The sequence below is a fragment of the Lathamus discolor genome, chromosome 23, assembly GCF_037157495.1.
Source record: "Lathamus discolor isolate bLatDis1 chromosome 23, bLatDis1.hap1, whole genome shotgun sequence".
Taxonomy (NCBI): domain Eukaryota; kingdom Metazoa; phylum Chordata; class Aves; order Psittaciformes; family Psittacidae; genus Lathamus; species Lathamus discolor.
Window position 1 is genome coordinate 100611 of NC_088906.1, and position 70831 is coordinate 171441.

The following is a 70831-nucleotide window of genomic DNA, read 5'->3' on the forward strand; positions in this document are numbered from 1 at the left end:
CACAAATGTCTGCACCTGCTCCTGGGCCTGACTCAGTGCTGAGAGCTCTTCTGCAGCCAAATGCAGATCGTACTTTACAGTCAGAGAGCGTGGTGTGGGGTGGAAGGGACCTTAAATCCCCATAGCTGTTCAGAGCATCCCTCAAGCAGGGCATCCCACAGGGATTCACAGCATCCCACAAGCAGAGCATCCCATAGGGATTCAGAGCATCCCACATGCAGAGCATCCCATAAGGATTCAGAGCATTCCACAGGCAGAGTATCCCATAGGGATTCAGAGCATCCCATGAGCAGAGCATCCCATAGGGGTTCAGAGCATCCCATAGAGATCCAGAGCATCCCAGAGGGATTCACAGCATCCCACAGTCAGAGCATCCCATAAGGATTCAGAGCATCCCACAAGGAAGCAGAGCATGCCAGAGGCATTCAGAGCATCCCACAAGGACAGAATCCCACAAGGATTCAGAGCATCCCACAAGCAGAGCATGCCAGAGGGATTCAGAGCATCCCACAGGGCTCCAGAGCATCCCACAAAGCAGAGCACCCCACAGAGATTCAGAGCATCCCACAACCACAGCATCATACAGAGCTCCAGAGCATCCCATAGGGATTCAGAGCACCCCAAGCGCATCAGAACCCCCCCATCTCCCCATGGAAGCCCCCATCGACACCCCTGAGCCACCCCCCTCCCCATGGAGCTCCCCCCATGGAACCTGCCTCTCTATGACATCAGCCCCAGCTCCAAGGGACCTGCATCCAGCACCTGTATCCCCGGGGCAGTTGCGCTTTGGGTGCAGTGGTGCTGCAGCTCCTTGGTGTCACCTCCTTGGTGTCACTCTTAGCGGTGGTGGCAGCGATGGCTTTGCTCCGTGTCATCATCCTGCTGGCCTCGGCCTGGCTGGTGCAAGGCTCCTGGGACAGCTGTGGGTGAGTGGCTCCAGACTCCAAGGTTCCTGGTATTCCATAGGGAGATGCTGCTGCTCCCAGCCACGGTCACACCAATGGGGAGGTGGGATTTGAGGAGCCCCACTTGCTTGCCATCAGCCCATGCGGTGGCACAGCACAGCTATGGGGCACCCGGTAGGGTCCTTAGTCCTGCAGCACCCTAGGAGGGAGGATGATGCTCATCTCTGGGACACTGCGTAGGGTCCCTTTTCCCTGCAGCACCCAGTGGGGCGGGACGATGCTCGCCCTTCATCCCTTAGCATCAAGTGTTGGGCTTCTGCTTCAAGAGGGACCTGCGGTACCCGTCCCATGGCTGATCCTTACGGGATGTCGCGCATCATCGGAGGCATGGATGCGCACCAGGGCGCCTGGCCACGGATGCTCAGCATCCAGTTCCCCACAGCCACCGCATTCTCGCACATCTGCGGGGGGTCCCTCATCCCGTATGAAGACAGGCTGAGGAAGTTGGGGCTTTTCAGCCTGGAGAAGAGATGGCTGCGTGGAGACCTAAGAGCAGCCTTCCAGTACCTGAAGGGGGCCTATAGGGATGCTGGGGAGGGACTCTTTGTCAGGGACTGTAGTGACAGGACAAGGGGTAATGGGTTAAAACTTAAACAGGGCAAGTTTAAATTGGATACAAGGAGGAAATTCTTTCCTGTTAGGGTGCTCAGACACTGGAATCGGTTGCCCAGGGAGGTTGTGAGTGCTCCATCCCTGGCAGTGCTCAAGGCCAGGTTGGATGAAGCCTTGCGTGGGATGGTTTAGTGAGAGGTGTCCCTGTCCATGGCAGGGGGGTTGGAACTAGATGATCTTAAGGTCCTTTCCAACCCTAACTATTCTATGATTCTGTGATTCTATGATCACCCCTCAATGGGTCCTCACAGCCGCTCACTGCTTCGTCGCGCAAAAGTAAGGGGGAGAAGGGATTCCAGCCATAGGGAATAGGCAAGGAGCAGCTCCCATCCCGTCCCCTTCCCCATCCTGGATGCACTGGGAAGAGCGCTCAGGAGAAGGCTGCTTCCAGCTTGACTGCCCTTGAGCCTAAGGCACGCTGCTTTCCTTTGGGAAGCAGCCGCAATGTGGCTCCTTCCCATCCCTCTTCTCCATAGAATGGATTAGAAGAGATTAAAATGGAATGGAATGGAATGGAATGCAATGGTTATGGATCATGGAGTGGGGTGGCTTGGAAAGGAGCTTGAGATCATCCACTTCCAACCCCTTGCCATGGGCAGGGATGCCTTCCATAGAGCAGCTTGCTCCAAGCTGGCCTGCAGCACTGCCAGGGATGGAGCATCCAAACCTTCTCCATCCATGCCATCCCAGTGCCCCAGCACCCTCTTAGGGAATCCCTTCCTTATCTCCAGCCTGCAATTCCCTCTCGGAACCCATCAGCCCTTGTCCTATGGCTCCAATCCCTGCTCTTCCACTCCCTCCCAGCTTCACCACGGATTGCTTCATGATGGTCAGAATCATGGACGTGGCTTGGGCCAATGCCGAGACCCACAAGTGTTGGATACGGCAGGTCGTGGTCCAGGAATATTATACGGCTTAGGATCACGGTTAGGGTTAGGTTCCGAATTAGGGTTAGGTTTAGGGTTAGGGTCAGGGTCAGGGTTAGGTACAGGTTAGATTTAGGGGTACGTGTTAGGTTTAGGGATAGGGTTAGGTTTAGGGTTACGTGTTAGGGTTAGGGATAGGGTTAGGGTTAGGGTTAACCGTAACCGGAGTTAACTCCAGGGGTGGAGTTAACACCAGGTTGAGCCTTAGGGTTCGGGTTAGGGTTACAGTTAGGATTAGGTTTAGGGATAGGATTAGGGTTAGGTTTAGGGTTAACCTTCACCAGAGTTACCCCTAGGGGTGGAGTTAACCCCAGGGTTAGGGTTAAGCTTAGCGTTAGCATTAACCCTAATCGGAATTAAACCTAGGGGCTGGTTTAATCCCAGGCTGAGGGTTAGGTTTAGGGTTAGGGTTAAGGTTAGGGTTACCTCCGGTTAGAGGTAACTGTTAGGGGTTAACTGCCCAAGGTTCCTGCCCAAAAACCCCAAGTGCTGGAGCTCACCCACATCTGCCTCGGGAGCAGGGTCAGGCCCCACAGCTCTGCTCCTGCCAGCGCTGCCGAGCCCTGCACTTCCTTGCTGGTGCCATCAGAGCGCCCCACACACCGCAGCACGGGCTGGGCCATTGCTCCGGCTCCGGCAGAGGCACAAGGGCCTTTGGAAGCTGCCAGCGAACAAGAGCTGAGAAGCGGCTGCAGAAGGGCTCTGCTGTGGGGCTGAAAGCCAAGGGTGGTGCAGGGCAAAGGAGAGACTGCAGAGCCTCAGCCCTTGGGCTTCCTTCAGTAGAGGTGGCGGTGCTGCCCTTGATCCTGGCTGTTCTCCAGGCCTGACCTGCCCTCAGCGGTCTCCAGTGGCCTCTGGAGAGGCCAGCAGCAGAGACAGGATGTTCCCCACAAATGTCTGCACCTGCTCCTGGGCCTGACTCAGTGCTGAGAGCTCTTCTGCAGCCAAATGCAGATCGTACTTTACAGTCAGAGAGCGTGGTGTGGGGTGGAAGGGACCTTAAATCCCCATAGCTGTTCAGAGCATCCCTCAAGCAGGGCATCCCACAGGGATTCACAGCATCCCACAAGCAGAGCATCCCATAGGGATTCAGAGCATCCCACATGCAGAGCATCCCATAAGGATTCAGAGCATTCCACAGGCAGAGTATCCCATAGGGATTCAGAGCATCCCATGAGCAGAGCATCCCATAGGGGTTCAGAGCATCCCATAGAGATCCAGAGCATCCCAGAGGGATTCACAGCATCCCACAGTCAGAGCATCCCATAAGGATTCAGAGCATCCCACAAGGAAGCAGAGCATGCCAGAGGCATTCAGAGCATCCCACAAGGACAGAATCCCACAAGGATTCAGAGCATCCCACAAGCAGAGCATGCCAGAGGGATTCAGAGCATCCCACAGGGCTCCAGAGCATCCCACAAAGCAGAGCACCCCACAGAGATTCAGAGCATCCCACAACCACAGCATCATACAGAGCTCCAGAGCACCCCATAGGGATTCAGAGCACCCCAAGCGCATCAGAACCCCCCCATCTCCCCATGGAAGCCCCCATCGACACCCCTGAGCCACCCCCCTCCCCATGGAGCTCCCCCCATGGAACCTGCCTCTCTATGACATCAGCCCCAGCTCCAAGGGACCTGCATCCAGCACCTGTATCCCCGGGGCAGTTGCGCTTTGGGTGCAGTGGTGCTGCAGCTCCTTGGTGTCACCTCCTTGGTGTCACTCTTAGCGGTGGTGGCAGCGATGGCTTTGCTCCGTGTCATCATCCTGCTGGCCTCGGCCTGGCTGGTGCAAGGCTCCTGGGACAGCTGTGGGTGAGTGGCTCCAGACTCCAAGGTTCCTGGTATTCCATAGGGAGATGCTGCTGCTCCCAGCCACGGTCACACCAATGGGGAGGTGGGATTTGAGGAGCCCCACTTGCTTGCCATCAGCCCATGCGGTGGCACAGCACAGCTATGGGGCACCCGGTAGGGTCCTTAGTCCTGCAGCACCCTAGGAGGGAGGATGATGCTCATCTCTGGGACACTGCGTAGGGTCCCTTTTCCCTGCAGCACCCAGTGGGGCGGGACGATGCTCGCCCTTCATCCCTTAGCATCAAGTGTTGGGCTTCTGCTTCAAGAGGGACCTGCGGTACCCGTCCCATGGCTGATCCTTACGGGATGTCGCGCATCGTCAGAGGCATGGATGCGCACCAGGGCGCCTGGCCACGGATGCTCAGCATCCAGTTCCCCACAGCCACCGCATTCTCGCACATCTGCGGGGGGTCCCTCATCCCGTATGAAGACAGGCTGAGGAAGTTGGGGCTTTTCAGCCTGGAGAAGAGATGGCTGCGTGGAGACCTAAGAGCAGCCTTCCAGTACCTGAAGGGGGCCTATAGGGATGCTGGGGAGGGACTCTTTGTCAGGGACTGTAGTGACAGGACAAGGGGTAATGGGTTAAAACTTAAACAGGGCAAGTTTAAATTGGATACAAGGAGGAAATTCTTTCCTGTTAGGGTGCTCAGACACTGGAATCGGTTGCCCAGGGAGGTTGTGAGTGCTCCATCCCTGGCAGTGCTCAAGGCCAGGTTGGATGAAGCCTTGCGTGGGATGGTTTAGTGAGAGGTGTCCCTGTCCATGGCAGGGGGGTTGGAACTAGATGATCTTAAGGTCCTTTCCAACCCTAACTATTCTATGATTCTGTGATTCTATGATCACCCCTCAATGGGTCCTCACAGCCGCTCACTGCTTCGTCGCGCAAAAGTAAGGGGGAGAAGGGATTCCAGCCATAGGGAATAGGCAAGGAGCAGCTCCCATCCCGTCCCCTTCCCCATCCTGGATGCACTGGGAAGAGCGCTCAGGAGAAGGCTGCTTCCAGCTTGACTGCCCTTGAGCCTAAGGCACGCTGCTTTCCTTTGGGAAGCAGCCGCAATGTGGCTCCTTCCCATCCCTCTTCTCCATAGAATGGATTAGAAGAGATTAAAATGGAATGGAATGGAATGGAATGCAATGGTTATGGATCATGGAGTGGGGTGGCTTGGAAAGGAGCTTGAGATCATCCACTTCCAACCCCTTGCCATGGGCAGGGATGCCTTCCATAGAGCAGCTTGCTCCAAGCTGGCCTGCAGCACTGCCAGGGATGGAGCATCCAAACCTTCTCCATCCATGCCATCCCAGTGCCCCAGCACCCTCTTAGGGAATCCCTTCCTTATCTCCAGCCTGCAATTCCCTCTCGGAACCCATCAGCCCTTGTCCTATGGCTCCAATCCCTGCTCTTCCACTCCCTCCCAGCTTCACCACGGATTGCTTCATGATGGTCAGAATCATGGACGTGGCTTGGGCCAATGCCGAGACCCACAAGTGTTGAATACGGCAGGTCGTGGTCCAGGAATATTATACGGCTTAGGATCACGGTTAGGGTTAGGTTCCGAATTAGGGTTAGGTTTAGGGTTAGGGTCAGGGTCAGGGTTAGGTACAGGTTAGATTTAGGGGTACGTGTTAGGTTTAGGGATAGGGCTAGGTTTAGGGTTACGTGTTAGGGTTAGGGATAGGGTTAGGGTTAGGGTTAACCGTAACCGGAGTTAACTCCAGGGGTGGAGTTAACACCAGGTTGAGCCTTAGGGTTCGGGTTAGGGTTACAGTTAGGATTAGGTTTAGGGATAGGATTAGGGTTAGGTTTAGGGTTAACCTTCACCAGAGTTACCCCTAGGGGTGGAGTTAACCCCAGGGTTAGGGTTAAGCTTAGCGTTAGCATTAACCCTAATCGGAATTAAACCTAGGGGCTGGTTTAATCCCAGGCTGAGGGTTAGGTTTAGGGTTAGGGTTAAGGTTAGGGTTACCTCCGGTTAGAGGTAACTGTTAGGGGTTAACTGCCCAAGGTTCCTGCCCAAAAACCCCAAGTGCTGGAGCTCACCCACATCTGCCTCGGGAGCAGGGTCAGGCCCCACAGCTCTGCTCCTGCCAGCGCTGCCGAGCCCTGCACTTCCTTGCTGGTGCCATCAGAGCGCCCCACACACCGCAGCACGGGCTGGGCCATTGCTCCGGCTCCGGCAGAGGCACAAGGGCCTTTGGAAGCTGCCAGCGAACAAGAGCTGAGAAGCGGCTGCAGAAGGGCTCTGCTGTGGGGCTGAAAGCCAAGGGTGGTGCAGGGCAAAGGAGAGACTGCAGAGCCTCAGCCCTTGGGCTTCCTTCAGTAGAGGTGGCGGTGCTGCCCTTGATCCTGGCTGTTCTCCAGGCCTGACCTGCCCTCAGCGGTCTCCAGTGGCCTCTGGAGAGGCCAGCAGCAGAGACAGGATGTTCCCCACAAATGTCTGCACCTGCTCCTGGGCCTGACTCAGTGCTGAGAGCTCTTCTGCAGCCAAATGCAGATCGTACTTTACAGTCAGAGAGCGTGGTGTGGGGTGGAAGGGACCTTAAATCCCCATAGCTGTTCAGAGCATCCCTCAAGCAGGGCATCCCACAGGGATTCACAGCATCCCACAAGCAGAGCATCCCATAGGGATTCAGAGCATCCCACATGCAGAGCATCCCATAAGGATTCAGAGCATTCCACAGGCAGAGTATCCCATAGGGATTCAGAGCATCCCATGAGCAGAGCATCCCATAGGGGTTCAGAGCATCCCATAGAGATCCAGAGCATCCCAGAGGGATTCACAGCATCCCACAGTCAGAGCATCCCATAAGGATTCAGAGCATCCCACAAGGAAGCAGAGCATGCCAGAGGCATTCAGAGCATCCCACAAGGACAGAATCCCACAAGGATTCAGAGCATCCCACAAGCAGAGCATGCCAGAGGGATTCAGAGCATCCCACAGGGCTCCAGAGCATCCCACAAAGCAGAGCACCCCACAGAGATTCAGAGCATCCCACAACCACAGCATCATACAGAGCTCCAGAGCATCCCATAGGGATTCAGAGCACCCCAAGCGCATCAGAACCCCCCCATCTCCCCATGGAAGCCCCCATCGACACCCCTGAGCCACCCCCCTCCCCATGGAGCTCCCCCCATGGAACCTGCCTCTCTATGACATCAGCCCCAGCTCCAAGGGACCTGCATCCAGCACCTGTATCCCCGGGGCAGTTGCGCTTTGGGTGCAGTGGTGCTGCAGCTCCTTGGTGTCACCTCCTTGGTGTCACTCTTAGCGGTGGTGGCAGCGATGGCTTTGCTCCGTGTCATCATCCTGCTGGCCTCGGCCTGGCTGGTGCAAGGCTCCTGGGACAGCTGTGGGTGAGTGGCTCCAGACTCCAAGGTTCCTGGTATTCCATAGGGAGATGCTGCTGCTCCCAGCCACGGTCACACCAATGGGGAGGTGGGATTTGAGGAGCCCCACTTGCTTGCCATCAGCCCATGCGGTGGCACAGCACAGCTATGGGGCACCCGGTAGGGTCCTTAGTCCTGCAGCACCCTAGGAGGGAGGATGATGCTCATCTCTGGGACACTGCGTAGGGTCCCTTTTCCCTGCAGCACCCAGTGGGGCGGGACGATGCTCGCCCTTCATCCCTTAGCATCAAGTGTTGGGCTTCTGCTTCAAGAGGGACCTGCGGTACCCGTCCCATGGCTGATTCTTACGGGATGTCGCGCATCGTCGGAGGCATGGATGCGCACCAGGGCGCCTGGCCACGGATGCTCAGCATCCAGTTCCCCACAGCCACCGCATTCTCGCACATCTGCGGGGGGTCCCTCATCCCGTATGAAGACAGGCTGAGGAAGTTGGGGCTTTTCAGCCTGGAGAAGAGATGGCTGCGTGGAGACCTAAGAGCAGCCTTCCAGTACCTGAAGGGGGCCTATAGGGATGCTGGGGAGGGACTCTTTGTCAGGGACTGTAGTGACAGGACAAGGGGTAATGGGTTAAAACTTAAACAGGGCAAGTTTAAATTGGATACAAGGAGGAAATTCTTTCCTGTTAGGGTGCTGAGACACTGGAATCGGTTGCCCAGGGAGGTTGTGAGTGCTCCATCCCTGGCAGTGCTCAAGGCCAGGTTGGATGAAGCCTTGCGTGGGATGGTTTAGTGAGAGGTGTCCCTGTCCATGGCAGGGGGGTTGGAACTAGATGATCTTAAGGTCCTTTCCAACCCTAACTATTCTATGATTCTGTGATTCTATGATCACCCCTCAATGGGTCCTCACAGCCGCTCACTGCTTCGTCGCGCAAAAGTAAGGGGGAGAAGGGATTCCAGCCATAGGGAATAGGCAAGGAGCAGCTCCCATCCCGTCCCCTTCCCCATCCTGGATGCACTGGGAAGAGCGCTCAGGAGAAGGCTGCTTCCAGCTTGACCGCCCTTGAGCCTAAGGCACGCTGCTTTCCTTTGGGAAGCAGCCGCAATGTGGCTCCTTCCCATCCCTCTTCTCCATAGAATGGATTAGAAGAGATTAAAATGGAATGGAATGGAATGGAATGCAATGGTTATGGATCATGGAGTGGGGTGGCTTGGAAAGGAGCTTGAGATCATCCACTTCCAACCCCTTGCCATGGGCAGGGATGCCTTCCATAGAGCAGCTTGCTCCAAGCTGGCCTGCAGCACTGCCAGGGATGGAGCATCCAAACCTTCTCCATCCATGCCATCCCAGTGCCCCAGCACCCTCTTAGGGAATCCCTTCCTTATCTCCAGCCTGCAATTCCCTCTCGGAACCCATCAGCCCTTGTCCTATGGCTCCAATCCCTGCTCTTCCACTCCCTCCCAGCTTCACCACGGATTGCTTCATGATGGTCAGAATCATGGACGTGGCTTGGGCCAATGCCGAGACCCACAAGTGTTGAATACGGCAGGTCGTGGTCCAGGAATATTATACGGCTTAGGATCACGGTTAGGGTTAGGTTCCGAATTAGGGTTAGGTTTAGGGTTAGGGTCAGGGTCAGGGTTAGGTACAGGTTAGATTTAGGGGTACGTGTTAGGTTTAGGGATAGGGCTAGGTTTAGGGTTACGTGTTAGGGTTAGGGATAGGGTTAGGGTTAGGGTTAACCGTAACCGGAGTTAACTCCAGGGGTGGAGTTAACACCAGGTTGAGCCTTAGGGTTCGGGTTAGGGTTACAGTTAGGATTAGGTTTAGGGATAGGATTAGGGTTAGGTTTAGGGTTAACCTTCACCAGAGTTACCCCTAGGGGTGGAGTTAACCCCAGGGTTAGGGTTAAGCTTAGCGTTAGCATTAACCCTAATCGGAATTAAACCTAGGGGCTGGTTTAATCCCAGGCTGAGGGTTAGGTTTAGGGTTAGGGTTAAGGTTAGGGTTACCTCCGGTTAGAGGTAACTGTTAGGGGTTAACTGCCCAAGGTTCCTGCCCAAAAACCCCAAGTGCTGGAGCTCACCCACATCTGCCTCGGGAGCAGGGTCAGGCCCCACAGCTCTGCTCCTGCCAGCGCTGCCGAGCCCTGCACTTCCTTGCTGGTGCCATCAGAGCGCCCCACACACCGCAGCACGGGCTGGGCCATTGCTCCGGCTCCGGCAGAGGCACAAGGGCCTTTGGAAGCTGCCAGCGAACAAGAGCTGAGAAGCGGCTGCAGAAGGGCTCTGCTGTGGGGCTGAAAGCCAAGGGTGGTGCAGGGCAAAGGAGAGACTGCAGAGCCTCAGCCCTTGGGCTTCCTTCAGTAGAGGTGGCGGTGCTGCCCTTGATCCTGGCTGTTCTCCAGGCCTGACCTGCCCTCAGCGGTCTCCAGTGGCCTCTGGAGAGGCCAGCAGCAGAGACAGGATGTTCCCCACAAATGTCTGCACCTGCTCCTGGGCCTGACTCAGTGCTGAGAGCTCTTCTGCAGCCAAATGCAGATCGTACTTTACAGTCAGAGAGCGTGGTGTGGGGTGGAAGGGACCTTAAATCCCCATAGCTGTTCAGAGCATCCCTCAAGCAGGGCATCCCACAGGGATTCACAGCATCCCACAAGCAGAGCATCCCATAGGGATTCAGAGCATCCCACATGCAGAGCATCCCATAAGGATTCAGAGCATTCCACAGGCAGAGTATCCCATAGGGATTCAGAGCATCCCATGAGCAGAGCATCCCATAGGGGTTCAGAGCATCCCATAGAGATCCAGAGCATCCCAGAGGGATTCACAGCATCCCACAGTCAGAGCATCCCATAAGGATTCAGAGCATCCCACAAGGAAGCAGAGCATGCCAGAGGCATTCAGAGCATCCCACAAGGACAGAATCCCACAAGGATTCAGAGCATCCCACAAGCAGAGCATGCCAGAGGGATTCAGAGCATCCCACAGGGCTCCAGAGCATCCCACAAAGCAGAGCACCCCACAGAGATTCAGAGCATCCCACAACCACAGCATCATACAGAGCTCCAGAGCATCCCATAGGGATTCAGAGCACCCCAAGCGCATCAGAACCCCCCCATCTCCCCATGGAAGCCCCCATCGACACCCCTGAGCCACCCCCCTCCCCATGGAGCTCCCCCCATGGAACCTGCCTCTCTATGACATCAGCCCCAGCTCCAAGGGACCTGCATCCAGCACCTGTATCCCCGGGGCAGTTGCGCTTTGGGTGCAGTGGTGCTGCAGCTCCTTGGTGTCACCTCCTTGGTGTCACTCTTAGCGGTGGTGGCAGCGATGGCTTTGCTCCGTGTCATCATCCTGCTGGCCTCGGCCTGGCTGGTGCAAGGCTCCTGGGACAGCTGTGGGTGAGTGGCTCCAGACTCCAAGGTTCCTGGTATTCCATAGGGAGATGCTGCTGCTCCCAGCCACGGTCACACCAATGGGGAGGTGGGATTTGAGGAGCCCCACTTGCTTGCCATCAGCCCATGCGGTGGCACAGCACAGCTATGGGGCACCCGGTAGGGTCCTTAGTCCTGCAGCACCCTAGGAGGGAGGATGATGCTCATCTCTGGGACACTGCGTAGGGTCCCTTTTCCCTGCAGCACCCAGTGGGGCGGGACGATGCTCGCCCTTCATCCCTTAGCATCAAGTGTTGGGCTTCTGCTTCAAGAGGGACCTGCGGTACCCGTCCCATGGCTGATCCTTACGGGATGTCGCGCATCATCAGAGGCATGGATGCGCACCAGGGCGCCTGGCCACGGATGCTCAGCATCCAGTTCCCCACAGCCACCGCATTCTCGCACATCTGCGGGGGGTCCCTCATCCCGTATGAAGACAGGCTGAGGAAGTTGGGGCTTTTCAGCCTGGAGAAGAGATGGCTGCGTGGAGACCTAAGAGCAGCCTTCCAGTACCTGAAGGGGGCCTATAGGGATGCTGGGGAGGGACTCTTTGTCAGGGACTGTAGTGACAGGACAAGGGGTAATGGGTTAAAACTTAAACAGGGCAAGTTTAAATTGGATACAAGGAGGAAATTCTTTCCTGTTAGGGTGCTCAGACACTGGAATCGGTTGCCCAGGGAGGTTGTGAGTGCTCCATCCCTGGCAGTGCTCAAGGCCAGGTTGGATGAAGCCTTGCGTGGGATGGTTTAGTGAGAGGTGTCCCTGTCCATGGCAGGGGGGTTGGAACTAGATGATCTTAAGGTCCTTTCCAACCCTAACTATTCTATGATTCTGTGATTCTATGATCACCCCTCAATGGGTCCTCACAGCCGCTCACTGCTTCGTCGCGCAAAAGTAAGGGGGAGAAGGGATTCCAGCCATAGGGAATAGGCAAGGAGCAGCTCCCATCCCGTCCCCTTCCCCATCCTGGATGCACTGGGAAGAGCGCTCAGGAGAAGGCTGCTTCCAGCTTGACTGCCCTTGAGCCTAAGGCACGCTGCTTTCCTTTGGGAAGCAGCCGCAATGTGGCTCCTTCCCATCCCTCTTCTCCATAGAATGGATTAGAAGAGATTAAAATGGAATGGAATGGAATGGAATGCAATGGTTATGGATCATGGAGTGGGGTGGCTTGGAAAGGAGCTTGAGATCATCCACTTCCAACCCCTTGCCATGGGCAGGGATGCCTTCCATAGAGCAGCTTGCTCCAAGCTGGCCTGCAGCACTGCCAGGGATGGAGCATCCAAACCTTCTCCATCCATGCCATCCCAGTGCCCCAGCACCCTCTTAGGGAATCCCTTCCTTATCTCCAGCCTGCAATTCCCTCTCGGAACCCATCAGCCCTTGTCCTATGGCTCCAATCCCTGCTCTTCCACTCCCTCCCAGCTTCACCACGGATTGCTTCATGATGGTCAGAATCATGGACGTGGCTTGGGCCAATGCCGAGACCCACAAGTGTTGGATACGGCAGGTCGTGGTCCAGGAATATTATACGGCTTAGGATCACGGTTAGGGTTAGGTTCCGAATTAGGGTTAGGTTTAGGGTTAGGGTCAGGGTCAGGGTTAGGTACAGGTTAGATTTAGGGGTACGTGTTAGGTTTAGGGATAGGGTTAGGTTTAGGGTTACGTGTTAGGGTTAGGGATAGGGTTAGGGTTAGGGTTAACCGTAACCGGAGTTAACTCCAGGGGTGGAGTTAACACCAGGTTGAGCCTTAGGGTTCGGGTTAGGGTTACAGTTAGGATTAGGTTTAGGGATAGGATTAGGGTTAGGTTTAGGGTTAACCTTCACCAGAGTTACCCCTAGGGGTGGAGTTAACCCCAGGGTTAGGGTTAAGCTTAGCGTTAGCATTAACCCTAATCGGAATTAAACCTAGGGGCTGGTTTAATCCCAGGCTGAGGGTTAGGTTTAGGGTTAGGGTTAAGGTTAGGGTTACCTCCGGTTAGAGGTAACTGTTAGGGGTTAACTGCCCAAGGTTCCTGCCCAAAAACCCCAAGTGCTGGAGCTCACCCACATCTGCCTCGGGAGCAGGGTCAGGCCCCACAGCTCTGCTCCTGCCAGCGCTGCCGAGCCCTGCACTTCCTTGCTGGTGCCATCAGAGCGCCCCACACACCGCAGCACGGGCTGGGCCATTGCTCCGGCTCCGGCAGAGGCACAAGGGCCTTTGGAAGCTGCCAGCGAACAAGAGCTGAGAAGCGGCTGCAGAAGGGCTCTGCTGTGGGGCTGAAAGCCAAGGGTGGTGCAGGGCAAAGGAGAGACTGCAGAGCCTCAGCCCTTGGGCTTCCTTCAGTAGAGGTGGCGGTGCTGCCCTTGATCCTGGCTGTTCTCCAGGCCTGACCTGCCCTCAGCGGTCTCCAGTGGCCTCTGGAGAGGCCAGCAGCAGAGACAGGATGTTCCCCACAAATGTCTGCACCTGCTCCTGGGCCTGACTCAGTGCTGAGAGCTCTTCTGCAGCCAAATGCAGATCGTACTTTACAGTCAGAGAGCGTGGTGTGGGGTGGAAGGGACCTTAAATCCCCATAGCTGTTCAGAGCATCCCTCAAGCAGGGCATCCCACAGGGATTCACAGCATCCCACAAGCAGAGCATCCCATAGGGATTCAGAGCATCCCACATGCAGAGCATCCCATAAGGATTCAGAGCATTCCACAGGCAGAGTATCCCATAGGGATTCAGAGCATCCCATGAGCAGAGCATCCCATAGGGGTTCAGAGCATCCCATAGAGATCCAGAGCATCCCAGAGGGATTCACAGCATCCCACAGTCAGAGCATCCCATAAGGATTCAGAGCATCCCACAAGGAAGCAGAGCATGCCAGAGGCATTCAGAGCATCCCACAAGGACAGAATCCCACAAGGATTCAGAGCATCCCACAAGCAGAGCATGCCAGAGGGATTCAGAGCATCCCACAGGGCTCCAGAGCATCCCACAAAGCAGAGCACCCCACAGAGATTCAGAGCATCCCACAACCACAGCATCATACAGAGCTCCAGAGCATCCCATAGGGATTCAGAGCACCCCAAGCGCATCAGAACCCCCCCATCTCCCCATGGAAGCCCCCATCGACACCCCTGAGCCACCCCCCTCCCCATGGAGCTCCCCCCATGGAACCTGCCTCTCTATGACATCAGCCCCAGCTCCAAGGGACCTGCATCCAGCACCTGTATCCCCGGGGCAGTTGCGCTTTGGGTGCAGTGGTGCTGCAGCTCCTTGGTGTCACCTCCTTGGTGTCACTCTTAGCGGTGGTGGCAGCGATGGCTTTGCTCCGTGTCATCATCCTGCTGGCCTCGGCCTGGCTGGTGCAAGGCTCCTGGGACAGCTGTGGGTGAGTGGCTCCAGACTCCAAGGTTCCTGGTATTCCATAGGGAGATGCTGCTGCTCCCAGCCACGGTCACACCAATGGGGAGGTGGGATTTGAGGAGCCCCACTTGCTTGCCATCAGCCCATGCGGTGGCACAGCACAGCTATGGGGCACCCGGTAGGGTCCTTAGTCCTGCAGCACCCTAGGAGGGAGGATGATGCTCATCTCTGGGACACTGCGTAGGGTCCCTTTTCCCTGCAGCACCCAGTGGGGCGGGACGATGCTCGCCCTTCATCCCTTAGCATCAAGTGTTGGGCTTCTGCTTCAAGAGGGACCTGCGGTACCCGTCCCATGGCTGATCCTTACGGGATGTCGCGCATCGTCAGAGGCATGGATGCGCACCAGGGCGCCTGGCCACGGATGCTCAGCATCCAGTTCCCCACAGCCACCGCATTCTCGCACATCTGCGGGGGGTCCCTCATCCCGTATGAAGACAGGCTGAGGAAGTTGGGGCTTTTCAGCCTGGAGAAGAGATGGCTGCGTGGAGACCTAAGAGCAGCCTTCCAGTACCTGAAGGGGGCCTATAGGGATGCTGGGGAGGGACTCTTTGTCAGGGACTGTAGTGACAGGACAAGGGGTAATGGGTTAAAACTTAAACAGGGCAAGTTTAAATTGGATACAAGGAGGAAATTCTTTCCTGTTAGGGTGCTGAGACACTGGAATCGGTTGCCCAGGGAGGTTGTGAGTGCTCCATCCCTGGCAGTGCTCAAGGCCAGGTTGGATGAAGCCTTGCGTGGGATGGTTTAGTGAGAGGTGTCCCTGTCCATGGCAGGGGGGTTGGAACTAGATGATCTTAAGGTCCTTTCCAACCCTAACTATTCTATGATTCTGTGATTCTATGATCACCCCTCAATGGGTCCTCACAGCCGCTCACTGCTTCGTCGCGCAAAAGTAAGGGGGAGAAGGGATTCCAGCCATAGGGAATAGGCAAGGAGCAGCTCCCATCCCGTCCCCTTCCCCATCCTGGATGCACTGGGAAGAGCGCTCAGGAGAAGGCTGCTTCCAGCTTGACCGCCCTTGAGCCTAAGGCACGCTGCTTTCCTTTGGGAAGCAGCCGCAATGTGGCTCCTTCCCATCCCTCTTCTCCATAGAATGGATTAGAAGAGATTAAAATGGAATGGAATGGAATGGAATGGAATGCAATGGTTATGGATCATGGAGTGGGGTGGCTTGGAAAGGAGCTTGAGATCATCCACTTCCAACCCCTTGCCATGGGCAGGGATGCCTTCCATAGAGCAGCTTGCTCCAAGCTGGCCTGCAGCACTGCCAGGGATGGAGCATCCAAACCTTCTCCATCCATGCCATCCCAGTGCCCCAGCACCCTCTTAGGGAATCCCTTCCTTATCTCCAGCCTGCAATTCCCTCTCGGAACCCATCAGCCCTTGTCCTATGGCTCCAATCCCTGCTCTTCCACTCCCTCCCAGCTTCACCACGGATTGCTTCATGATGGTCAGAATCATGGACGTGGCTTGGGCCAATGCCGAGACCCACAAGTGTTGGATACGGCAGGTCGTGGTCCAGGAATATTATACGGCTTAGGATCACGGTTAGGGTTAGGTTCCGAATTAGGGTTAGGTTTAGGGTTAGGGTCAGGGTCAGGGTTAGGTACAGGTTAGATTTAGGGGTACGTGTTAGGTTTAGGGATAGGGTTAGGTTTAGGGTTACGTGTTAGGGTTAGGGATAGGGTTAGGGTTAGGGTTAACCGTAACCGGAGTTAACTCCAGGGGTGGAGTTAACACCAGGTTGAGCCTTAGGGTTCGGGTTAGGGTTACAGTTAGGATTAGGTTTAGGGATAGGATTAGGGTTAGGTTTAGGGTTAACCTTCACCAGAGTTACCCCTAGGGGTGGAGTTAACCCCAGGGTTAGGGTTAAGCTTAGCGTTAGCATTAACCCTAATAGGAATTAAACCTAGGGGCTGGTTTAATCCCAGGCTGAGGGTTAGGTTTAGGGTTAGGGTTAAGGTTAGGGTTACCTCCGGTTAGAGGTAACTGTTAGGGGTTAACTGCCCAAGGTTCCTGCCCAAAAACCCCAAGTGCTGGAGCTCACCCACATCTGCCTCGGGAGCAGGGTCAGGCCCCACAGCTCTGCTCCTGCCAGCGCTGCCGAGCCCTGCACTTCCTTGATGGTGCCATCAGAGCGCCCCACACACCGCAGCACGGGCTGGGCCATTGCTCCGGCTCCGGCAGAGGCACAAGGGCCTTTGGAAGCTGCCAGCGAACAAGAGCTGAGAAGCGGCTGCAGAAGGGCTCTGCTGTGGGGCTGAAAGCCAAGGGTGGTGCAGGGCAAAGGAGAGACTGCAGAGCCTCAGCCCTTGGGCTTCCTTCAGTAGAGGTGGCGGTGCTGCCCTTGATCCTGGCTGTTCTCCAGGCCTGACCTGCCCTCAGCGGTCTCCAGTGGCCTCTGGAGAGGCCAGCAGCAGAGACAGGATGTTCCCCACAAATGTCTGCACCTGCTCCTGGGCCTGACTCAGTGCTGAGAGCTCTTCTGCAGCCAAATGCAGATCGGACTTTACAGTCAGAGAGCGTGGTGTGGGGTGGAAGGGACCTTAAATCCCCATAGCTGTTCAGAGCATCCCTCAAGCAGGGCATCCCACAGGGATTCACAGCATCCCACAAGCAGAGCATCCCATAGGGATTCAGAGCATCCCACATGCAGAGCATCCCATAAGGATTCAGAGCATTCCACAGGCAGAGTATCCCATAGGGATTCAGAGCATCCCATGAGCAGAGCATCCCATAGGGGTTCAGAGCATCCCATAGAGATCCAGAGCATCCCAGAGGGATTCACAGCATCCCACAGTCAGAGCATCCCATAAGGATTCAGAGCATCCCACAAGGAAGCAGAGCATGCCAGAGGCATTCAGAGCATCCCACAAGGACAGAATCCCACAAGGATTCAGAGCATCCCACAAGCAGAGCATGCCAGAGGGATTCAGAGCATCCCACAGGGCTCCAGAGCATCCCACAAAGCAGAGCACCCCACAGAGATTCAGAGCATCCCACAACCACAGCATCATACAGAGCTCCAGAGCATCCCATAGGGATTCAGAGCACCCCAAGCGCATCAGAACCCCCCCATCTCCCCATGGAAGCCCCCATCGACACCCCTGAGCCACCCCCCTCCCCATGGAGCTCCCCCCATGGAACCTGCCTCTCTATGACATCAGCCCCAGCTCCAAGGGACCTGCATCCAGCACCTGTATCCCCGGGGCAGTTGCGCTTTGGGTGCAGTGGTGCTGCAGCTCCTTGGTGTCACCTCCTTGGTGTCACTCTTAGCGGTGGTGGCAGCGATGGCTTTGCTCCGTGTCATCATCCTGCTGGCCTCGGCCTGGCTGGTGCAAGGCTCCTGGGACAGCTGTGGGTGAGTGGCTCCAGACTCCAAGGTTCCTGGTATTCCATAGGGAGATGCTGCTGCTCCCAGCCACGGTCACACCAATGGGGAGGTGGGATTTGAGGAGCCCCACTTGCTTGCCATCAGCCCATGCGGTGGCACAGCACAGCTATGGGGCACCCGGTAGGGTCCTTAGTCCTGCAGCACCCTAGGAGGGAGGATGATGCTCATCTCTGGGACACTGCGTAGGGTCCCTTTTCCCTGCAGCACCCAGTGGGGCGGGACGATGCTCGCCCTTCATCCCTTAGCATCAAGTGTTGGGCTTCTGCTTCAAGAGGGACCTGCGGTACCCGTCCCATGGCTGATTCTTACGGGATGTCGCGCATCGTCGGAGGCATGGATGCGCACCAGGGCGCCTGGCCACGGATGCTCAGCATCCAGTTCCCCACAGCCACCGCATTCTCGCACATCTGCGGGGGGTCCCTCATCCCGTATGAAGACAGGCTGAGGAAGTTGGGGCTTTTCAGCCTGGAGAAGAGATGGCTGCGTGGAGACCTAAGAGCAGCCTTCCAGTACCTGAAGGGGGCCTATAGGGATGCTGGGGAGGGACTCTTTGTCAGGGACTGTAGTGACAGGACAAGGGGTAATGGGTTAAAACTTAAACAGGGCAAGTTTAAATTGGATACAAGGAGGAAATTCTTTCCTGTTAGGGTGCTGAGACACTGGAATCGGTTGCCCAGGGAGGTTGTGAGTGCTCCATCCCTGGCAGTGCTCAAGGCCAGGTTGGATGAAGCCTTGCGTGGGATGGTTTAGTGAGAGGTGTCCCTGTCCATGGCAGGGGGGTTGGAACTAGATGATCTTAAGGTCCTTTCCAACCCTAACTATTCTATGATTCTGTGATTCTATGATCACCCCTCAATGGGTCCTCACAGCCGCTCACTGCTTCGTCGCGCAAAAGTAAGGGGGAGAAGGGATTCCAGCCATAGGGAATAGGCAAGGAGCAGCTCCCATCCCGTCCCCTTCCCCATCCTGGATGCACTGGGAAGAGCGCTCAGGAGAAGGCTGCTTCCAGCTTGACCGCCCTTGAGCCTAAGGCACGCTGCTTTCCTTTGGGAAGCAGCCGCAATGTGGCTCCTTCCCATCCCTCTTCTCCATAGAATGGATTAGAAGAGATTAAAATGGAATGGAATGGAATGGAATGCAATGGTTATGGATCATGGAGTGGGGTGGCTTGGAAAGGAGCTTGAGATCATCCACTTCCAACCCCTTGCCATGGGCAGGGATGCCTTCCATAGAGCAGCTTGCTCCAAGCTGGCCTGCATCACTGCCAGGGATGGAGCATCCAAACCTTCTCCATCCATGCCATCCCAGTGCCCCAGCACCCTCTTAGGGAATCCCTTCCTTATCTCCAGCCTGCAATTCCCTCTCGGAACCCATCAGCCCTTGTCCTATGGCTCCAATCCCTGCTCTTCCACTCCCTCCCAGCTTCACCACGGATTGCTTCATGATGGTCAGAATCATGGACGTGGCTTGGGCCAATGCCGAGACCCACAAGTGTTGAATACGGCAGGTCGTGGTCCAGGAATATTATACGGCTTAGGATCACGGTTAGGGTTAGGTTCCGAATTAGGGTTAGGTTTAGGGTTAGGGTCAGGGTCAGGGTTAGGTACAGGTTAGATTTAGGGGTACGTGTTAGGTTTAGGGATAGGGCTAGGTTTAGGGTTACGTGTTAGGGTTAGGGATAGGGTTAGGGTTAGGGTTAACCGTAACCGGAGTTAACTCCAGGGGTGGAGTTAACACCAGGTTGAGCCTTAGGGTTCGGGTTAGGGTTACAGTTAGGATTAGGTTTAGGGATAGGATTAGGGTTAGGTTTAGGGTTAACCTTCACCAGAGTTACCCCTAGGGGTGGAGTTAACCCCAGGGTTAGGGTTAAGCTTAGCGTTAGCATTAACCCTAATCGGAATTAAACCTAGGGGCTGGTTTAATCCCAGGCTGAGGGTTAGGTTTAGGGTTAGGGTTAAGGTTAGGGTTACCTCCGGTTAGAGGTAACTGTTAGGGGTTAACTGCCCAAGGTTCCTGCCCAAAAACCCCAAGTGCTGGAGCTCACCCACATCTGCCTCGGGAGCAGGGTCAGGCCCCACAGCTCTGCTCCTGCCAGCGCTGCCGAGCCCTGCACTTCCTTGATGGTGCCATCAGAGCGCCCCACACACCGCAGCACGGGCTGGGCCATTGCTCCGGCTCCGGCAGAGGCACAAGGGCCTTTGGAAGCTGCCAGCGAACAAGAGCTGAGAAGCGGCTGCAGAAGGGCTCTGCTGTGGGGCTGAAAGCCAAGGGTGGTGCAGGGCAAAGGAGAGACTGCAGAGCCTCAGCCCTTGGGCTTCCTTCAGTAGAGGTGGCGGTGCTGCCCTTGATCCTGGCTGTTCTCCAGGCCTGACCTGCCCTCAGCGGTCTCCAGTGGCCTCTGGAGAGGCCAGCAGCAGAGACAGGATGTTCTCCACAAATGTCTGCACCTGCTCCTGGGCCTGACTCAGTGCTGAGAGCTCTTCTGCAGCCAAATGCAGATCGGACTTTACAGTCAGAGAGCGTGGTGTGGGGTGGAAGGGACCTTAAATCCCCATAGCTGTTCAGAGCATCCCTCAAGCAGGGCATCCCACAGGGATTCACAGCATCCCACAAGCAGAGCATCCCATAGGGATTCAGAGCATCCCACATGCAGAGCATCCCATAAGGATTCAGAGCATTCCACAGGCAGAGTATCCCATAGGGATTCAGAGCATCCCATGAGCAGAGCATCCCATAGGGGTTCAGAGCATCCCATAGAGATCCAGAGCATCCCAGAGGGATTCACAGCATCCCACAGTCAGAGCATCCCATAAGGATTCAGAGCATCCCACAAGGAAGCAGAGCATGCCAGAGGCATTCAGAGCATCCCACAAGGACAGAATCCCACAAGGATTCAGAGCATCCCACAAGCAGAGCATGCCAGAGGGATTCAGAGCATCCCACAGGGCTCCAGAGCATCCCACAAAGCAGAGCACCCCACAGAGATTCAGAGCATCCCACAACCACAGCATCATACAGAGCTCCAGAGCATCCCATAGGGATTCAGAGCACCCCAAGCGCATCAGAACCCCCCCATCTCCCCATGGAAGCCCCCATCGACACCCCTGAGCCACCCCCCTCCCCATGGAGCTCCCCCTATGGAACCTGCCTCTCTATGACATCAGCCCCAGCTCCAAGGGACCTGCATCCAGCACCTGTATCCCCGGGGCAGTTGCGCTTTGGGTGCAGTGGTGCTGCAGCTCCTTGGTGTCACCTCCTTGGTGTCACTCTTAGCGGTGGTGGCAGCGATGGCTTTGCTCCGTGTCATCATCCTGCTGGCCTCGGCCTGGCTGGTGCAAGGCTCCTGGGACAGCTGTGGGTGAGTGGCTCCAGACTCCAAGGTTCCTGGTATTCCATAGGGAGATGCTGCTGCTCCCAGCCACGGTCACACCAATGGGGAGGTGGGATTTGAGGAGCCCCACTTGCTTGCCATCAGCCCATGCGGTGGCACAGCACAGCTATGGGGCACCCGGTAGGGTCCTTAGTCCTGCAGCACCCTAGGAGGGAGGATGATGCTCATCTCTGGGACACTGCGTAGGGTCCCTTTTCCCTGCAGCACCCAGTGGGGCGGGACGATGCTCGCCCTTCATCCCTTAGCATCAAGTGTTGGGCTTCTGCTTCAAGAGGGACCTGCGGTACCCGTCCCATGGCTGATTCTTACGGGATGTCGCGCATCGTCGGAGGCATGGATGCGCACCAGGGCGCCTGGCCACGGATGCTCAGCATCCAGTTCCCCACAGCCACCGCATTCTCGCACATCTGCGGGGGGTCCCTCATCCCGTATGAAGACAGGCTGAGGAAGTTGGGGCTTTTCAGCCTGGAGAAGAGATGGCTGCGTGGAGACCTAAGAGCAGCCTTCCAGTACCTGAAGGGGGCCTATAGGGATGCTGGGGAGGGACTCTTTGTCAGGGACTGTAGTGACAGGACAAGGGGTAATGGGTTAAAACTTAAACAGGGCAAGTTTAAATTGGATACAAGGAGGAAATTCTTTCCTGTTAGGGTGCTCAGACACTGGAATCGGTTGCCCAGGGAGGTTGTGAGTGCTCCATCCCTGGCAGTGCTCAAGGCCAGGTTGGATGAAGCCTTGCGTGGGATGGTTTAGTGAGAGGTGTCCCTGTCCATGGCAGGGGGGTTGGAACTAGATGATCTTAAGGTCCTTTCCAACCCTAACTATTCTATGATTCTATGATTCTATGATCACCCCTCAATGGGTCCTCACAGCCGCTCACTGCTTCGTCGCGCAAAAGTAAGGGGGAGAAGGGATTCCAGCCATAGGGAATAGGCAAGGAGCAGCTCCCATCCCGTCCCCTTCCCCATCCTGGATGCACTGGGAAGAGCGCTCAGGAGAAGGCTGCTTCCAGCTTGACCGCCCTTGAGCCTAAGGCACGCTGCTTTCCTTTGGGAAGCAGCCGCAATGTGGCTCCTTCCCATCCCTCTTCTCCATAGAATGGATTAGAAGAGATTAAAATGGAATGGAATGGAATGCAATGCTTATGGATCATGGAGTGGGGTGGCTTGGAAAGGAGCTTGAGATCATCCACTTCCAACCCCTTGCCATGGGCAGGGATGCCTTCCATAGAGCAGCTTGCTCCAAGCTGGCCTGCAGCACTGCCAGGGATGGAGCATCCAAACCTTCTCCATCCATGCCATCCCAGTGCCCCAGCACCCTCTTAGGGAATCCCTTCCTTATCTCCAGCCTGCAATTCCCTCTCGGAACCCATCAGCCCTTGTCCTATGGCTCCAATCCCTGCTCTTCCACTCCCTCCCAGCTTCACCACGGATTGCTTCATGATGGTCAGAATCATGGACGTGGCTTGGGCCAATGCCGAGACCCACAAGTGTTGAATACGGCAGGTCGTGGTCCAGGAATATTATACGGCTTAGGATCACGGTTAGGGTTAGGTTCCGAATTAGGGTTAGGTTTAGGGTTAGGGTCAGGGTCAGGGTTAGGTACAGGTTAGATTTAGGGGTACGTGTTAGGTTTAGGGATAGGGCTAGGTTTAGGGTTACGTGTTAGGGTTAGGGATAGGGTTAGGGTTAGGGTTAACCGTAACCGGAGTTAACTCCAGGGGTGGAGTTAACACCAGGTTGAGCCTTAGGGTTCGGGTTAGGGTTACAGTTAGGATTAGGTTTAGGGATAGGATTAGGGTTAGGTTTAGGGTTAACCTTCACCAGAGTTACCCCTAGGGGTGGAGTTAACCCCAGGGTTAGGGTTAAGCTTAGCGTTAGCATTAACCCTAATCGGAATTAAACCTAGGGGCTGGTTTAATCCCAGGCTGAGGGTTAGGTTTAGGGTTAGGGTTAAGGTTAGGGTTACCTCCGGTTAGAGGTAACTGTTAGGGGTTAACTGCCCAAGGTTCCTGCCCAAAAACCCCAAGTGCTGGAGCTCACCCACATCTGCCTCGGGAGCAGGGTCAGGCCCCACAGCTCTGCTCCTGCCAGCGCTGCCGAGCCCTGCACTTCCTTGATGGTGCCATCAGAGCGCCCCACACACCGCAGCACGGGCTGGGCCATTGCTCCGGCTCCGGCAGAGGCACAAGGGCCTTTGGAAGCTGCCAGCGAACAAGAGCTGAGAAGCGGCTGCAGAAGGGCTCTGCTGTGGGGCTGAAAGCCAAGGGTGGTGCAGGGCAAAGGAGAGACTGCAGAGCCTCAGCCCTTGGGCTTCCTTCAGTAGAGGTGGCGGTGCTGCCCTTGATCCTGGCTGTTCTCCAGGCCTGACCTGCCCTCAGCGGTCTCCAGTGGCCTCTGGAGAGGCCAGCAGCAGAGACAGGATGTTCTCCACAAATGTCTGCACCTGCTCCTGGGCCTGACTCAGTGCTGAGAGCTCTTCTGCAGCCAAATGCAGATCGGACTTTACAGTCAGAGAGCGTGGTGTGGGGTGGAAGGGACCTTAAATCCCCATAGCTGTTCAGAGCATCCCTCAAGCAGGGCATCCCACAGGGATTCACAGCATCCCACAAGCAGAGCATCCCATAGGGATTCAGAGCATCCCACATGCAGAGCATCCCATAAGGATTCAGAGCATTCCACAGGCAGAGTATCCCATAGGGATTCAGAGCATCCCATGAGCAGAGCATCCCATAGGGGTTCAGAGCATCCCATAGAGATCCAGAGCATCCCAGAGGGATTCACAGCATCCCACAGTCAGAGCATCCCATAAGGATTCAGAGCATCCCACAAGGAAGCAGAGCATGCCAGAGGGATTCAGAGCATCCCACAGGGCTCCAGAGCATCCCACAATGCAGAGCACCCCACAGAGATTCAGAGCATCCCACAACCACAGCATCATACAGAGCTCCAGAGCATCCCATAGGGATTCAGAGCACCCCAAGCGCATCAGAACCCCCCCATCTCCCCATGGAAGCCCCCATCGACACCCCTGAGCCACCCCCCTCCCCATGGAGCTCCCCCCATGGAACCTGCCTCTCTATGACATCAGCCCCAGCTCCAAGGGACCTGCATCCAGCACCTGTATCCCCGGGGCAGTTGCGCTTTGGGTGCAGTGGTGCTGCAGCTCCTTGGTGTCACCTCCTTGGTGTCACTCTTAGCGGTGGTGGCAGCGATGGCTTTGCTCCGTGTCATCATCCTGCTGGCCTCGGCCTGGCTGGTGCAAGGCTCCTGGGACAGCTGTGGGTGAGTGGCTCCAGACTCCAAGGTTCCTGGTATTCCATAGGGAGATGCTGCTGCTCCCAGCCTTGGTCACACCAATGGGGAGGTGGGATTTGAGGAGCCCCACTTGCTTGCCATCAGCCCATGCGGTGGCACAGCACAGCTATGGGGCACCCGGTAGGGTCCTTAGTCCTGCAGCACCCTAGGAGGGAGGATGATGCTCATCTCTGGGACACTGCGTAGGGTCCCTTTTCCCTGCAGCACCCAGTGGGGCGGGACGATGCTCGCCCTTCATCCCTTAGCATCAAGTGTTGGGCTTCTGCTTCAAGAGGGACCTGCGGTACCCGTCCCATGGCTGATTCTTACGGGATGTCGCGCATCGTCGGAGGCATGGATGCGCACCAGGGCGCCTGGCCACGGATGCTCAGCATCCAGTTCCCCACAGCCACCGCATTCTCGCACATCTGCGGGGGGTCCCTCATCCCGTATGAAGACAGGCTGAGGAAGTTGGGGCTTTTCAGCCTGGAGAAGAGATGGCTGCGTGGAGACCTAAGAGCAGCCTTCCAGTACCTGAAGGGGGCCTATAGGGATGCTGGGGAGGGACTCTTTGTCAGGGACTGTAGTGACAGGACAAGGGGTAATGGGTTAAAACTTAAACAGGGCAAGTTTAAATTGGATACAAGGAGGAAATTCTTTCCTGTTAGGGTGCTGAGACACTGGAATCGGTTGCCCAGGGAGGTTGTGAGTGCTCCATCCCTGGCAGTGCTCAAGGCCAGGTTGGATGAAGCCTTGCGTGGGATGGTTTAGTGAGAGGTGTCCCTGTCCATGGCAGGGGGGTTGGAATTAGATGATCTTAAGGTCCTTTCCAACCCTAACTATTCTATGATTCTATGATTCTATGATCACCCCTCAATGGGTCCTCACAGCCGCTCACTGCTTCGTCGCACAAAAGTAAGGGGGAGAAGGGATTCCAGCCATAGGGAATAGGCAAGGAGCAGCTCCCATCCCGTCCCCTTCCCCATCCTGGATGCACTGGGAAGAGCGCTCAGGAGAAGGCTGCTTCCAGCTTGACCGCCCTTGAGCCTAAGGCACGCTGCTTTCCTTTGGGAAGCAGCCGCAATGTGGCTCCTTCCCATCCCTCTTCTCCATAGAATGGATTAGAAGAGATTAAAATGGAATGGAATGGAATGGAATGGAATGCAATGGTTATGGATCATGGAGTGGGGTGGCTTGGAAAGGAGCTTGAGATCATCCACTTCCAACCCCTTGCCATGGGCAGGGATGCCTTCCATAGAGCAGCTTGCTCCAAGCTGGCCTGCAGCACTGCCAGGGATGGAGCATCCAAACCTTCTCCATCCATGCCATCCCAGTGCCCCAGCACCCTCTTAGGGAATCCCTTCCTTATCTCCAGCCTGCAATTCCCTCTCGGAACCCATCAGCCCTTGTCCTATGGCTCCAATCCCTGCTCTTCCACTCCCTCCCAGCTTCACCACGGATTGCTTCATGATGGTCAGAATCATGGACGTGGCTTGGGCCAATGCCGAGACCCACAAGTGTTGAATACGGCAGGTCGTGGTCCAGGAATATTATATGGCTTAGGATCACGGTTAGGGTTAGGTTCCGAATTAGGGTTAGGTTTAGGGTTAGGGTCAGGGTCAGGGTTAGGTACAGGTTAGATTTAGGGGTACGTGTTAGGTTTAGGGATAGGGCTAGGTTTAGGGTTACGTGTTAGGGTTAGGGATAGGGTTAGGGTTAGGGTTAACCGTAACCGGAGTTAACTCCAGGGGTGGAGTTAACACCAGGTTGAGCCTTAGGGTTCGGGTTAGGGTTACAGTTAGGATTAGGTTTAGGGATAGGATTAGGGTTAGGTTTAGGGTTAACCTTCACCAGAGTTACCCCTAGGGGTGGAGTTAACCCCAGGGTTAGGGTTAAGCTTAGCGTTAGCATTAACCCTAATCGGAATTAAACCTAGGGGCTGGTTTAATCCCAGGCTGAGGGTTAGGTTTAGGGTTAGGGTTAAGGTTAGGGTTACCTCCGGTTAGAGGTAACTGTTAGGGGTTAACTGCCCAAGGTTCCTGCCCAAAAACCCCAAGTGCTGGAGCTCACCCACATCTGCCTCGGGAGCAGGGTCAGGCCCCACAGCTCTGCTCCTGCCAGCGCTGCCGAGCCCTGCACTTCCTTGCTGGTGCCATCAGAGCGCCCCACACACCGCAGCACGGGCTGGGCCATTGCTCCGGCTCCGGCAGAGGCACAAGGGCCTTTGGAAGCTGCCAGCGAACAAGAGCTGAGAAGCGGCTGCAGAAGGGCTCTGCTGTGGGGCTGAAAGCCAAGGGTGGTGCAGGGCAAAGGAGAGACTGCAGAGCCTCAGCCCTTGGGCTTCCTTCAGTAGAGGTGGCGGTGCTGCCCTTGATCCTGGCTGTTCTCCAGGCCTGACCTGCCCTCAGCGGTCTCCAGTGGCCTCTGGAGAGGCCAGCAGCAGAGACAGGATGTTCTCCACAAATGTCTGCACCTGCTCCTGGGCCTGACTCAGTGCTGAGAGCTCTTCTGCAGCCAAATGCAGATCGGACTTTACAGTCAGAGAGCGTGGTGTGGGGTGGAAGGGACCTTAAATCCCCATAGCTGTTCAGAGCATCCCTCAAGCAGGGCATCCCACAGGGATTCACAGCATCCCACAAGCAGAGCATCCCATAGGGATTCAGAGCATCCCACATGCAGAGCATCCCATAAGGATTCAGAGCATTCCACAGGCAGAGTATCCCATAGGGATTCAGAGCATCCCATGAGCAGAGCATCCCATAGGGGTTCAGAGCATCCCATAGAGATCCAGAGCATCCCAGAGGGATTCACAGCATCCCACAGTCAGAGCATCCCATAAGGATTCAGAGCATCCCACAAGGAAGCAGAGCATGCCAGAGGGATTCAGAGCATCCCACAGGGCTCCAGAGCATCCCACAATGCAGAGCACCCCACAGAGATTCAGAGCATCCCACAACCACAGCATCATACAGAGCTCCAGAGCATCCCATAGGGATTCAGAGCACCCCAAGCGCATCAGAACCCCCCCATCTCCCCATGGAAGCCCCCATCGACACCCCTGAGCCACCCCCCTCCCCATGGAGCTCCCCCCATGGAACCTGCCTCTCTATGACATCAGCCCCAGCTCCAAGGGACCTGCATCCAGCACCTGTATCCCCGGGGCAGTTGCGCTTTGGGTGCAGTGGTGCTGCAGCTCCTTGGTGTCACCTCCTTGGTGTCACTCTTAGCGGTGGTGGCAGCGATGGCTTTGCTCCGTGTCATCATCCTGCTGGCCTCGGCCTGGCTGGTGCAAGGCTCCTGGGACAGCTGTGGGTGAGTGGCTCCAGACTCCAAGGTTCCTGGTATTCCATAGGGAGATGCTGCTGCTCCCAGCCTTGGTCACACCAATGGGGAGGTGGGATTTGAGGAGCCCCACTTGCTTGCCATCAGCCCATGCGGTGGCACAGCACAGCTATGGGGCACCCGGTAGGGTCCTTAGTCCTGCAGCACCCTAGGAGGGAGGATGATGCTCATCTCTGGGACACTGCGTAGGGTCCCTTTTCCCTGCAGCACCCAGTGGGGCGGGACGATGCTCGCCCTTCATCCCTTAGCATCAAGTGTTGGGCTTCTGCTTCAAGAGGGACCTGCGGTACCCGTCCCATGGCTGATTCTTACGGGATGTCGCGCATCGTCGGAGGCATGGATGCGCACCAGGGCGCCTGGCCACGGATGCTCAGCATCCAGTTCCCCACAGCCACCGCATTCTCGCACATCTGCGGGGGGTCCCTCATCCCGTATGAAGACAGGCTGAGGAAGTTGGGGCTTTTCAGCCTGGAGAAGAGATGGCTGCGTGGAGACCTAAGAGCAGCCTTCCAGTACCTGAAGGGGGCCTATAGGGATGCTGGGGAGGGACTCTTTGTCAGGGACTGTAGTGACAGGACAAGGGGTAATGGGTTAAAACTTAAACAGGGCAAGTTTAAATTGGATACAAGGAGGAAATTCTTTCCTGTTAGGGTGCTGAGACACTGGAATCGGTTGCCCAGGGAGGTTGTGAGTGCTCCATCCCTGGCAGTGCTCAAGGCCAGGTTGGATGAAGCCTTGCGTGGGATGGTTTAGTGAGAGGTGTCCCTGTCCATGGCAGGGGGGTTGGAATTAGATGATCTTAAGGTCCTTTCCAACCCTAACTATTCTATGATTCTATGATTCTATGATCACCCCTCAATGGGTCCTCACAGCCGCTCACTGCTTCGTCGCACAAAAGTAAGGGGGAGAAGGGATTCCAGCCATAGGGAATAGGCAAGGAGCAGCTCCCATCCCGTCCCCTTCCCCATCCTGGATGCACTGGGAAGAGCGCTCAGGAGAAGGCTGCTTCCAGCTTGACCGCCCTTGAGCCTAAGGCACGCTGCTTTCCTTTGGGAAGCAGCCGCAATGTGGCTCCTTCCCATCCCTCTTCTCCATAGAATGGATTAGAAGAGATTAAAATGGAATGGAATGGAATGGAATGGAATGCAATGGTTATGGATCATGGAGTGGGGTGGCTTGGAAAGGAGCTTGAGATCATCCACTTCCAACCCCTTGCCATGGGCAGGGATGCCTTCCATAGAGCAGCTTGCTCCAAGCTGGCCTGCAGCACTGCCAGGGATGGAGCATCCAAACCTTCTCCATCCATGCCATCCCAGTGCCCCAGCACCCTCTTAGGGAATCCCTTCCTTATCTCCAGCCTGCAATTCCCTCTCGGAACCCATCAGCCCTTGTCCTATGGCTCCAATCCCTGCTCTTCCACTCCCTCCCAGCTTCACCACGGATTGCTTCATGATGGTCAGAATCATGGACGTGGCTTGGGCCAATGCCGAGACCCACAAGTGTTGAATACGGCAGGTCGTGGTCCAGGAATATTATACGGCTTAGGATCACGGTTAGGGTTAGGTTCCGAATTAGGGTTAGGTTTAGGGTTAGGGTCAGGGTCAGGGTTAGGTACAGGTTAGATTTAGGGGTACGTGTTAGGTTTAGGGATAGGGCTAGGTTTAGGGTTACGTGTTAGGGTTAGGGATAGGGTTAGGGTTAGGGTTAACCGTAACCGGAGTTAACTCCAGGGGTGGAGTTAACACCAGGTTGAGCCTTAGGGTTCGGGTTAGGGTTACAGTTAGGATTAGGTTTAGGGATAGGATTAGGGTTAGGTTTAGGGTTAACCTTCACCAGAGTTACCCCTAGGGGTGGAGTTAACCCCAGGGTTAGGGTTAAGCTTAGCGTTAGCATTAACCCTAATCGGAATTAAACCTAGGGGCTGGTTTAATCCCAGGCTGAGGGTTAGGTTTAGGGTTAGGGTTAAGGTTAGGGTTACCTCCGGTTAGAGGTAACTGTTAGGGGTTAACTGCCCAAGGTTCCTGCCCAAAAACCCCAAGTGCTGGAGCTCACCCACATCTGCCTCGGGAGCAGGGTCAGGCCCCACAGCTCTGCTCCTGCCAGCGCTGCCGAGCCCTGCACTTCCTTGCTGGTGCCATCAGAGCGCCCCACACACCGCAGCACGGGCTGGGCCATTGCTCCGGCTCCGGCAGAGGCACAAGGGCCTTTGGAAGCTGCCAGCGAACAAGAGCTGAGAAGCGGCTGCAGAAGGGCTCTGCTGTGGGGCTGAAAGCCAAGGGTGGTGCAGGGCAAAGGAGAGACTGCAGAGCCTCAGCCCTTGGGCTTCCTTCAGTAGAGGTGGCGGTGCTGCCCTTGATCCTGGCTGTTCTCCAGGCCTGACCTGCCCTCAGCGGTCTCCAGTGGCCTCTGGAGAGGCCAGCAGCAGAGACAGGATGTTCTCCACAAATGTCTGCACCTGCTCCTGGGCCTGACTCAGTGCTGAGAGCTCTTCTGCAGCCAAATGCAGATCGGACTTTACAGTCAGAGAGCGTGGTGTGGGGTGGAAGGGACCTTAAATCCCCATAGCTGTTCAGAGCATCCCTCAAGCAGGGCATCCCACAGGGATTCACAGCATCCCACAAGCAGAGCATCCCATAGGGATTCAGAGCATCCCACATGCAGAGCATCCCATAAGGATTCAGAGCATTCCACAGGCAGAGTATCCCATAGGGATTCAGAGCATCCCATGAGCAGAGCATCCCATAGGGGTTCAGAGCATCCCATAGAGATCCAGAGCATCCCAGAGGGATTCACAGCATCCCACAGTCAGAGCATCCCATAAGGATTCAGAGCATCCCACAAGGAAGCAGAGCATGCCAGAGGGATTCAGAGCATCCCACAGGGCTCCAGAGCATCCCACAATGCAGAGCACCCCACAGAGATTCAGAGCATCCCACAACCACAGCATCATACAGAGCTCCAGAGCATCCCATAGGGATTCAGAGCACCCCAAGCGCATCAGAACCCCCCCATCTCCCCATGGAAGCCCCCATCGACACCCCTGAGCCACCCCCCTCCCCATGGAGCTCCCCCCATGGAACCTGCCTCTCTATGACATCAGCCCCAGCTCCAAGGGATCTGCATCCAGCACCTGTATCCCCGGGGCAGTTGCGCTTTGGGTGCAGTGGTGCTGCAGCTCCTTGGTGTCACCTCCTTGGTGTCACTCTTAGCGGTGGTGGCAGCGATGGCTTTGCTCCGTGTCATCATCCTGCTGGCCTCGGCCTGGCTGGTGCAAGGCTCCTGGGACAGCTGTGGGTGAGTGGCTCCAGACTCCAAGGTTCCTGGTATTCCATAGGGAGATGCTGCTGCTCCCAGCCACGGTCACACCAATGGGGAGGTGGGATTTGAGGAGCCCCACTTGCTTGCCATCAGCCCATGCGGTGGCACAGCACAGCTATGGGGCACCCGGTAGGGTCCTTAGTCCTGCAGCACCCTAGGAGGGAGGATGATGCTCATCTCTGGGACACTGCGTAGGGTCCCTTTTCCCTGCAGCACCCAGTGGGGCGGGACGATGCTCGCCCTTCATCCCTTAGCATCAAGTGTTGGGCTTCTGCTTCAAGAGGGACCTGCGGTACCCGTCCCATGGCTGATTCTTACGGGATGTCGCGCATCGTCGGAGGCATGGATGCGCACCAGGGCGCCTGGCCACGGATGCTCAGCATCCAGTTCCCCACAGCCACCGCATTCTCGCACATCTGCGGGGGGTCCCTCATCCCGTATGAAGACAGGCTGAGGAAGTTGGGGCTTTTCAGCCTGGAGAAGAGATGGCTGCGTGGAGACCTAAGAGCAGCCTTCCAGTACCTGAAGGGGGCCTATAGGGATGCTGGGGAGGGACTCTTTGTCAGGGACTGTAGTGACAGGACAAGGGGTAATGGGTTAAAACTTAAACAGGGCAAGTTTAAATTGGATACAAGGAGGAAATTCTTTCCTGTTAGGGTGCTGAGACACTGGAATCGGTTGCCCAGGGAGGTTGTGAGTGCTCCATCCCTGGCAGTGCTCAAGGCCAGGTTGGATGAAGCCTTGCGTGGGATGGTTTAGTGAGAGGTGTCCCTGTCCATGGCAGGGGGGTTGGAACTAGATGATCTTAAGGTCCTTTCCAACCCTAACTATTCTATGATTCTATGATTCTATGATCACCCCTCAATGGGTCCTCACAGCCGCTCACTGCTTCGTCGCACAAAAGTAAGGGGGAGAAGGGATTCCAGCCATAGGGAATAGGCAAGGAGCAGCTCCCATCCCGTCCCCTTCCCCATCCTGGATGCACTGGGAAGAGCGCTCAGGAGAAGGCTGCTTCCAGCTTGACCGCCCTTGAGCCTAAGGCACGCTGCTTTCCTTTGGGAAGCAGCCGCAATGTGGCTCCTTCCCATCCCTCTTCTCCATAGAATGGATTAGAAGAGATTAAAATGGAATGGAATGGAATGGAATGGAATGCAATGGTTATGGATCATGGAGTGGGGTGGCTTGGAAAGGAGCTTGAGATCATCCACTTCCAACCCCTTGCCATGGGCAGGGATGCCTTCCATAGAGCAGCTTGCTCCAAGCTGGCCTGCAGCACTGCCAGGGATGGAGCATCCAAACCTTCTCCATCCATGCCATCCCAGTGCCCCAGCACCCTCTTAGGGAATCCCTTCCTTATCTCCAGCCTGCAATTCCCTCTCGGAACCCATCAGCCCTTGTCCTATGGCTCCAATCCCTGCTCTTCCACTCCCTCCCAGCTTCACCACGGATTGCTTCATGATGGTCAGAATCATGGACGTGGCTTGGGCCAATGCCGAGACCCACAAGTGTTGAATACGGCAGGTCGTGGTCCAGGAATATTATACGGCTTAGGATCACGGTTAGGGTTAGGTTCCGAATTAGGGTTAGGTTTAGGGTTAGGGTCAGGGTCAGGGTTAGGTACAGGTTAGATTTAGGGGTACGTGTTAGGTTTAGGGATAGGGCTAGGTTTAGGGTTACGTGTTAGGGTTAGGGATAGGGTTAGGGTTAGGGTTAACCGTAACCGGAGTTAACTCCAGGGGTGGAGTTAACACCAGGTTGAGCCTTAGGGTTCGGGTTAGGGTTACAGTTAGGATTAGGTTTAGGGATAGGATTAGGGTTAGGTTTAGGGTTAACCTTCACCAGAGTTACCCCTAGGGGTGGAGTTAACCCCAGGGTTAGGGTTAAGCTTAGCGTTAGCATTAACCCTAATCGGAATTAAACCTAGGGGCTGGTTTAATCCCAGGCTGAGGGTTAGGTTTAGGGTTAGGGTTAAGGTTAGGGTTACCTCCGGTTAGAGGTAACTGTTAGGGGTTAACTGCCCAAGGTTCCTGCCCAAAAACCCCAAGTGCTGGAGCTCACCCACATCTGCCTCGGGAGCAGGGTCAGGCCCCACAGCTCTGCTCCTGCCAGCGCTGCCGAGCCCTGCACTTCCTTGCTGGTGCCATCAGAGCGCCCCACACACCGCAGCACGGGCTGGGCCATTGCTCCGGCTCCGGCAGAGGCACAAGGGCCTTTGGAAGCTGCCAGCGAACAAGAGCTGAGAAGCGGCTGCAGAAGGGCTCTGCTGTGGGGCTGAAAGCCAAGGGTGGTGCAGGGCAAAGGAGAGACTGCAGAGCCTCAGCCCTTGGGCTTCCTTCAGTAGAGGTGGCGGTGCTGCCCTTGATCCTGGCTGTTCTCCAGGCCTGACCTGCCCTCAGCGGTCTCCAGTGGCCTCTGGAGAGGCCAGCAGCAGAGACAGGATGTTCCCCACAAATGTCTGCACCTGCTCCTGGGCCTGACTCAGTGCTGAGAGCTCTTCTGCAGCCAAATGCAGATCGTACTTTACAGTCAGAGAGCGTGGTGTGGGGTGGAAGGGACCTTAAATCCCCATAGCTGTTCAGAGCATCCCTCAAGCAGGGCATCCCACAGGGATTCACAGCATCCCACAAGCAGAGCATCCCATAGGGATTCAGAGCATCCCACATGCAGAGCATCCCATAAGGATTCAGAGCATTCCACAGGCAGAGTATCCCATAGGGATTCAGAGCATCCCATGAGCAGAGCATCCCATAGGGGTTCAGAGCATCCCATAGAGATCCAGAGCATCCCAGAGGGATTCACAGCATCCCACAGTCAGAGCATCCCATAAGGATTCAGAGCATCCCACAAGGAAGCAGAGCATGCCAGAGGGATTCAGAGCATCCCACAGGGCTCCAGAGCATCCCACAATGCAGAGCACCCCACAGAGATTCAGAGCATCCCACAACCACAGCATCATACAGAGCTCCAGAGCATCCCATAGGGATTCAGAGCACCCCAAGCGCATCAGAACCCCCCCATCTCCCCATGGAAGCCCCCATCGACACCCCTGAGCCACCCCCCTCCCCATGGAGCTCCCCCCATGGAACCTGCCTCTCTATGACATCAGCCCCAGCTCCAAGGGACCTGCATCCAGCACCTGTATCCCCGGGGCAGTTGCGCTTTGGGTGCAGTGGTGCTGCAGCTCCTTGGTGTCACCTCCTTGGTGTCACTCTTAGCGGTGGTGGCAGCGATGGCTTTGCTCCGTGTCATCATCCTGCTGGCCTCGGCCTGGCTGGTGCAAGGCTCCTGGGACAGCTGTGGGTGAGTGGCTCCAGACTCCAAGGTTCCTGGTATTCCATAGGGAGATGCTGCTGCTCCCAGCCACGGTCACACCAATGGGGAGGTGGGATTTGAGGAGCCCCACTTGCTTGCCATCAGCCCATGCGGTGGCACAGCACAGCTATGGGGCACCCGGTAGGGTCCTTAGTCCTGCAGCACCCTAGGAGGGAGGATGATGCTCATCTCTGGGACACTGCGTAGGGTCCCTTTTCCCTGCAGCACCCAGTGGGGCGGGACGATGCTCGCCCTTCATCCCTTAGCATCAAGTGTTGGGCTTCTGCTTCAAGAGGGACCTGCGGTACCCGTCCCATGGCTGATTCTTACGGGATGTCGCGCATCGTCGGAGGCATGGATGCGCACCAGGGCGCCTGGCCACGGATGCTCAGCATCCAGTTCCCCACAGCCACCGCATTCTCGCACATCTGCGGGGGGTCCCTCATCCCGTATGAAGACAGGCTGAGGAAGTTGGGGCTTTTCAGCCTGGAGAAGAGATGGCTGCGTGGAGACCTAAGAGCAGCCTTCCAGTACCTGAAGGGGGCCTATAGGGATGCTGGGGAGGGACTCTTTGTCAGGGACTGTAGTGACAGGACAAGGGGTAATGGGTTAAAACTTAAACAGGGCAAGTTTAAATTGGATACAAGGAGGAAATTCTTTCCTGTTAGGGTGCTGAGACACTGGAATCGGTTGCCCAGGGAGGTTGTGAGTGCTCCATCCCTGGCAGTGCTCAAGGCCAGGTTGGATGAAGCCTTGCGTGGGATGGTTTAGTGAGAGGTGTCCCTGTCCATGGCAGGGGGGTTGGAACTAGATGATCTTAAGGTCCTTTCCAACCCTAACTATTCTATGATTCTATGATTCTATGATCACCCCTCAATGGGTCCTCACAGCCGCTCACTGCTTCGTCGCACAAAAGTAAGGGGGAGAAGGGATTCCAGCCATAGGGAATAGGCAAGGAGCAGCTCCCATCCCGTCCCCTTCCCCATCCTGGATGCACTGGGAAGAGCGCTCAGGAGAAGGCTGCTTCCAGCTTGACCGCCCTTGAGCCTAAGGCACGCTGCTTTCCTTTGGGAAGCAGCCGCAATGTGGCTCCTTCCCATCCCTCTTCTCCATAGAATGGATTAGAAGAGATTAAAATGGAATGGAATGGAATGGAATGGAATGCAATGGTTATGGATCATGGAGTGGGGTGGCTTGGAAAGGAGCTTGAGATCATCCACTTCCAACCCCTTGCCATGGGCAGGGATGCCTTCCATAGAGCAGCTTGCTCCAAGCTGGCCTGCAGCACTGCCAGGGATGGAGCATCCAAACCTTCTCCATCCATGCCATCCCAGTGCCCCAGCACCCTCTTAGGGAATCCCTTCCTTATCTCCAGCCTGCAATTCCCTCTCGGAACCCATCAGCCCTTGTCCTATGGCTCCAATCCCTGCTCTTCCACTCCCTCCCAGCTTCACCACGGATTGCTTCATGATGGTCAGAATCATGGACGTGGCTTGGGCCAATGCCGAGACCCACAAGTGTTGAATACGGCAGGTCGTGGTCCAGGAATATTATACGGCTTAGGATCACGGTTAGGGTTAGGTTCCGAATTAGGGTTAGGTTTAGGGTTAGGGTCAGGGTCAGGGTTAGGTACAGGTTAGATTTAGGGGTACGTGTTAGGTTTAGGGATAGGGCTAGGTTTAGGGTTACGTGTTAGGGTTAGGGATAGGGTTAGGGTTAGGGTTAACCGTAACCGGAGTTAACTCCAGGGGTGGAGTTAACACCAGGTTGAGCCTTAGGGTTCGGGTTAGGGTTACAGTTAGGATTAGGTTTAGGGATAGGATTAGGGTTAGGTTTAGGGTTAACCTTCACCAGAGTTACCCCTAGGGGTGGAGTTAACCCCAGGGTTAGGGTTAAGCTTAGCGTTAGCATTAACCCTAATCGGAATTAAACCTAGGGGCTGGTTTAATCCCAGGCTGAGGGTTAGGTTTAGGGTTAGGGTTAAGGTTAGGGTTACCTCCGGTTAGAGGTAACTGTTAGGGGTTAACTGCCCAAGGTTCCTGCCCAAAAACCCCAAGTGCTGGAGCTCACCCACATCTGCCTCGGGAGCAGGGTCAGGCCCCACAGCTCTGCTCCTGCCAGCGCTGCCGAGCCCTGCACTTCCTTGCTGGTGCCATCAGAGCGCCCCACACACCGCAGCACGGGCTGGGCCATTGCTCCGGCTCCGGCAGAGGCACAAGGGCCTTTGGAAGCTGCCAGCGAACAAGAGCTGAGAAGCGGCTGCAGAAGGGCTCTGCTGTGGGGCTGAAAGCCAAGGGTGGTGCAGGGCAAAGGAGAGACTGCAGAGCCTCAGCCCTTGGGCTTCCTTCAGTAGAGGTGGCGGTGCTGCCCTTGATCCTGGCTGTTCTCCAGGCCTGACCTGCCCTCAGCGGTCTCCAGTGGCCTCTGGAGAGGCCAGCAGCAGAGACAGGATGTTCTCCACAAATGTCTGCACCTGCTCCTGGGCCTGACTCAGTGCTGAGAGCTCTTCTGCAGCCAAATGCAGATCGGACTTTACAGTCAGAGAGCGTGGTGTGGGGTGGAAGGGACCTTAAATCCCCATAGCTGTTCAGAGCATCCCTCAAGCAGGGCATCCCACAGGGATTCACAGCATCCCACAAGCAGAGCATCCCATAGGGATTCAGAGCATCCCACATGCAGAGCATCCCATAAGGATTCAGAGCATTCCACAGGCAGAGTATCCCATAGGGATTCAGAGCATCCCATGAGCAGAGCATCCCATAGGGGTTCAGAGCATCCCATAGAGATCCAGAGCATCCCAGAGGGATTCACAGCATCCCACAGTCAGAGCATCCCATAAGGATTCAGAGCATCCCACAAGGAAGCAGAGCATGCCAGAGGGATTCAGAGCATCCCACAGGGCTCCAGAGCATCCCACAATGCAGAGCACCCCACAGAGATTCAGAGCATCCCACAACCACAGCATCATACAGAGCTCCAGAGCATCCCATAGGGATTCAGAGCACCCCAAGCGCATCAGAACCCCCCCATCTCCCCATGGAAGCCCCCATCGACACCCCTGAGCCACCCCCCTCCCCATGGAGCTCCCCCCATGGAACCTGCCTCTCTATGACATCAGCCCCAGCTCCAAGGGACCTGCATCCAGCACCTGTATCCCCGGGGCAGTTGCGCTTTGGGTGCAGTGGTGCTGCAGCTCCTTGGTGTCACCTCCTTGGTGTCACTCTTAGCGGTGGTGGCAGCGATGGCTTTGCTCCGTGTCATCATCCTGCTGGCCTCGGCCTGGCTGGTGCAAGGCTCCTGGGACAGCTGTGGGTGAGTGGCTCCAGACTCCAAGGTTCCTGGTATTCCATAGGGAGATGCTGCTGCTCCCAGCCACGGTCACACCAATGGGGAGGTGGGATTTGAGGAGCCCCACTTGCTTGCCATCAGCCCATGCGGTGGCACAGCACAGCTATGGGGCACCCGGTAGGGTCCTTAGTCCTGCAGCACCCTAGGAGGGAGGATGATGCTCATCTCTGGGACACTGCGTAGGGTCCCTTTTCCCTGCAGCACCCAGTGGGGCGGGACGATGCTCGCCCTTCATCCCTTAGCATCAAGTGTTGGGCTTCTGCTTCAAGAGGGACCTGCGGTACCCGTCCCATGGCTGATTCTTACGGGATGTCGCGCATCGTCGGAGGCATGGATGCGCACCAGGGCGCCTGGCCACGGATGCTCAGCATCCAGTTCCCCACAGCCACCGCATTCTCGCACATCTGCGGGGGGCCCCTCATCCCGTATGAAGACAGGCTGAGGAAGTTGGGGCTTTTCAGCCTGGAGAAGAGATGGCTGCGTGGAGACCTAAGAGCAGCCTTCCAGTACCTGAAGGGGGCCTATAGGGATGCTGGGGAGGGACTCTTTGTCAGGGACTGTAGTGACAGGACAAGGGGTAATGGGTTAAAACTTAAACAGGGCAAGTTTAAATTGGATACAAGGAGGAAATTCTTTCCTGTTAGGGTGCTGAGACACTGGAATCGGTTGCCCAGGGAGGTTGTGAGTGCTCCATCCCTGGCAGTGCTCAAGGCCAGGTTGGATGAAGCCTTGCGTGGGATGGTTTAGTGAGAGGTGTCCCTGTCCATGGCAGGGGGGTTGGAACTAGATGATCTTAAGGTCCTTTCCAACCCTAACTATTCTATGATTCTGTGATTCTATGATCACCCCTCAATGGGTCCTCACAGCCGCTCACTGCTTCGTCGCGCAAAAGTAAGGGGGAGAAGGGATTCCAGCCATAGGGAATAGGCAAGGAGCAGCTCCCATCCCGTCCCCTTCCCCATCCTGGATGCACTGGGAAGAGCGCTCAGGAGAAGGCTGCTTCCAGCTTGACCGCCCTTGAGCCTAAGGCACGCTGCTTTCCTTTGGGAAGCAGCCGCAATGTGGCTCCTTCCCATCCCTCTTCTCCATAGAATGGATTAGAAGAGATTAAAATGGAATGGAATGGAATGGAATGCAATGGTTATGGATCATGGAGTGGGGTGGCTTGGAAAGGAGCTTGAGATCATCCACTTCCAACCCCTTGCCATGGGCAGGGATGCCTTCCATAGAGCAGCTTGCTCCAAGCTGGCCTGCAGCACTGCCAGGGATGGAGCATCCAAACCTTCTCCATCCATGCCATCCCAGTGCCCCAGCACCCTCTTAGGGAATCCCTTCCTTATCTCCAGCCTGCAATTCCCTCTCGGAACCCATCAGCCCTTGTCCTATGGCTCCAATCCCTGCTCTTCCACTCCCTCCCAGCTTCACCACGGATTGCTTCATGATGGTCAGAATCATGGACGTGGCTTGGGCCAATGCCGAGACCCACAAGTGTTGGATACGGCAGGTCGTGGTCCAGGAATATTATACGGCTTAGGATCACGGTTAGGGTTAGGTTCCGAATTAGGGTTAGGTTTAGGGTTAGGGTCAGGGTCAGGGTTAGGTACAGGTTAGATTTAGGGGTACGTGTTAGGTTTAGGGATAGGGTTAGGTTTAGGGTTACGTGTTAGGGTTAGGGATAGGGTTAGGGTTAGGGTTAACCGTAACCGGAGTTAACTCCAGGGGTGGAGTTAACACCAGGTTGAGCCTTAGGGTTCGGGTTAGGGTTACAGTTAGGATTAGGTTTAGGGATAGGATTAGGGTTAGGTTTAGGGTTAGCCTTCACCAGAGTTACCCCTAGGGGTGGAGTTAACCCCAGGGTTAGGGTTAAGCTTAGCGTTAGCATTAACCCTAATCGGAATTAAACCTAGGGGCTGGTTTAATCCCAGGCTGAGGGTTAGGTTTAGGGTTAGGGTTAAGGTTAGGGTTACGTCCGGTTAGAGGTAACTGTTAGGGGTTAACTGCCCAAGGTTCCTGCCCAAAAACCCCAAGTGCTGGAGCTCACCCACATCTGCCTCGGGAGCAGGGTCAGGCCCCACAGCTCTGCTCCTGCCAGCGCTGCCGAGCCCTGCACTTCCTTGCTGGTGCCATCAGAGCGCCCCACACACCGCAGCACGGGCAGGGCCATTGCTCCGGCTCCGGCAGAGGCACAAGGGCCTTTGGAAGCTGCCAGCGAACAAGAGCTGAGAAGCGGCTGCAGAAGGGCTCTGCTGTGGGGCTGAAAGCCAAGGGTGGTGCAGGGCAAAGGAGAGACTGCAGAGCCTCAGCCCTTGGGCTTCCTTCAGTAGAGGTGGCGGTGCTGCCCTTGATCCTGGCTGTTCTCCAGGCCTGACCTGCCCTCAGCGGTCTCCAGTGGCCTCTGGAGAGGCCAGCAGCAGAGACAGGATGTTCTCCACAAATGTCTGCACCTGCTCCTGGGCCTGACTCAGTGCTGAGAGCTCTTCTGCAGCCAAATGCAGATCGTACTTTACAGTCAGAGAGCGTGGTGTGGGGTGGAAGGGACCTTAAATCCCCATAGATGTTCAGAGCATCCCTCAAGCAGGGCATCCCACAGGGATTCACAGCATCCCACAAGCAGAGCATCCCATAGGGATTCAGAGCATCCCACATGCAGAGCATCCCATAAGGATTCAGAGCATTCCACAGGCAGAGTATCCCATAGGGATTCAGAGCATCCCATGAGCAGAGCATCCCATAGGGGTTCAGAGCATCCCATAGAGATCCAGAGCATCCCAGAGGGATTCACAGCATCCCACAGTCAGAGCATCCCATAAGGATTCAGAGCATCCCACAAGGAAGCAGAGCATGCCAGAGGCATTCAGAGCATCCCACAAGGACAGAATCCCACAAGGATTCAGAGCATCCCACAAGGAAGCAGAGCATGCCAGAGGGATTCAGAGCATCCCACAGGGCTCCAGAGCATCCCACAAAGCAGAGCACCCCACAGAGATTCAGAGCATCCCAAAACCACAGCATCATACAGAGCTCCAGAGCATCCCATAGGGATTCAGAGCACCCCAAGTGCATCAGAACCCCCCCATCTCCCCATGGAAGCCCCCATCGACACCCCTGAGCCACCCCCCTCCCCATGGAGCTCCCCCCATGGAACCTGCCTCTCTATGACATCAGCCCCAGCTCCAAGGGACCTGCATCCAGCACCTGTATCCCCGGGGCAGTTGCGCTTTGGGTGCAGTGGTGCTGCAGCTCCTTGGTGTCACCTCCTTGGTGTCACTCTTAGCGGTGGTGGCAGCGATGGCTTTGCTCCGTGTCATCATCCTGCTGGCCTCGGCCTGGCTGGTGCAAGGCTCCTGGGACAGCTGTGGGTGAGTGGCTCCAGACTCCAAGGTTCCTGGTATTCCATAGGGAGATGCTGCTGCTCCCAGCCACGGTCACACCAATGGGGAGGTGGGATTTGAGGAGCCCCACTTGCTTGCCATCAGCCCATGCGGTGGCACAGCACAGCTATGGGGCACCCGGTAGGGTCCTTAGTCCTGCAGCACCCTAGGAGGGAGGATGATGCTCATCTCTGGGACACTGCGTAGGGTCCCTTTTCCCTGCAGCACCCAGTGGGGCGGGACGATGCTCGCCCTTCATCCCTTAGCATCAAGTGTTGGGCTTCTGCTTCAAGAGGGACCTGCGGTACCCGTCCCATGGCTGATTCTTACGGGATGTCGCGCATCGTCGGAGGCATGGATGCGCACCAGGGCGCCTGGCCACGGATGCTCAGCATCCAGTTCCCCACAGCCACCGCATTCTCGCACATCTGCGGGGGGTCCCTCATCCCGTATGAAGACAGGCTGAGGAAGTTGGGGCTTTTCAGCCTGGAGAAGAGATGGCTGCGTGGAGACCTAAGAGCAGCCTTCCAGTACCTGAAGGGGGCCTATAGGGATGCTGGGGAGGGACTCTTTGTCAGGGACTGTAGTGACAGGACAAGGGGTAATGGGTTAAAACTTAAACAGGGCAAGTTTAAATTGGATACAAGGAGGAAATTCTTTCCTGTTAGGGTGCTGAGACACTGGAATCGGTTGCCCAGGGAGGTTGTGAGTGCTCCATCCCTGGCAGTGCTCAAGGCCAGGTTGGATGAAGCCTTGCGTGGGATGGTTTAGTGAGAGGTGTCCCTGTCCATGGCAGGGGGGTTGGAACTAGATGATCTTAAGGTCCTTTCCAACCCTAACTATTCTATGATTCTGTGATTCTATGATCACCCCTCAATGGGTCCTCACAGCCGCTCACTGCTTCGTCGCGCAAAAGTAAGGGGGAGAAGGGATTCCAGCCATAGGGAATAGGCAAGGAGCAGCTCCCATCCCGTCCCCTTCCCCATCCTGGATGCACTGGGAAGAGCGCTCAGGAGAAGGCTGCTTCCAGCTTGACCGCCCTTGAGCCTAAGGCACGCTGCTTTCCTTTGGGAAGCAGCCGCAATGTGGCTCCTTCCCATCCCTCTTCTCCATAGAATGGATTAGAAGAGATTAAAATGGAATGGAATGGAATGGAATGCAATGGTTATGGATCATGGAGTGGGGTGGCTTGGAAAGGAGCTTGAGATCATCCACTTCCAACCCCTTGCCATGGGCAGGGATGCCTTCCATAGAGCAGCTTGCTCCAAGCTGGCCTGCAGCACTGCCAGGGATGGAGCATCCAAACCTTCTCCATCCATGCCATCCCAGTGCCCCAGCACCCTCTTAGGGAATCCCTTCCTTATCTCCAGCCTGCAATTCCCTCTCGGAACCCATCAGCCCTTGTCCTATGGCTCCAATCCCTGCTCTTCCACTCCCTCCCAGCTTCACCACGGATTGCTTCATGATGGTCAGAATCATGGACGTGGCTTGGGCCAATGCCGAGACCCACAAGTGTTGGATACGGCAGGTCGTGGTCCAGGAATATTATACGGCTTAGGATCACGGTTAGGGTTAGGTTCCGAATTAGGGTTAGGTTTAGGGTTAGGGTCAGGGTCAGGGTTAGGTACAGGTTAGATTTAGGGGTACGTGTTAGGTTTAGGGATAGGGTTAGGTTTAGGGTTACGTGTTAGGGTTAGGGATAGGGTTAGGGTTAGGGTTAACCGTAACCGGAGTTAACTCCAGGGGTGGAGTTAACACCAGGTTGAGCCTTAGGGTTTGGGTTAGGGTTACAGTTAGGATTAGGTTTAGGGATAGGATTAGGGTTAGGTTTAGGGTTAGCCTTCACCAGAGTTACCCCTAGGGGTGGAGTTAACCCCAGGGTTAGGGTTAAGCTTAGCGTTAGCATTAACCCTAATCGGAATTAAACCTAGGGGCTGGTTTAATCCCAGGCTGAGGGTTAGGTTTAGGGTTAGGGTTAAGGTTAGGGTTACGTCCGGTTAGAGGTAACTGTTAGGGGTTAACTGCCCAAGGTTCCTGCCCAAAAACCCCAAGTGCTGGAGCTCACCCACATCTGCCTCGGGAGCAGGGTCAGGCCCCACAGCTCTGCTCCTGCCAGCGCTGCCGAGCCCTGCACTTCCTTGCTGGTGCCATCAGAGCGCCCCACACACCGCAGCACGGGCAGGGCCATTGCTCCGGCTCCGGCAGAGGCACAAGGGCCTTTGGAAGCTGCCAGCGAACAAGAGCTGAGAAGCGGCTGCAGAAGGGCTCTGCTGTGGGGCTGAAAGCCAAGGGTGGTGCAGGGCAAAGGAGAGACTGCAGAGCCTCAGCCCTTGGGCTTCCTTCAGTAGAGGTGGCGGTGCTGCCCTTGATCCTGGCTGTTCTCCAGGCCTGACCTGCCCTCAGCGGTCTCCAGTGGCCTCTGGAGAGGCCAGCAGCAGAGACAGGATGTTCTCCACAAATGTCTGCACCTGCTCCTGGGCCTGACTCAGTGCTGAGAGCTCTTCTGCAGCCAAATGCAGATCGTACTTTACAGTCAGAGAGCGTGGTGTGGGGTGGAAGGGACCTTAAATCCCCATAGATGTTCAGAGCATCCCTCAAGCAGGGCATCCCACAGGGATTCACAGCATCCCACAAGCAGAGCATCCCATAGGGATTCAGAGCATCCCACATGCAGAGCATCCCATAAGGATTCAGAGCATTCCACAGGCAGAGTATCCCATAGGGATTCAGAGCATCCCATGAGCAGAGCATCCCATAGGGGTTCAGAGCATCCCATAGAGATCCAGAGCATCCCAGAGGGATTCACAGCATCCCACAGTCAGAGCATCCCATAAGGATTCAGAGCATCCCACAAGGAAGCAGAGCATGCCAGAGGCATTCAGAGCATCCCACAAGGACAGAATCCCACAAGGATTCAGAGCATCCCACAAGCAGAGCATGCCAGAGGGATTCAGCGCATCCCACAGGGCTCCAGAGCATCCCACAATGCAGAGCACCCCACAGAGATTCAGAGCATCCCAAAACCACAGCATCATACAGAGCTCCAGAGCATCCCATAGGGATTCAGAGCACCCCAAGCGCATCAGAACCCCCCCATCTCCCCATGGAAGCCCCCATCGACACCCCTGAGCCACCCCCCTCCCCATGGAGCTCCCCCCATGGAACCTGCCTCTCTATGACATCAGCCCCAGCTCCAAGGGACCTGCATCCAGCACCTGTATCCCCGGGGCAGTTGCGCTTTGGGTGCAGTGGTGCTGCAGCTCCTTGGTGTCACCTCCTTGGTGTCACTCTTAGCGGTGGTGGCAGCGATGGCTTTGCTCCGTGTCATCATCCTGCTGGCCTCGGCCTGGCTGGTGCAAGGCTCCTGGGACAGCTGTGGGTGAGTGGCTCCAGACTCCAAGGTTCCTGGTATTCCATAGGGAGATGCTGCTGCTCCCAGCCTTGGTCACACCAATGGGGAGGTGGGATTTGAGGAGCCCCACTTGCTTGCCATCAGCCCATGCGGTGGCACAGCACAGCTATGGGGCACCCGGTAGGGTCCTTAGTCCTGCAGCACCCTAGGAGGGAGGATGATGCTCATCTCTGGGACACTGCGTAGGGTCCCTTTTCCCTGCAGCACCCAGTGGGGCGGGACGATGCTCGCCCTTCATCCCTTAGCATCAAGTGTTGGGCTTCTGCTTCAAGAGGGACCTGCGGTACCCGTCCCATGGCTGATTCTTACGGGATGTCGCGCATCGTCGGAGGCATGGATGCGCACCAGGGCGCCTGGCCACGGATGCTCAGCATCCAGTTCCCCACAGCCACCGCATTCTCGCACATCTGCGGGGGGTCCCTCATCCCGTATGAAGACAGGCTGAGGAAGTTGGGGCTTTTCAGCCTGGAGAAGAGATGGCTGCGTGGAGACCTAAGAGCAGCCTTCCAGTACCTGAAGGGGGCCTATAGGGATGCTGGGGAGGGACTCTTTGTCAGGGACTGTAGTGACAGGACAAGGGGTAATGGGTTAAAACTTAAACAGGGCAAGTTTAAATTGGATACAAGGAGGAAATTCTTTCCTGTTAGGGTGCTGAGACACTGGAATCGGTTGCCCAGGGAGGTTGTGAGTGCTCCATCCCTGGCAGTGCTCAAGGCCAGGTTGGATGAAGCCTTGCGTGGGATGGTTTAGTGAGAGGTGTCCCTGTCCATGGCAGGGGGGTTGGAACTAGATGATCTTAAGGTCCTTTCCAACCCTAACTATTCTATGATTCTGTGATTCTATGATCACCCCTCAATGGGTCCTCACAGCCGCTCACTGCTTCGTCGCGCAAAAGTAAGGGGGAGAAGGGATTCCAGCCATAGGGAATAGGCAAGGAGCAGCTCCCATCCCGTCCCCTTCCCCATCCTGGATGCACTGGGAAGAGCGCTCAGGAGAAGGCTGCTTCCAGCTTGACTGCCCTTGAGCCTAAGGCACGCTGCTTTCCTTTGGGAAGCAGCCGCAATGTGGCTCCTTCCCATCCCTCTTCTCCATAGAATGGATTAGAAGAGATTAAAATGGAATGGAATGGAATGGAATGCAATGGTTATGGATCATGGAGTGGGGTGGCTTGGAAAGGAGCTTGAGATCATCCACTTCCAACCCCTTGCCATGGGCAGGGATGCCTTCCATAGAGCAGCTTGCTCCAAGCTGGCCTGCAGCACTGCCAGGGATGGAGCATCCAAACCTTCTCCATCCATGCCATCCCAGTGCCCCAGCACCCTCTTAGGGAATCCCTTCCTTATCTCCAGCCTGCAATTCCCTCTCGGAACCCATCAGCCCTTGTCCTATGGCTCCAATCCCTGCTCTTCCACTCCCTCCCAGCTTCACCACGGATTGCTTCATGATGGTCAGAATCATGGACGTGGCTTGGGCCAATGCCGAGACCCACAAGTGTTGAATACGGCAGGTCGTGGTCCAGGAATATTATACGGCTTAGGATCACGGTTAGGGTTAGGTTCCGAATTAGGGTTAGGTTTAGGGTTAGGGTCAGGGTCAGGGTTAGGTACAGGTTAGATTTAGGGGTACGTGTTAGGTTTAGGGATAGGGCTAGGTTTAGGGTTACGTGTTAGGGTTAGGGATAGGGTTAGGGTTAGGGTTAACCGTAACCGGAGTTAACTCCAGGGGTGGAGTTAACACCAGGTTGAGCCTTAGGGTTCGGGTTAGGGTTACAGTTAGGATTAGGTTTAGGGATAGGATTAGGGTTAGGTTTAGGGTTAACCTTCACCAGAGTTACCCCTAGGGGTGGAATTAACCCCAGGGTTAGGGTTAAGCTTAGCGTTAGCATTAACCCTAATCGGAATTAAACCTAGGGGCTGGTTTAATCCCAGGCTGAGGGTTAGGTTTAGGGTTAGGGTTAAGGTTAGGGTTACCTCCGGTTAGAGGTAACTGTTAGGGGTTAACTGCCCAAGGTTCCTGCCCAAAAACCCCAAGTGCTGGAGCTCACCCACATCTGCCTCGGGAGCAGGGTCAGGCCCCACAGCTCTGCTCCTGCCAGCGCTGCCGAGCCCTGCACTTCCTTGATGGTGCCATCAGAGCGCCCCACACACCGCAGCACGGGCTGGGCCATTGCTCCGGCTCCGGCAGAGGCACAAGGGCCTTTGGAAGCTGCCAGCGAACAAGAGCTGAGAAGCGGCTGCAGAAGGGCTCTGCTGTGGGGCTGAAAGCCAAGGGTGGTGCAGGGCAAAGGAGAGACTGCAGAGCCTCAGCCCTTGGGCTTCCTTCAGTAGAGGTGGCGGTGCTGCCCTTGATCCTGGCTGTTCTCCAGGCCTGACCTGCCCTCAGCGGTCTCCAGTGGCCTCTGGAGAGGCCAGCAGCAGAGACAGGATGTTCTCCACAAATGTCTGCACCTGCTCCTGGGCCTGACTCAGTGCTGAGAGCTCTTCTGCAGCCAAATGCAGATCGGACTTTACAGTCAGAGAGCGTGGTGTGGGGTGGAAGGGACCTTAAATCCCCATAGCTGTTCAGAGCATCCCTCAAGCAGGGCATCCCACAGGGATTCACAGCATCCCACAAGCAGAGCATCCCATAGGGATTCAGAGCATCCCACATGCAGAGCATCCCATAAGGATTCAGAGCATTCCACAGGCAGAGTATCCCATAGGGATTCAGAGCATCCCATGAGCAGAGCATCCCATAGGGGTTCAGAGCATCCCATAGAGATCCAGAGCATCCCAGAGGGATTCACAGCATCCCACAGTCAGAGCATCCCATAAGGATTCAGAGCATCCCACAAGGAAGCAGAGCATGCCAGAGGGATTCAGAGCATCCCACAGGGCTCCAGAGCATCCCACAATGCAGAGCACCCCACAGAGATTCAGAGCATCCCACAACCACAGCATCATACAGAGCTCCAGAGCATCCCATAGGGATTCAGAGCACCCCAAGCGCATCAGAACCCCCCCATCTCCCCATGGAAGCCCCCATCGACACCCCTGAGCCACCCCCCTCCCCATGGAGCTCCCCCCATGGAACCTGCCTCTCTATGACATCAGCCCCAGCTCCAAGGGACCTGCATCCAGCACCTGTATCCCCGGGGCAGTTGCGCTTTGGGTGCAGTGGTGCTGCAGCTCCTTGGTGTCACCTCCTTGGTGTCACTCTTAGCGGTGGTGGCAGCGATGGCTTTGCTCCGTGTCATCATCCTGCTGGCCTCAGCCTGGCTGGTGCAAGGCTCCTGGGACAGCTGTGGGTGAGTGGCTCCAGACTCCAAGGTTCCTGGTATTCCATAGGGAGATGCTGCTGCTCCCAGCCACGGTCACACCAATGGGGAGGTGGGATTTGAGGAGCCCCACTTGCTTGCCATCAGCCCATGCGGTGGCACAGCACAGCTATGGGGCACCCGGTAGGGTCCTTAGTCCTGCAGCACCCTAGGAGGGAGGATGATGCTCATCTCTGGGACACTGCGTAGGGTCCCTTTTCCCTGCAGCACCCAGTGGGGCGGGACGATGCTCGCCCTTCATCCCTTAGCATCAAGTGTTGGGCTTCTGCTTCAAGAGGGACCTGCGGTACCCGTCCCATGGCTGATTCTTACGGGATGTCGCGCATCGTCGGAGGCATGGATGCGCACCAGGGCGCCTGGCCACGGATGCTCAGCATCCAGTTCCCCACAGCCACCGCATTCTCGCACATCTGCGGGGGGTCCCTCATCCCGTATGAAGACAGGCTGAGGAAGTTGGGGCTTTTCAGCCTGGAGAAGAGATGGCTGCGTGGAGACCTAAGAGCAGCCTTCCAGTACCTGAAGGGGGCCTATAGGGATGCTGGGGAGGGACTCTTTGTCAGGGACTGTAGTGACAGGACAAGGGGTAATGGGTTAAAACTTAAACAGGGCAAGTTTAAATTGGATACAAGGAGGAAATTCTTTCCTGTTAGGGTGCTGAGACACTGGAATCGGTTGCCCAGGGAGGTTGTGAGTGCTCCATCCCTGGCAGTGCTCAAGGCCAGGTTGGATGAAGCCTTGCGTGGGATGGTTTAGTGAGAGGTGTCCCTGTCCATGGCAGGGGGGTTGGAACTAGATGATCTTAAGGTCCTTTCCAACCCTAACTATTCTGATTCTGTGATTCTATGATCACCCCTCAATGGGTCCTCACAGCCGCTCACTGCTTCGTCGCGCAAAAGTAAGGGGGAGAAGGGATTCCAGCCATAGGGAATAGGCAAGGAGCAGCTCCCATCCCGTCCCCTTCCCCATCCTGGATGCACTGGGAAGAGCGCTCAGGAGAAGGCTGCTTCCAGCTTGACCGCCCTTGAGCCTAAGGCACGCTGCTTTCCTTTGGGAAGCAGCCGCAATGTGGCTCCTTCCCATCCCTCTTCTCCATAGAATGGATTAGAAGAGATTAAAATGGAATGGAATGGAATGGAATGCAATGGTTATGGATCATGGAGTGGGGTGGCTTGGAAAGGAGCTTGAGATCATCCACTTCCAACCCCTTGCCATGGGCAGGGATGCCTTCCATAGAGCAGCTTGCTCCAAGCTGGCCTGCAGCACTGCCAGGGATGGAGCATCCAAACCTTCTCCATCCATGCCATCCCAGTGCCCCAGCACCCTCTTAGGGAATCCCTTCCTTATCTCCAGCCTGCAATTCCCTCTCGGAACCCATCAGCCCTTGTCCTATGGCTCCAATCCCTGCTCTTCCACTCCCTCCCAGCTTCACCACGGATTGCTTCATGATGGTCAGAATCATGGACGTGGCTTGGGCCAATGCCGACACCCACAAGTGTTGGATACGGCAGGTCGTGGTCCAGGAATATTATACGGCTTAGGATCACGGTTAGGGTTAGGTTCCGAATTAGGGTTAGGTTTAGGGTTAGGGTCAGGGTCAGGGTTAGGTACAGGTTAGATTTAGGGGTACGTGTTAGGTTTAGGGATAGGGTTAGGTTTAGGGTTACGTGTTAGGGTTAGGGATAGGGTTAGGGTTAGGGTTAACCGTAACCGGAGTTAACTCCAGGGGTGGAGTTAACACCAGGTTGAGCCTTAGGGTTCGGGTTAGGGTTACAGTTAGGATTAGGTTTAGGGATAGGATTAGGGTTAGGTTTAGGGTTAGCCTTCACCAGAGTTACCCCTAGGGGTGGAGTTAACCCCAGGGTTAGGGTTAAGCTTAGCGTTAGCATTAACCCTAATCGGAATTAAACCTAGGGGCTGGTTTAATCCCAGGCTGAGGGTTAGGTTTAGGGTTAGGGTTAAGGTTAGGGTTACGTCCGGTTAGAGGTAACTGTTAGGGGTTAACTGCCCAAGGTTCCTGCCCAAAAACCCCAAGTGCTGGAGCTCACCCACATCTGCCTCGGGAGCAGGGTCAGGCCCCACAGCTCTGCTCCTGCCAGCGCTGCCGAGCCCTGCACTTCCTTGCTGGTGCCATCAGAGCGCCCCACACACCGCAGCACGGGCAGGGCCATTGCTCCGGCTCCGGCAGAGGCACAAGGGCCTTTGGAAGCTGCCAGCGAACAAGAGCTGAGAAGCGGCTGCAGAAGGGCTCTGCTGTGGGGCTGAAAGCCAAGGGTGGTGCAGGGCAAAGGAGAGACTGCAGAGCCTCAGCCCTTGGGCTTCCTTCAGTAGAGGTGGCGGTGCTGCCCTTGATCCTGGCTGTTCTCCAGGCCTGACCTGCCCTCAGCGGTCTCCAGTGGCCTCTGGAGAGGCCAGCAGCAGAGACAGGATGTTCTCCACAAATGTCTGCACCTGCTCCTGGGCCTGACTCAGTGCTGAGAGCTCTTCTGCAGCCAAATGCAGATCGTACTTTACAGTCAGAGAGCGTGGTGTGGGGTGGAAGGGACCTTAAATCCCCATAGCTGTTCAGAGCATCCCTCAAGCAGGGCATCCCACAGGGATTCACAGCATCCCACAAGCAGAGCATCCCATAGGGATTCAGAGCATCCCACATGCAGAGCATCCCATAAGGATTCAGAGCATTCCACAGGCAGAGTATCCCATAGGGATTCAGAGCATCCCATGAGCAGAGCATCCCATAGGGGTTCAGAGCATCCCATAGAGATCCAGAGCATCCCAGAGGGATTCACAGCATCCCACAGTCAGAGCATCCCATAAGGATTCAGAGCATCCCACAAGGAAGCAGAGCATGCCAGAGGCATTCAGAGCATCCCACAAGGACAGAATCCCACAAGGATTCAGAGCATCCCACAAGCAGAGCATGCCAGAGGGATTCAGAGCATCCCACAGGGCTCCAGAGCATCCCACAATGCAGAGCACCCCACAGAGATTCAGAGCATCCCAAAACCACAGCATCATACAGAGCTCCAGAGCATCCCATAGGGATTCAGAGCACCCCAAGCGCATCAGAACCCCCCCATCTCCCCATGGAAGCCCCCATCGACACCCCTGAGCCACCCCCCTCCCCATGGAGCTCCCCCCATGGAACCTGCCTCTCTATGACATCAGCCCCAGCTCCAAGGGACCTGCATCCAGCACCTGTATCCCCGGGGCAGTTGCGCTTTGGGTGCAGTGGTGCTGCAGCTCCTTGGTGTCACCTCCTTGGTGTCACTCTTAGCGGTGGTGGCAGCGATGGCTTTGCTCCGTGTCATCATCCTGCTGGCCTCGGCCTGGCTGGTGCAAGGCTCCTGGGACAGCTGTGGGTGAGTGGCTCCAGACTCCAAGGTTCCTGGTATTCCATAGGGAGATGCTGCTGCTCCCAGCCACGGTCACACCAATGGGGAGGTGGGATTTGAGGAGCCCCACTTGCTTGCCATCAGCCCATGCGGTGGCACAGCACAGCTATGGGGCACCCGGTAGGGTCCTTAGTCCTGCAGCACCCTAGGAGGGAGGATGATGCTCATCTCTGGGACACTGCGTAGGGTCCCTTTTCCCTGCAGCACCCAGTGGGGCGGGACGATGCTCGCCCTTCATCCCTTAGCATCAAGTGTTGGGCTTCTGCTTCAAGAGGGACCTGCGGTACCCGTCCCATGGCTGATTCTTACGGGATGTCGCGCATCGTCGGAGGCATGGATGCGCACCAGGGCGCCTGGCCACGGATGCTCAGCATCCAGTTCCCCACAGCCACCGCATTCTCGCACATCTGCGGGGGGTCCCTCATCCCGTATGAAGACAGGCTGAGGAAGTTGGGGCTTTTCAGCCTGGAGAAGAGATGGCTGCGTGGAGACCTAAGAGCAGCCTTCCAGTACCTGAAGGGGGCCTATAGGGATGCTGGGGAGGGACTCTTTGTCAGGGACTGTAGTGACAGGACAAGGGGTAATGGGTTAAAACTTAAACAGGGCAAGTTTAAATTGGATACAAGGAGGAAATTCTTTCCTGTTAGGGTGCTGAGACACTGGAATCGGTTGCCCAGGGAGGTTGTGAGTGCTCCATCCCTGGCAGTGCTCAAGGCCAGGTTGGATGAAGCCTTGCGTGGGATGGTTTAGTGAGAGGTGTCCCTGTCCATGGCAGGGGGGTTGGAACTAGATGATCTTAAGGTCCTTTCCAACCCTAACTATTCTATGATTCTGTGATTCTATGATCACCCCTCAATGGGTCCTCACAGCCGCTCACTGCTTCGTCGCGCAAAAGTAAGGGGGAGAAGGGATTCCAGCCATAGGGAATAGGCAAGGAGCAGCTCCCATCCCGTCCCCTTCCCCATCCTGGATGCACTGGGAAGAGCGCTCAGGAGAAGGCTGCTTCCAGCTTGACCGCCCTTGAGCCTAAGGCACGCTGCTTTCCTTTGGGAAGCAGCCGCAATGTGGCTCCTTCCCATCCCTCTTCTCCATAGAATGGATTAGAAGAGATTAAAATGGAATGGAATGGAATGGAATGGAATGGAATGCAATGGTTATGGATCATGGAGTGGGGTGGCTTGGAAAGGAGCTTGAGATCATCCACTTCCAACCCCTTGCCATGGGCAGGGATGCCTTCCATAGAGCAGCTTGCTCCAAGCTGGCCTGCAGCACTGCCAGGGATGGAGCATCCAAACCTTCTCCATCCATGCCATCCCAGTGCCCCAGCACCCTCTTAGGGAATCCCTTCCTTATCTCCAGCCTGCAATTCCCTCTCGGAACCCATCAGCCCTTGTCCTATGGCTCCAATCCCTGCTCTTCCACTCCCTCCCAGCTTCACCACGGATTGCTTCATGATGGTCAGAATCATGGACGTGGCTTGGGCCAATGCCGAGACCCACAAGTGTTGAATACGGCAGGTCGTGGTCCAGGAATATTATACGGCTTAGGATCACGGTTAGGGTTAGGTTCCGAATTAGGGTTAGGTTTAGGGTTAGGGTCAGGGTCAGGGTTAGGTACAGGTTAGATTTAGGGGTACGTGTTAGGTTTAGGGATAGGGCTAGGTTTAGGGTTACGTGTTAGGGTTAGGGATAGGGTTAGGGTTAGGGTTAACCGTAACCAGAGTTAACTCCAGGGGTGGAGTTAACACCAGGTTGAGCCTTAGGGTTCGGGTTAGGGTTACAGTTAGGATTAGGTTTAGGGATAGGATTAGGGTTAGGTTTAGGGTTAACCTTCACCAGAGTTACCCCTAGGGGTGGAGTTAACCCCAGGGTTAGGGTTAAGCTTAGCGTTAGCATTAACCCTAATCGGAATTAAACCTAGGGGCTGGTTTAATCCCAGGCTGAGGGTTAGGTTTAGGGTTAGGGTTAAGGTTAGGGTTACGTCCGGTTAGAGGTAACTGTTAGGGGTTAACTGCCCAAGGTTCCTGCCCAAAAACCCCAAGTGCTGGAGCTCACCCACATCTGCCTCGGGAGCAGGGTCAGGCCCCACAGCTCTGCTCCTGCCAGCGCTGCCGAGCCCTGCACTTCCTTGATGGTGCCATCAGAGCGCCCCACACACCGCAGCACGGGCTGGGCCATTGCTCCGGCTCCGGCAGAGGCACAAGGGCCTTGGAAGCTGCCAGCGAACAAGAGCTGAGAAGGGGCTGCAGAAGGGCTCTGCTGTGGGGCTGAAAGCCAAGGGTGGTGCAGGGCAAAGGAGAGACTGCAGAGCCTCAGCCCTTGGGCTTCCTTCAGTAGAGGTGGCGGTGCTGCCCTTGATCCTGGCTGTTCTCCAGGCCTGACCTGCCCTCAACGGTCTCCAGTGGCCTCTGGAGAGGCCAGCAGCAGAGACAGGATGTTCTCCACAAATGTCTGCACCTGCTCCTGGGCCTGACTCAGTGCTGAGAGCTCTTCTGCAGCCAAATGCAGATCGGACTTTACAGTCAGAGAGCGTGGTGTGGGGTGGAAGGGACCTTAAAACCCCATAGCTGTTCAGAGCATCCCTCAAGCAGGGCATCCCACAGGGATTCACAGCATCCCACAAGCAGAGCATCCCATAGGGATTCAGAGCATCCCACATGCAGAGCATCCCATAAGGATTCAGAGCATTCCACAGGCAGAGTATCCCATAGGGATTCAGAGCATCCCATGAGCAGAGCATCCCATAGGGGTTCAGAGCATCCCATAGAGATCCAGAGCATCCCAGAGGGATTCACAGCATCCCACAGTCAGAGCATCCCATAAGGATTCAGAGCATCCCACAAGGAAGCAGAGCATGCCAGAGGCATTCAGAGCATCCCACAGGGCTCCAGAGCATCCCACAATGCAGAGCACCCCACAGAGATTCAGAGCATCCCACAACCACAGCATCATACAGAGCTCCAGAGCATCCCATAGGGATTCAGAGCACCCCAAGCGCATCAGAACCCCCCCATCTCCCCATGGAAGCCCCCATCGACACCCCTGAGCCACCCCCCTCCCCATGGAGCTCCCCCCATGGAACCTGCCTCTCTATGACATCAGCCCCAGCTCCAAGGGACCTGCATCCAGCACCTGTATCCCCGGGGCAGTTGCGCTTTGGGTGCAGTGGTGCTGCAGCTCCTTGGTGTCACCTCCTTGGTGTCACTCTTAGCGGTGGTGGCAGCGATGGCTTTGCTCCGTGTCATCATCCTGCTGGCCTCGGCCTGGCTGGTGCAAGGCTCCTGGGACAGCTGTGGGTGAGTGGCTCCAGACTCCAAGGTTCCTGGTATTCCATAGGGAGATGCTGCTGCTCCCAGCCACGGTCACACCAATGGGGAGGTGGGATTTGAGGAGCCCCACTTGCTTGCCATCAGCCCATGCGGTGGCACAGCACAGCTATGGGGCACCCGGTAGGGTCCTTAGTCCTGCAGCACCCTAGGAGGGAGGATGATGCTCATCTCTGGGACACTGCGTAGGGTCCCTTTTCCCTGCAGCACCCAGTGGGGCGGGACGATGCTCGCCCTTCATCCCTAAGCATCAAGTGTTGGGCTTCTGCTTCAAGAGGGACCTGCGGTACCCGTCCCATGGCTGATTCTTACGGGATGTCGCGCATCGTCGGAGGCATGGATGCGCACCAGGGCGCCTGGCCACGGATGCTCAGCATCCAGTTCCCCACAGCCACCGCATTCTCGCACATCTGCGGGGGGTCCCTCATCCCGTATGAAGACAGGCTGAGGAAGTTGGGGCTTTTCAGCCTGGAGAAGAGATGGCTGCGTGGAGACCTAAGAGCAGCCTTCCAGTACCTGAAGGGGGCCTATAGGGATGCTGGGGAGGGACTCTTTGTCAGGGACTGTAGTGACAGGACAAGGGGTAATGGGTTAAAACTTAAACAGGGCAAGTTTAAATTGGATACAAGGAGGAAATTCTTTCCTGTTAGGGTGCTCAGACACTGGAATCGGTTGCCCAGGGAGGTTGTGAGTGCTCCATCCCTGGCAGTGCTCAAGGCCAGGTTGGATGAAGCCTTGCGTGGGATGGTTTAGTGAGAGGTGTCCCTGTCCATGGCAGGGGGGTTGGAACTAGATGATCTTAAGGTCCTTTCCAACCCTAACTATTCTATGATTCTGTGATTCTATGATCACCCCTCAATGGGTCCTCACAGCCGCTCACTGCTTCGTCGCGCAAAAGTAAGGGGGAGAAGGGATTCCAGCCATAGGGAATAGGCAAGGAGCAGCTCCCATCCCGTCCCCTTCCCCATCCTGGATGCACTGGGAAGAGCGCTCAGGAGAAGGCTGCTTCCAGCTTGACCGCCCTTGAGCCTAAGGCACGCTGCTTTCCTTTGGGAAGCAGCCGCAATGTGGCTCCTTCCCATCCCTCTTCTCCATAGAATGGATTAGAAGAGATTAAAATGGAATGGAATGGAATGGAATGGAATGCAAGGGTTATGGATCATGGAGTGGGGTGGCTTGGAAAGGAGCTTGAGATCATCCACTTCCAACCCCTTGCCATGGGCAGGGATGCCTTCCATAGAGCAGCTTGCTCCAAGCTGGCCTGCAGCACTGCCAGGGATGGAGCATCCAAACCTTCTCCATCCATGCCATCCCAGTGCCCCAGCACCCTCTTAGGGAATCCCTTCCTTATCTCCAGCCTGCAATTCCCTCTCGGAACCCATCAGCCCTTGTCCTATGGCTCCAATCCCTGCTCTTCCACTCCCTCCCAGCTTCACCACGGATTGCTTCATGATGGTCAGAATCATGGACGTGGCTTGGGCCAATGCCGAGACCCACAAGTGTTGGATACGGCAGGTCGTGGTCCAGGAATATTATACGGCTTAGGATCACGGTTAGGGTTAGGTTCCGAATTAGGGTTAGGTTTAGGGTTAGGGTCAGGGTCAGGGTTAGGTACAGGTTAGATTTAGGGGTACGTGTTAGGTTTAGGGATAGGGTTAGGTTTAGGGTTACGTGTTAGGGTTAGGGATAGGGTTAGGGTTAGGGTTAACCGTAACCGGAGTTAACTCCAGGGGTGGAGTTAACACCAGGTTGAGCCTTAGGGTTCGGGTTAGGGTTACAGTTAGGATTAGGTTTAGGGATAGGATTAGGGTTAGGTTTAGGGTTAACCTTCACCAGAGTTACCCCTAGGGGTGGAGTTAACCCCAGGGTTAGGGTTAAGCTTAGCGTTAGCATTAACCCTAATCGGAATTAAACCTAGGGGCTGGTTTAATCCCAGGCTGAGGGTTAGGTTTAGGGTTAGGGTTAAGGTTAGGGTTACGTCCGGTTAGAGGTAACTGTTAGGGGTTAACTGCCCAAGGTTCCTGCCCAAAAACCCCAAGTGCTGGAGCTCACCCACATCTGCCTCGGGAGCAGGGTCAGGCCCCACAGCTCTGCTCCTGCCAGCGCTGCCGAGCCCTGCACTTCCTTGATGGTGCCATCAGAGCGCCCCACACACCGCAGCACGGGCTGGGCCATTGCTCCGGCTCCGGCAGAGGCACAAGGGCCTTGGAAGCTGCCAGCGAACAAGAGCTGAGAAGCGGCTGCAGAAGGGCTCTGCTGTGGGGCTGAAAGCCAAGGGTGGTGCAGGGCAAAGGAGAGACTGCAGAGCCTCAGCCCTTGGGCTTCCTTCAGTAGAGGTGGCGGTGCTGCCCTTGATCCTGGCTGTTCTCCAGGCCTGACCTGCCCTCAGCGGTCTCCAGTGGCCTCTGGAGAGGCCAGCAGCAGAGACAGGATGTTCTCCACAAATGTCTGCACCTGCTCCTGAGCCTGACTCAGTGCTGAGAGCTCTTCTGCAGCCAAATGCAGATCGTACTTTACAGTCAGAGAGCGTGGTGTGGGGTGGAAGGGACCTTAAATCCCCATAGCTGTTCAGAGCATCCCTCAAGCAGGGCATCCCACAGGGATTCACAGCATCCCACAAGCAGAGCATCCCATAGGGATTCAGAGCATCCCACATGCAGAGCATCCCATAAGGATTCAGAGCATTCCACAGGCAGAGTATCCCATACGGATTCAGAGCATCCCATGAGCAGAGCATCCCATAGGGGTTCAGAGCATCCCATAGAGATCCAGAGCATCCCAGAGGGATTCACAGCATCCCACAGTCAGAGCATCCCATAAGGATTCAGAGCATCCCACAAGGAAGCAGAGCATGCCAGAGGGATTCAGAGCATCCCACAAGGCTCCAGAGCATCCCACAAAGCAGAGCACCCCACAGAGATTCAGAGCATCCCACAACCACAGCATCATACAGAGCTCCAGAGCATCCCATAGGGATTCAGAGCACCCCAAGCGCATCAGAACCCCCCCATCTCCCCATGGAAGCCCCCATCGACACCCCTGAGCCACCCCCCTCCCCATGGAGCTCCCCCCATGGAACCTGCCTCTCTATGACATCAGCCCCAGCTCCAAGGGACCTGCATCCAGCACCTGTATCCCCGGGGCAGTTGCGCTTTGGGTGCAGTGGTGCTGCAGCTCCTTGGTGTCACCTCCTTGGTGTCACTCTTAGCGGTGGTGGCAGCGATGGCTTTGCTCCGTGTCATCATCCTGCTGGCCTCGGCCTGGCTGGTGCAAGGCTCCTGGGACAGCTGTGGGTGAGTGGCTCCAGACTCCAAGGTTCCTGGTATTCCATAGGGAGATGCTGCTGCTCCCAGCCACGGTCACACCAATGGGGAGGTGGGATTTGAGGAGCCCCACTTGCTTGCCATCAGCCCATGCGGTGGCACAGCACAGCTATGGGGCACCCGGTAGGGTCCTTAGTCCTGCAGCACCCTAGGAGGGAGGATGATGCTCATCTCTGGGACACTGCGTAGGGTCCCTTTTCCCTGCAGCACCCAGTGGGGCGGGACGATGCTCGCCCTTCATCCCTTAGCATCAAGTGTTGGGCTTCTGCTTCAAGAGGGACCTGCGGTACCCGTCCCATGGCTGATTCTTACGGGATGTCGCGCATCGTCGGAGGCATGGATGCGCACCAGGGCGCCTGGCCACGGATGCTCAGCATCCAGTTCCCCACAGCCACCGCATTCTCGCACATCTGTGGGGGGTCCCTCATCCCGTATGAAGACAGGCTGAGGAAGTTGGGGCTTTTCAGCCTGGAGAAGAGATGGCTGCGTGGAGACCTAAGAGCAGCCTTCCAGTACCTGAAGGGGGCCTATAGGGATGCTGGGGAGGGACTCTTTGTCAGGGACTGTAGTGACAGGACAAGGGGTAATGGGTTAAAACTTAAACAGGGCAAGTTTAAATTGGATACAAGGAGGAAATTCTTTCCTGTTAGGGTGCTCAGACACTGGAATCGGTTGCCCAGGGAGGTTGTGAGTGCTCCATCCCTGGCAGTGCTCAAGGCCAGGTTGGATGAAGCCTTGCGTGGGATGATTTAGTGAGAGGTGTCCCTGTCCATGGCAGGGGGGTTGGAACTAGATGATCTTAAGGTCCTTTCCAACCCTAACTATTCTATGATTCTGTGATTCTATGATCACCCCTCAATGGGTCCTCACAGCCGCTCACTGCTTCGTCGCGCAAAAGTAAGGGGGAGAAGGGATTCCAGCCATAGGGAATAGGCAAGGAGCAGCTCCCATCCCGTCCCCTTCCCCATCCTGGATGCACTGGGAAGAGCGCTCAGGAGAAGGCTGCTTCCAGCTTGACCGCCCTTGAGCCTAAGGCACGCTGCTTTCCTTTGGGAAGCAGCCGCAATGTGGCTCCTTCCCATCCCTCTTCTCCATAGAATGGATTAGAAGAGATTAAAATGGAATGGAATGGAATGGAATGGAATGGAATGCAAGGGTTATGGATCATGGAGTGGGGTGGCTTGGAAAGGAGCTTGAGATCATCCACTTCCAACCCCTTGCCATGGGCAGGGATGCCTTCCATAGAGCAGCTTGCTCCAAGCTGGCCTGCAGCACTGCCAGGGATGGAGCATCCAAACCTTCTCCATCCATGCCATCCCAGTGCCCCAGCACCCTCTTAGGGAATCCCTTCCTTATCTCCAGCCTGCAATTCCCTCTCGGAACCCATCAGCCCTTGTCCTATGGCTCCAATCCCTGCTCTTCCACTCCCTCCCAGCTTCACCACGCATTGCTTCATGATGGTCAGAATCATGGACGTGGCTTGGGCCAATGCCGAGACCCACAAGTGTTGGATACGGCAGGTCGTGGTCCAGGAATATTATACGGCTTAGGATCACGGTTAGGGTTAGGTTCCGAATTAGGGTTAGGTTTAGGGTTAGGGTCAGGGTCAGGGTTAGGTACAGGTTAGATTTAGGGGTACGTGTTAGGTTTAGGGATAGGGTTAGGTTTAGGGTTACGTGTTAGGGTTAGGGATAGGGTTAGGGTTAGGGTTAACCGTAACCGGAGTTAACTCCAGGGGTGGAGTTAACACCAGGTTGAGCCTTAGGGTTCGGGTTAGGGTTACAGTTAGGATTAGGTTTAGGGATAGGATTAGGGTTAGGTTTAGGGTTAACCTTCACCAGAGTTACCCCTAGGGGTGGAGTTAACCCCAGGGTTAGGGTTAAGCTTAGCGTTAGCATTAACCCTAATCGGAATTAAACCTAGGGGCTGGTTTAATCCCAGGCTGAGGGTTAGGTTTAGGGTTAGGGTTAAGGTTAGGGTTACGTCCGGTTAGAGGTAACTGTTAGGGGTTAACTGCCCAAGGTTCCTGCCCAAAAACCCCAAGTGCTGGAGCTCACCCACATCTGCCTTGGGAGCAGGGTCAGGCCCCACAGCTCTGCTCCTGCCAGCGCTGCCGAGCCCTGCACTTCCTTGATGGTGCCATCAGAGCGCCCCACACACCGCAGCACGGGCTGGGCCATTGCTCCGGCTCCGGCAGAGGCACAAGGGCCTTTGGAAGCTGCCAGCGAACAAGAGCTGAGAAGCGGCTGCAGAAGGGCTCTGCTGTGGGGCTGAAAGCCAAGGGTGGTGCAGGGCAAAGGAGAGACTGCAGAGCCTCAGCCCTTGGGCTTCCTTCAGTAGAGGTGGCGGTGCTGCCCTTGATCCTGGCTGTTCTCCAGGCCTGACCTGCCCTCAGCGGTCTCCAGAGGCCTCTGGAGAGGCCAGCAGCAGAGACAGGATGTTCTCCACAAATGTCTGCACCTGCTCCTGAGCCTGACTCAGTGCTGAGAGCTCTTCTGCAGCCAAATGCAGATCGTACTTTACAGTCAGAGAGCGTGGTGTGGGGTGGAAGGGACCTTAAATCCCCATAGCTGTTCAGAGCATCCCTCAAGCAGGGCATCCCACAGGGATTCACAGCATCCCACAAGCAGAGCATCCCATAGGGATTCAGAGCATCCCACATGCAGAGCATCCCATAAGGATTCAGAGCATTCCACAGGCAGAGTATCCCATAGGGATTCAGAGCATCCCATGAGCAGAGCATCCCATAGGGGTTCAGAGCATCCCATAGAGATCCAGAGCATCCCAGAGGGATTCACAGCATCCCACAGTCAGAGCATCCCATAAGGATTCAGAGCATCCCACAAGGAAGCAGAGCATGCCAGAGGGATTCAGAGCATCCCACCGGGCTCCAGAGCATCCCACAGGGCTCCAGAGCATCCCACAATGCAGAGCACCCCACAGAGATTCAGAGCATCCCACAACCACAGCATCATACAGAGCTCCAGAGCATCCCATAGGGATTCAGAGCACCCCAAGCGCATCAGAACCCCCCCATCTCCCCATGGAAGCCCCCATCGACACCCCTGAGCCACCCCCCTCCCCATGGAGCTCCCCCCATGGAACCTGCCTCTCTATGACATCAGCCCCAGCTCCAAGGGACCTGCATCCAGCACCTGTATCCCCGGGGCAGTTGCGCTTTGGGTGCAGTGGTGCTGCAGCTCCTTGGTGTCACCTCCTTGGTGTCACTCTTAGCGGTGGTGGCAGCGATGGCTTTGCTCCGTGTCATCATCCTGCTGGCCTCGGCCTGGCTGGTGCAAGGCTCCTGGGACAGCTGTGGGTGAGTGGCTCCAGACTCCAAGGTTCCTGGTATTCCATAGGGAGATGCTGCTGCTCCCAGCCACGGTCACACCAATGGGGAGGTGGGATTTGAGGAGCCCCACTTGCTTGCCATCAGCCCATGCGGTGGCACAGCACAGCTATGGGGCACCCGGTAGGGTCCTTAGTCCTGCAGCACCCTAGGAGGGAGGATGATGCTCATCTCTGGGACACTGCGTAGGGTCCCTTTTCCCTGCAGCACCCAGTGGGGCGGGACGATGCTCGCCCTTCATCCCTTAGCATCAAGTGTTGGGCTTCTGCTTCAAGAGGGACCTGCGGTACCCGTCCCATGGCTGATTCTTACGGGATGTCGCGCATCGTCGGAGGCATGGATGCGCACCAGGGCGCCTGGCCACGGATGCTCAGCATCCAGTTCCCCACAGCCACCGCATTCTCGCACATCTGCGGGGGGTCCCTCATCCCGTATGAAGACAGGCTGAGGAAGTTGGGGCTTTTCAGCCTGGAGAAGAGATGGCTGCGTGGAGACCTAAGAGCAGCCTTCCAGTACCTGAAGGGGGCCTATAGGGATGCTGGGGAGGGACTCTTTGTCAGGGACTGTAGTGACAGGACAAGGGGTAATGGGTTAAAACTTAAACAGGGCAAGTTTAAATTGGATACAAGGAGGAAATTCTTTCCTGTTAGGGTGCTGAGACACTGGAATCGGTTGCCCAGGGAGGTTGTGAGTGCTCCATCCCTGGCAGTGCTCAAGGCCAGGTTGGATGAAGCCTTGCGTGGGATGGTTTAGTGAGAGGTGTCCCTGTCCATGGCAGGGGGGTTGGAACTAGATGATCTTAAGGTCCTTTCCAACCCTAACTATTCTATGATTCTGTGATTCTATGATCACCCCTCAATGGGTCCTCACAGCCGCTCACTGCTTCGTCGCGCAAAAGTAAGGGGGAGAAGGGATTCCAGCCATAGGGAATAGGCAAGGAGCAGCTCCCATCCCGTCCCCTTCCCCATCCTGGATGCACTGGGAAGAGCGCTCAGGAGAAGGCTGCTTCCAGCTTGACTGCCCTTGAGCCTAAGGCACGCTGCTTTCCTTTGGGAAGCAGCCGCAATGTGGCTCCTTCCCATCCCTCTTCTCCATAGAATGGATTAGAAGAGATTAAAATGGAATGGAATGGAATGGAATGCAATGGTTATGGATCATGGAGTGGGGTGGCTTGGAAAGGAGCTTGAGATCATCCACTTCCAACCCCTTGCCATGGGCAGGGATGCCTTCCATAGAGCAGCTTGCTCCAAGCTGGCCTGCAGCACTGCCAGGGATGGAGCATCCAAACCTTCTCCATCCATGCCATCCCAGTGCCCCAGCACCCTCTTAGGGAATCCCTTCCTTATCTCCAGCCTGCAATTCCCTCTCGGAACCCATCAGCCCTTGTCCTATGGCTCCAATCCCTGCTCTTCCACTCCCTCCCAGCTTCACCACGCATTGCTTCATGATGGTCAGAATCATGGACGTGGCTTGGGCCAATGCCGAGACCCACAAGTGTTGGATACGGCAGGTCGTGGTCCAGGAATATTATACGGCTTAGGATCACGGTTAGGGTTAGGTTCCGAATTAGGGTTAGGTTTAGGGTTAGGGTCAGGGTCAGGGTTAGGTACAGGTTAGATTTAGGGGTACGTGTTAGGTTTAGGGATAGGGTTAGGTTTAGGGTTACGTGTTAGGGTTAGGGATAGGGTTAGGGTTAGGGTTAACCGTAACCGGAGTTAACTCCAGGGGTGGAGTTAACACCAGGTTGAGCCTTAGGGTTCGGGTTAGGGTTACAGTTAGGATTAGGTTTAGGGATAGGATTAGGGTTAGGTTTAGGGTTAACCTTCACCAGAGTTACCCCTAGGGGTGGAGTTAACCCCAGGGTTAGGGTTAAGCTTAGCGTTAGCATTAACCCTAATCGGAATTAAACCTAGGGGCTGGTTTAATCCCAGGCTGAGGGTTAGGTTTAGGGTTAGGGTTAAGGTTAGGGTTACGTCCGGTTAGAGGTAACTGTTAGGGGTTAACTGCCCAAGGTTCCTGCCCAAAAACCCCAAGTGCTGGAGCTCACCCACATCTGCCTCGGGAGCAGGGTCAGGCCCCACAGCTCTGCTCCTGCCAGCGCTGCCGAGCCCTGCACTTCCTTGCTGGTGCCATCAGAGCGCCCCACACACCGCAGCACGGGCTGGGCCATTGCTCCGGCTCCGGCAGAGGCACAAGGGCCTTTGGAAGCTGCCAGCGAACAAGAGCTGAGAAGCGGCTGCAGAAGGGCTCTGCTGTGGGGCTGAAAGCCAAGGGTGGTGCAGGGCAAAGGAGAGACTGCAGAGCCTCAGCCCTTGGGCTTCCTTCAGTAGAGGTGGCGGTGCTGCCCTTGATCCTGGCTGTTCTCCAGGCCTGACCTGCCCTCAGCGGTCTCCAGTGGCCTCTGGAGAGGCCAGCAGCAGAGACAGGATGTTCTCCACAAATGTCTGCACCTGCTCCTGAGCCTGACTCAGTGCTGAGAGCTCTTCTGCAGCCAAATGCAGATCGGACTTTACAGTCAGAGAGCGTGGTGTGGGGTGGAAGGGACCTTAAATCCCCATAGCTGTTCAGAGCATCCCTCAAGCAGGGCATCCCACAGGGATTCACAGCATCCCACAAGCAGAGCATCCCATAGGGATTCAGAGCATCCCACATGCAGAGCATCCCATAAGGATTCAGAGCATTCCACAGGCAGAGTATCCCATAGGGATTCAGAGCATCCCATGAGCAGAGCATCCCATAGGGGTTCAGAGCATCCCATAGAGATCCAGAGCATCCCAGAGGGATTCACAGCATCCCACAGTCAGAGCATCCCATAAGGATTCAGAGCATCCCACAAGGAAGCAGAGCATGCCAGAGGGATTCAGAGCATCCCACAAGGCTCCAGAGCATCCCACAAAGCAGAGCACCCCACAGAGATTCAGAGCATCCCACAACCACAGCATCATACAGAGCTCCAGAGCATCCCATAGGGATTCAGAGCACCCCAAGCGCATCAGAACCCCCCCATCTCCCCATGGAAGCCCCCATCGACACCCCTGAGCCACCCCCCTCCCCATGGAGCTCCCCCCATGGAACCTGCCTCTCTATGACATCAGCCCCAGCTCCAAGGGACCTGCATCCAGCACCTGTATCCCCGGGGCAGTTGCGCTTTGGGTGCAGTGGTGCTGCAGCTCCTTGGTGTCACCTCCTTGGTGTCACTCTTAGCGGTGGTGGCAGCGATGGCTTTGCTCCGTGTCATCATCCTGCTGGCCTCGGCCTGGCTGGTGCAAGGCTCCTGGGACAGCTGTGGGTGAGTGGCTCCAGACTCCAAGGTTCCTGGTATTCCATAGGGAGATGCTGCTGCTCCCAGCCACGGTCACACCAATGGGGAGGTGGGATTTGAGGAGCCCCACTTGCTTGCCATCAGCCCATGCGGTGGCACAGCACAGCTATGGGGCACCCGGTAGGGTCCTTAGTCCTGCAGCACCCTAGGAGGGAGGATGATGCTCATCTCTGGGACACTGCGTAGGGTCCCTTTTCCCTGCAGCACCCAGTGGGGCGGGACGATGCTCGCCCTTCATCCCTTAGCATCAAGTGTTGGGCTTCTGCTTCAAGAGGGACCTGCGGTACCCGTCCCATGGCTGATTCTTACGGGATGTCGCGCATCGTCGGAGGCATGGATGCTCACCAGGGCGCCTGGCCACGGATGCTCAGCATCCAGTTCCCCACAGCCACCGCATTCTCGCACATCTGCGGGGGGTCCCTCATCCCGTATGAAGACAGGCTGAGGAAGTTGGGGCTTTTCAGCCTGGAGAAGAGATGGCTGCGTGGAGACCTAAGAGCAGCCTTCCAGTACCTGAAGGGGGCCTATAGGGATGCTGGGGAGGGACTCTTTGTCAGGGACTGTAGTGACAGGACAAGGGGTAATGGGTTAAAACTTAAACAGGGCAAGTTTAAATTGGATACAAGGAGGAAATTCTTTCCTGTTAGGGTGCTGAGACACTGGAATCGGTTGCCCAGGGAGGTTGTGAGTGCTCCATCCCTGGCAGTGCTCAAGGCCAGGTTGGATGAAGCCTTGCGTGGGATGGTTTAGTGAGAGGTGTCCCTGTCCATGGCAGGGGGGTTGGAACTAGATGATCTTAAGGTCCTTTCCAACCCTAACTATTCTATGATTCTGTGATTCTATGATCACCCCTCAATGGGTCCTCACAGCCGCTCACTGCTTCGTCGCGCAAAAGTAAGGGGGAGAAGGGATTCCAGCCATAGGGAATAGGCAAGGAGCAGCTCCCATCCCGTCCCCTTCCCCATCCTGGATGCACTGGGAAGAGCGCTCAGGAGAAGGCTGCTTCCAGCTTGACTGCCCTTGAGCCTAAGGCACGCTGCTTTCCTTTGGGAAGCAGCCGCAATGTGGCTCCTTCCCATCCCTCTTCTCCATAGAATGGATTAGAAGAGATTAAAATGGAATGGAATGGAATGCAATGGAATGGAATGCAATGGTTATGGATCATGGAGTGGGGTGGCTTGGAAAGGAGCTTGAGATCATCCACTTCCAACCCCTTGCCATGGGCAGGGATGCCTTCCATAGAGCAGCTTGCTCCAAGCTGGCCTGCAGCACTGCCAGGGATGGAGCATCCAAACCTTCTCCATCCATGCCATCCCAGTGCCCCAGCACCCTCTTAGGGAATCCCTTCCTTATCTCCAGCCTGCAATTCCCTCTCGGAACCCATCAGCCCTTGTCCTATGGCTCCAATCCCTGCTCTTCCACTCCCTCCCAGCTTCACCACGGATTGCTTCATGATGGTCGGAATCATGGACGTGGCTTGGGCCAATGCCGAGACCCACAAGTGTTGAATACGGCAGGTCGTGGTCCAGGAATATTATACGGCTTAGGATCACGGTTAGGGTTAGGTTCCGAATTAGGGTTAGGTTTAGGGTTAGGGTCAGGGTCAGGGTTAGGTACAGGTTAGATTTAGGGGTACGTGTTAGGTTTAGGGATAGGGTTAGGTTTAGGGTTACGTGTTAGGGTTAGGGATAGGGTTAGGGTTAGGGTTAACCGTAACCGGAGTTAACTCCAGGGGTGGAGTTAACACCAGGTTGAGCCTTAGGGTTCGGGTTAGGGTTACAGTTAGGATTAGGTTTAGGGATAGGATTAGGGTTAGGTTTAGGGTTAACCTTCACCAGAGTTACCCCTAGGGGTGGAGTTAACCCCAGGGTTAGGGTTAAGCTTAGCATTAGCATTAACCCTAATCGGAATTAAACCTAGGGGCTGGTTTAATCCCAGGCTGAGGGTTAGGTTTAGGGTTAGGGTTAAGGTTAGGGTTACGTCCGGTTAGAGGTAACTGTTAGGGGTTAACTGCCCAAGGTTCCTGCCCAAAAACCCCAAGTGCTGGAGCTCACCCACATCTGCCTCGGGAGCAGGGTCAGGCCCCACAGCTCTGCTCCTGCCAGCGCTGCCGAGCCCTGCACTTCCTTGATGGTGCCATCAGAGCGCCCCACACACCGCAGCACGGGCTGGGCCATTGCTCCGGCTCCGGCAGAGGCACAAGGGCCTTTGGAAGCTGCCAGCGAACAAGAGCTGAGAAGCGGCTGCAGAAGGGCTCTGCTGTGGGGCTGAAAGCCAAGGGTGGTGCAGGGCAAAGGAGAGACTGCAGAGCCTCAGCCCTTGGGCTTCCTTCAGTAGAGGTGGCGGTGCTGCCCTTGATCCTGGCTGTTCTCCAGGCCTGACCTGCCCTCAGCGGTCTCCAGTGGCCTCTGGAGAGGCCAGCAGCAGAGACAGGATGTTCCCCACAAATGTCTGCACCTGCTCCTGGGCCTGACTCAGTGCTGAGAGCTCTTCTGCAGCCAAATGCAGATCGGACTTTACAGTCAGAGAGCGTGGTGTGGGGTGGAAGGGACCTTAAATCCCCATAGCTGTTCAGAGCATCCCTCAAGCAGGGCATCCCACAGGGATTCACAGCATCCCACAAGCAGAGCATCCCATAGGGATTCAGAGCATCCCACATGCAGAGCATCCCATAAGGATTCAGAGCATTCCACAGGCAGAGTATCCCATAGGGATTCAGAGCATCCCATGAGCAGAGCATCCCATAGGGGTTCAGAGCATCCCATAGAGATCCAGAGCATCCCAGAGGGATTCACAGCATCCCACAGTCAGAGCATCCCATAAGGATTCAGAGCATCCCACAAGGAAGCAGAGCATGCCAGAGGGATTCAGAGCATCCCACCGGGCTCCAGAGCATCCCACAGGGCTCCAGAGCATCCCACAATGCAGAGCACCCCACAGAGATTCAGAGCATCCCACAACCACAGCATCATACAGAGCTCCAGAGCATCCCATAGGGATTCAGAGCACCCCAAGCGCATCAGAACCCCCCCATCTCCCCATGGAAGCCCCCATCGACACCCCTGAGCCACCCCCCTCCCCATGGAGCTCCCCCCATGGAACCTGCCTCTCTATGACATCAGCCCCAGCTCCAAGGGACCTGCATCCAGCACCTGTATCCCCGGGGCAGTTGCGCTTTGGGTGCAGTGGTGCTGCAGCTCCTTGGTGTCACCTCCTTGGTGTCACTCTTAGCGGTGGTGGCAGCGATGGCTTTGCTCCGTGTCATCATCCTGCTGGCCTCGGCCTGGCTGGTGCAAGGCTCCTGGGACAGCTGTGGGTGAGTGGCTCCAGACTCCAAGGTTCCTGGTATTCCATAGGGAGATGCTGCTGCTCCCAGCCACGGTCACACCAATGGGGAGGTGGGATTTGAGGAGCCCCACTTGCTTGCCATCAGCCCATGCGGTGGCACAGCACAGCTATGGGGCACCCGGTAGGGTCCTTAGTCCTGCAGCACCCTAGGAGGGAGGATGATGCTCATCTCTGGGACACTGCGTAGGGTCCCTTTTCCCTGCAGCACCCAGTGGGGCGGGACGATGCTCGCCCTTCATCCCTTAGCATCAAGTGTTGGGCTTCTGCTTCAAGAGGGACCTGCGGTACCCGTCCCATGGCTGATTCTTACGGGATGTCGCGCATCGTCGGAGGCATGGATGCTCACCAGGGCGCCTGGCCACGGATGCTCAGCATCCAGTTCCCCACAGCCACCGCATTCTCGCACATCTGCGGGGGGTCCCTCATCCCGTATGAAGACAGGCTGAGGAAGTTGGGGCTTTTCAGCCTGGAGAAGAGATGGCTGCGTGGAGACCTAAGAGCAGCCTTCCAGTACCTGAAGGGGGCCTATAGGAATGCTGGGGAGGGACTCTTTGTCAGGGACTGTAGTGACAGGACAAGGGGTAATGGGTTAAAACTTAAACAGGGCAAGTTTAAATTGGATACAAGGAGGAAATTCTTTCCTGTTAGGGTGCTGAGACATTGGAATCGGTTGCCCAGGGAGGTTGTGAGTGCTCCATCCCTGGCAGTGCTCAAGGCCAGGTTGGATGAAGCCTTGCGTGGGATGGTTTAGTGAGAGGTGTCCCTGTCCATGGCAGGGGGGTTGGAACTAGATGATCTTAAGGTCCTTTCCAACCCTAACTATTCTGATTCTGTGATTCTATGATCACCCCTCAATGGGTCCTCACAGCCGCTCACTGCTTCGTCGCGCAAAAGTAAGGGGGAGAAGGGATTCCAGCCATAGGGAATAGGCAAGGAGCAGCTCCCATCCCGTCCCCTTCCCCATCCTGGATGCACTGGGAAGAGCGCTCAGGAGAAGGCTGCTTCCAGCTTGACCGCCCTTGAGCCTAAGGCACGCTGCTTTCCTTTGGGAAGCAGCCGCAATGTGGCTCCTTCCCATCCCTCTTCTCCATAGAATGGATTAGAAGAGATTAAAATGGAATGGAATGGAATGGAATGGAATGGAATGGAATGGAATGGAATGCAATGGTTATGGATCATGGAGTGGGGTGGCTTGGAAAGGAGCTTGAGATCATCCACTTCCAACCCCTTGCCATGGGCAGGGATGCCTTCCATAGAGCAGCTTGCTCCAAGCTGGCCTGCAGCACTGCCAGGGATGGAGCATCCAAACCTTCTCCATCCATGCCATCCCAGTGCCCCAGCACCCTCTTAGGGAATCCCTTCCTTATCTCCAGCCTGCAATTCCCTCTCGGAACCCATCAGCCCTTGTCCTATGGCTCCAATCCCTGCTCTTCCACTCCCTCCCAGCTTCACCACGGATTGCTTCATGATGGTCAGAATCATGGACGTGGCTTGGGCCAATGCCGAGACCCACAAGTGTTGGATACGGCAGGTCGTGGTCCAGGAATATTATACGGCTTAGGATCACGGTTAGGGTTAGGTTCCGAATTAGGGTTAGGTTTAGGGTTAGGGTCAGGGTCAGGGTTAGGTACAGGTTAGATTTAGGGGTACGTGTTAGGTTTAGGGATAGGGTTAGGTTTAGGGTTACGTGTTAGGGTTAGGGATAGGGTTAGGGTTAACCGTAACCGGAGTTAACTCCAGGGGTGGAGTTAACACCAGGTTGAGCCTTAGGGTTCGGGTTAGGGTTACAGTTAGGATTAGGTTTAGGGATAGGATTAGGGTTAGGTTTAGGGTTAACCTTCACCAGAGTTACCCCTAGGGGTGGAGTTAACCCCAGGGTTAGGGTTAAGCTTAGCGTTAGCATTAACCCTAATCGGAATTAAACCTAGGGGCTGGTTTAATCCCAGGCTGAGGGTTAGGTTTAGGGTTAGGGTTAAGGTTAGGGTTACGTCCGGTTAGAGGTAACTGTTAGGGGTTAACTGCCCAAGGTTCCTGCCCAAAAACCCCAAGTGCTGGAGCTCACCCACATCTGCCTCGGGAGCAGGGTCAGGCCCCACAGCTCTGCTCCTGCCAGCGCTGCCGAGCCCTGCACTTCCTTGATGGTGCCATCAGAGCGCCCCACACACCGCAGCACGGGCTGGGCCATTGCTCCGGCTCCGGCAGAGGCACAAGGGCCTTTGGAAGCTGCCAGCGAACAAGAGCTGAGAAGCGGCTGCAGAAGGGCTCTGCTGTGGGGCTGAAAGCCAAGGGTGGTGCAGGGCAAAGGAGAGACTGCAGAGCCTCAGCCCTTGGGCTTCCTTCAGTAGAGGTGGCGGTGCTGCCCTTGATCCTGGCTGTTCTCCAGGCCTGACCTGCCCTCAGCGGTCTCCAGTGGCCTCTGGAGAGGCCAGCAGCAGAGACAGGATGTTCTCCACAAATGTCTGCACCTGCTCCTGGGCCTGACTCAGTGCTGAGAGCTCTTCTGCAGCCAAATGCAGATCGTACTTTACAGTCAGAGAGCGTGGTGTGGGGTGGAAGGGACCTTAAATCCCCATAGCTGTTCAGAGCATCCCTCAAGCAGGGCATCCCACAGGGATTCACAGCATCCCACAAGCAGAGCATCCCATAGGGATTCAGAGCATCCCACATGCAGAGCATCCCATAAGGATTCAGAGCATTCCACAGGCAGAGTATCCCATAGGGATTCAGAGCATCCCATGAGCAGAGCATCC